Source organism: Pelobates fuscus, chromosome 10, assembly GCF_036172605.1.
Source record: "Pelobates fuscus isolate aPelFus1 chromosome 10, aPelFus1.pri, whole genome shotgun sequence".
Lineage (NCBI taxonomy): Eukaryota > Metazoa > Chordata > Amphibia > Anura > Pelobatidae > Pelobates > Pelobates fuscus.
The window spans coordinates 39,309,932-39,370,879 of NC_086326.1; the positions used below are offsets into that span (position 1 = coordinate 39,309,932).

A 60,948-nucleotide genomic window follows, 5' to 3' on the forward strand; every position below is an offset into this window, starting at 1 on the left:
GCTGTTTGTGTGTTAAAAATGCAAAAAAAGTCACTTTCACTGACAATATCATTGCTGTGATAGGTTTTACTGTTTTGAATCACTAATATTTGTGTTCAGCAAAGTCTCCCAAGTAAAACAGTAACCCCATGTACAGGTTTTAGGGTGTCATAGAAAGTTACAGGTTAAAATACAGTGCTAGCAAATTAAATTCTCTGGACTTTCGGCCTGGGTTGTCAGGCAGGTCCCTCAAATTGCAATCAATAAAATTACTTAATTATGTAAAATATTACACAAATACGCACGTAGAATTGAAATATATATGCATATTTATATATTTGAAGTATACGTGTATATTTATATAATTATTTATGCAATTTTGTATATGGACATATGTATATTTTGTGTTATTTTTATTTATTTATTTATTTATATATATATACATATATATATATATATATATATATATATATATATATACAATTTCATTCTAAGTGTATTTTGATATATATATATATATATATTTATGACAAAATACAGTTCATATAGATATATAATTTTTTTATTTTTTATTATTATTTTAAAAATTTTCAATTTAATTTAATTTACTTATTATTTGTATTTTATTATAATATATATATACACAATATATATAGTTGAGCGATCCTAATCGTTGAGGGGTCCTAATCCGCCATGGGGAGACTGGGCTGCAGGCAGTCTCCCCACATCGGGAGCACCGCCGATCGCCGCCAGGGGAACAACGGCGATTGGGTAAGTACATAACAGAAAAGGAGAAGGAAACTGCGCCCTAAATATGAAGAGATATACAAATATACAAATAATATACGTACACAATGGTAGTAGTGGTGGTCTCTATACAATTGGACCTCAAAAGATAAAACATACAAAATAATAGTGCAGTAAATCAAATACAGTAGGTATGTGAATGGGTACTTGAAATAACTTGCACTCACATTTCCGAGAGCTAACTGAGAGCTCAGCCGTTAGTACGCGTGGACGGAACAATCCCCGTCTAAGGATATGTGTAAAACAGTAGATATCTTGGCCGCCTCAGATGGTTAATATGTAAAGAGACAGAGAAATCCAGATAGTGCAGTATATACTGATAAAATTAGTAAATAAAATAATAAAATTCCGTACTCACATTTACTAGAGCAGAACTTGCTCTAGTTTCTATAGCATAGGTGGTATAGTCCCCACCAAGGAGCAGGATGGTAACCAGGAAGTAAAAAGTAAAATGAGTAAATGAGTAAATAAAATAATAAAATTCCGTACTCACATTTACTAGAGCAGAACGTCCCAGGGCGGGAGGCAAAGAATAATACTACTAAAGTCCTTAACCTGATGCACTGGGCCCAAACACATAAAATACACAGCACCCTACTAGCGATAGACACCGAAAAGGCATTTGACAGAGTGAACTGGAAACTCCTGACCCACATGATGCGACACTTGGGCTTTGGGCCGCGATGGCAGGAATGGTTGTCCACCATTTACTCGCGCCCCACAGCCCGACTTCGCATCAATGGACAACTTTCTCACCCTGCCATGATTATGAATGGTACAAGGCAGGGCTGCCCTCTCTCTCCGCTTCTCTTTATTCTAGTCCTCGAACCCTTTCTTCAAGGAATCAGAGATTGTCACCAAATCCAAGGTTTTACAATTGCGAACCAAGAATATAAGGTCACAGCATTCGCTGATGACCTTCTTTTCACAATCTCCAACCCAACCTCCATACCGGCCATCCTAGCTGAAATGAAGAAGTATAGCAGGGTTTCGAACTTTCAGGCCAATCTTACTAAATGTGACCTAATGCCAATATACACCACCGAACATTTAAACACCCAACTCCAGGAGAAGTTTCACTTCTCTTGGTCTACCACCTCCATCAAATACTTAGGGGTCCACATCCCATTCAATCTGGCTTCCCTATACGAATTGAACTTCCCCCCACTATTAACGGCCATCAAGACAGACCTCCAAAGGTGTCATAGACCTTGCTTCAGTTGGTTGTGCAGAATCAATATAGTCAAAATTAATTTACTACCACGTATACTCTATCTGTTGCAAACTCTCCCCATTATAATCCCTAACAAATTCTTTTCTACAAACAAAACCGCCTTCACGAATTACATATGGTCAGACACTCGACCCAGAATCGCCCACGCAACACTGGTCAAGGATAGGGACAGAGGGAGACTGAATATGCCCAACATTGAAATCTATCATAAAGCCATACATTTAAACAGAATATACGAATGGACGAAACTCGACACAATGCAACAATGGGTACGACTGGAAAACTCTTCTCAAAATTCCCCCTAGGGATTTGCCCATGGATTCCAGATATTCAACCTCAGCAACATAGACGCAACACCCACCCTACGATTGACGCAACACTAAAAATATGGCAAAAACTATTGACAACAACACAGATTTCCACCCACCCATCTCCACTTTATCCACTGGAACACAATCCAAAGTTCCAACGGGGGTTAACAGGGAAAAAATATAACCAATATAGGGGTGGACCAATTCTACAACTAAAAGACATGATCCAAGATAACAACATTAGAAGTCTAACCCATATCATCCCTGACATGGCCCATACGGCCAACCAGAAGTTACACTATGCGCAACTAACGCACTTCATTAAACGACAGAAGTTACTACCAGAAGGTGCTCGGGCTCTGACACCTTTCGAACACCTATGCTCATCACATCCAATTCATACTAAAATACTCTCAACCATGTATAACTTGATTAAAAAGGCACAAGACTTAGACCTCCCTAATTTCACAAAGAGATGGGAAGAGGAACTCCAATTGGAGATAACACTAAACCAATGGGGGACGATCCTCAATTCGGCTCACACCTCCAGCACCTCGCTAGCAACCCAAGAAAGTAACTATAAACGTATCTCTAGGTGGCACTACACCCCGATGAAAATCCATGAAATCCACAACACTTCCACAGCCCAATGCTGGAGATGCCACCACTTGGACGCCCACCACTCACACATTTGGTGGCAATGTCACACAATAGCAAAATTCTGGTCTAGAATACATAAACTGGTACAAACAATCCTGGAGGTCAAGATACCATTCTCCCCCAACACTATATCCTCACTGTCCCGCCACAGGGTATACCAAGGTTAAAGACCTTCCTCTTTAACCACTTAACTGGGGCGGCGACTCAACTAATTCCCAAATATTGGAAACAGCCACAAGCACCCACAATAAGAGAATGGATTCAAAGAGTCGAGGGCATCAAACAGATGGAAGAACTAACTTACGCTAAATCTAAAAATTATGTTAAGTACACACAAATTTGGGAACCATGGCATAATTTCATGCAGACTAACCGACTAAGCTAAATCCAAACGACGGTACTAAGCCGTGACGTGAGTCAACCCCACTATAGTACACATTGATCTAAGACAGCGTGAAGGGAGACACCTTCCTCCTCCCTTCGCCCCTCTCCCCTTACCCCCCCTCCCCCCTCCCCTCCCAGAGAACCCCAACAGACACTTAATTCCACGTACTATAGGGACCTGATACGACCCTACGACCATACGACACTACGTCTATCCAAGTAATTACTCCTTACCAGGACCGCAATAGGAAACCTTTAATATGCGTACATGTTGTATTAAATGAATCTACAGTCACCATTACTAAGCGTTGCATACGGACATTATTGTAACCACAATCATTATCATTGTACGATATAACGTGACCTTGTATTGTTTAAGTTTAGCACTCATACCGAGATTCAATGTTTGTTTTATTCGATGTTGTTTGTATTACCAATTGAAACATTGTATATTGTATAATGTATATCTACGTCTTTGTTTAATCATTATATCACAATCTACTGCTTCATATCTATCTGGAAAATAAAAAATAGAAATTAAAAAAACATTTTTTACTAGCGCAGAACTTGCTCTAGTTTCTATAGCATAGGTGGTATAGTCCCCACCAAGGAGCAGGATGGTAACCAGGAAGTAAAAAGTAAAATCCAAATAAATATAAACAAGGATAATTTATTTAACAAAAATAAATAAAAAAGATAAAAGTACTGTGTATAAAGTCTTTTAAAATCCACTTGACGCTTTTCACCTGTCAAAAGGCTTCTTCAGAAGTGTGGATGGTTTTCCTGGTACAGTTCGTTTATATAAGGAGTTCATAAATGGTGATTCCGTCCTGGTGTGTGTTGATTAATATTTCCTGCTTCCTGTAACCGACGGTGAACCGCACGCATCACTCCGGAAGTGACGCGGCGTTGTATCACCGTGGTTGTATATGCGTTCCACAGGTGGAACGCAGACGCTACCAAAGTAATAGTGCTGCATTCCAGCGGAGCCATAAAGTAAAATAGATACAGCATGGCATATAGAGTAGAAACCGCATTGTGCATATTGTAAGTTACTGGGTGCTCATAGTGAAAATCCATACGCGTCGCACCGGAAGTGACGCGGTGCGGTAGAGACATGAATGTCTATGCGTTCCACACATGGAACGCAAATAATACCGAGATAATAATTGTATCGGAATACTTAGAGAAAATCAATTATAGTGAAAAAGAATTACCATGATATAGACTTCAAAAGATTCATATTGGATTCCAATGTTTGTTCCTGAGAGAAAATAATAATACATATAAAACTAATAATATAAACAGACATAATAACATTATGTATAATAAGTAAACACTGTAATATATTAAGTTCCAATCAAAAATTATAAATAACCTAAAAAATATAAGTAGAACACAATGGTAAAAACGAGGGTTGGAATTTAAAACAATATAAAAAACTGATGTTAGGAAAAATACAATAACATACAGTTAAAAAAAACAGCAGTCATCTAAGTGCATAAAAGGAATAATAATCATCTAAATCTATGAGCATATAAAATATGTGGATACACATATATACATAAAACAAATGTGACATGTATATACAACCCCCAATGTTTATGTAGGAGTAGGGATTTAATCAAAAATAGGACAAAAAATAGGCTAAAAAATGTATATATATACTATATAGTCAATGGAGAATAGATAAAATGAGAATCATCTATATATACAAATATATGTACATACAGATATAATAAAAAAAATAAAAAAAGGAGTTTGTTTATTTTATAAAACCTTAAAAGAGGTCGAATTTTATCATTATAAAAAATTAAAAAGGTCAAATTCGATATTTAACCCATTAGGGTGTAAAGTGTCCATGTTAAAAACCCACTCCATTTCTTTTTGTCCTATATTTTTTGATAAGATCTCCACCTCTCCAGTGATTTTTTACTGTGGCTATGCCCATAAAAGTAAGGTATTTAAGATCATTATTATGCTTGCAGAAATGAGATGATACTGAATGGTTGATATAATTTTTTTCTATATTTCTGCAATGTTCGCCTATTCGTCTCTTCAATGATCTTATTGTATGTCCGATATACTGGAGGCCACAAGGGCATTCCAACAGGTAGATAGCATTTTTACTTTCGCAAGTGGTAGTTTCTTTAATCGTGTATGTTTTGCCTGTATTATTTGATTTAAATGAAGTTCTTCTTTTATCAGTAGGGTTTGTTTTTTTGCGAGCTACACAGCTGTTACATTTAAAGAAACCTCTGTTGAGGGATAAGAAATTGTCTTTATTGGAATTATGTTTTATATCTTTAGTATAGTTTTTTGTAAGGTGCATTGTAAGTCTTTTCAGCTTTGTATTCCTGGCACTACAGTATCCCTTTAACTCTATGTTCTGTTATGGCTGTTATAGTGTGTATAACCATTATGGTGTGAGATCTAGAGCCAATATCATGGGATTCAGTACAATGCTGCTGAGAATATTCCCATATATCCCTCTCCCATTAGGAAAATATAATTTAATAATATAGATATAAATTCATTCACAAGAAACAAACAATGTATTAAAGTCTTGCATAGAGTCTTTATTTAAAAAGATTTAGTTTGAAGCAATGGTATTCTGGATCCAGGAATTGTAGTTGCAGACCTTGGTGTAGACTCCAGGGTAATTCCTCAGAGCACATCCAGTACCCCAGGAGACCACACCCTGAAGCTGATTGTTGCAGACCACGGGGCCACCAGAGTCACCCTGAGGAGAGAAGAGAAAGACTGTTAGATACTTAGAAGAAACTCATAGTGTATTTGCATACATTGGTTAATTTCCTTCCCCAATTAAATGGGATTCTTAAATGAAATAGACATGGCCAGATGAAATTACCTGGCAGGAATCTTTGCCACCTTCAAGGAAACCAACGCAGATCATGTTACTGGTGATCTGCCCAGGATAAGCATTGCTGCACTGGGAAGAGGTCAGGATAGGGGCACTCAGGCACTGCAGGAGATTTGGGTAATTGGCTGAAATAAAATAAAACATTACAATTTTGTTGCATTGCTATAAAGCTTATTTATTATCACTTTTTTCTGCAAATTATTGGACTAAAAAAAAATACAAGAAATACTGTCATGATTCTTCAATTCTAGTATCTCAACAAAATAATCTATATAATCGTCCAATAGTCCATCACTTTCATACCTAGCTCTGCTTTTCAAACGGTTTCGGAATCTGGGGATCTATGTGACTATTTGATATATTACATCTGCCTGTACATTGTATTATAATTAATGCTTTATAGACCAAACTTAAATGTATCAGCATTTATCATAACTTCAAAATTGTAAGTGGCCTTTAAATCCTATGGCCCCAACAAATCGAGAGCTGACCATAAGAAAAAAATATATTTTACCATATTTGATCGTTTATGATTCTCAAGGACATAAGAGAGCCTCTATTGATTTTTGTTCCTGTATCAAAATTATGCAATTCTGGAATGTTCTCATCGTTTGCCCGACAAATGCTCGGCAGAGCATATCAATGGCATTTTAATTTAAAATGTGTCAGATTCGTAACTCATCCCTTAACCAATACATTTTCAATATGTCATAGTGTGTTTTTTCTCCCAACCAATAATTGACTTACTGCCACTGCTAAGTGTGTTTCCCCAGCCAGAGATCAGACAGCTGGTACCAGCGGCCGCACAGCCAGAGGGTAGAGCCACAGTCTTCACATAAGAGTTAATAGTGGCAGCAGAAGCCAGCTTGATCAGCATGATGTCATTGTCGAGGGTTCTAGAGTTGTAGCTTCCATGTCTGATGACCCTGGAAGAGCTGATGAACTGCTCAGTGCCCTCACTTGTAGCGATGTTGTGCTCTCCCAGTCTGACCTGAACACTCCTGCAAAAAGGAAACAGAGAATAATTGAGAAATTGAGAAATTATAAAGAACAAGTCTACACATTGGTGACAAATTGTGAGTAATATTAACACAAACTAAAATAATTATTAAGTGTGAAAACTTGGTGAGAATACTTCACAGATTTAACTTTTCTGAGTAATTGTTCAAAGCCATTTTATTATTATTATTATTATTATTATTATTGCCATTTATATAGCGCCAACAGATTCCGTAGCGCTTTACAATATTATGAGAGGGGTATTTAACTATAAATAGGACAATTACAAATAAACTTACAGGAACAATAGGTTGAAGAGGACCCTGCTCAAACGAGCTTACATTCTATAGGAGGTGGGGTGTAAAACACATTAGGACAGGAATTTACAATCAAATAAGGTGGGCTGCCCTTTAGGAGAGGGCAAGAGACAGGTATGTGAGGTAAGGGTTAGTCTTGGAGGCCATAAGCTTTCCTAAAGAGATGGGTTTTAAGGCACTTCTTAAAAGATGCAAGACTAGGGGAGAGTCTGATGGCGGTAGGCAGGCTATTCCACAGGAAGGGAGCCGCCCGTGAGAAGTCCTGCAAGCGCGAGTTGGCCGTACGAGTGCGGACAACAGACAGCAGGTGGTCACGGGCAGAACGGAGAGACCGAGAAGGGACATAGCTATGGATCTGTGAGGAGATATAAGAGGGGCTAGAGTTGTTCAGTGCTTTATAGGTGTGAGTTAGTACCTTGAATTGACTCCTATAGCATACAGGAAGCCAATGTAAGGACTGGCAGAGGGGTGAGGTGTGAGAGAAACGACTAGAGAGGAAAATCAATCTAGCAGCAGCATTCATTACGGACTGTAAGGGTGCAGTACGGCTATTGGGAAGACCAATCAGGAGAGGGTTACAATAATCCATGCGGGAAATTACTAGAGCATGGACAAGCTCCTTGGTAGTATCTGGTGCAAGAAAGGGGCGGATGCGGGCTATGTTTTTAAGATGGAATCTACAGGATTTGGCAACATGCTGGATGTGAGGCTCAAAGGTGAGACCAGAGTCAAGTATGACGCCAAGACAGCGCGCTTGCAAGGATGGACTAATGTTGGTACCACAAACTTGGAGGGAGAGCGAAAGATGAGGATCAGTATTAGGAGGAGGAAAGACAAGGAGCTCAGTTTTGGAGATATTGAGTTTCAGAAAGCGGGAGGACATCCAGTCAGAGATGGAAGAAAGGCAAGCAGTGACACGTTGCAGGACGGCAGGGGAGAGGTCCGGGGAGGAGAGATATAGCTGGGTGTCATCAGCGTACAGGTGGTAGTGAAATCCAAAAGAGGTAATAAGTTTGCCAAGAGAGGCAGTATAAAGAGAAAATAGAAGGGGACCAAGGACGGAGCCTTGGGGAACGCCAACTGAGACAGGGCAAGGGGAGGAGGTATCATTAGAAAAGGAGACACTGAATGAGCGTTGGGAGAGATAAGAGGAAAACCATGAGAGGACAGAGTCACAGAGACCAAGTGATTGAAGAGTTTGAAGAAGGAGAGCATGATCAACGGTGTCAAAGGCCGCTGAGAGGTCAAGAAGAATTAGTATGGAGTAGTGGCCTTTGGATTTAGCTGCGATTAGGTCGTTAGTAACTTTGATAAGGGCAGTCTCTGTAGAGTGGAGAGGGCGGAAGCCAGATTGAAGGGGGTCAAGGAGAGAGTTGGAATTGAGGAAATGAGACACACGGGTAAAGACAAGTCTTTCCAGAAGCTTTGAGGAAAAAGGGAGCAGGGATATGGGACGGTAGTTAGAGGGGGTGGATGGGTCGAGGGATGGTTTTTTTAGTATAGGTACTACAGTGGCATGTTTAAGGTCAGCAGGGACGATGCCAGAAGAGAGTGAGCAGTTGAAGATGTGTGTTAGAGAAGGCACAAGACAAGTGGAGAGAGATCTAATAAGGTGAGATGGGACAGGATCGAGCGGGCAAGTGGTGGGGCGAGAGGAGCAAAGAAGAGCAGCCACCTCTTGGACAGTAGCTGGGGAGAATGTCTGAAGGGTAGGAAAGGCATGATCTATGTGTGATTGAGAAACAGAAAGGCAAGGAGGGGAGAATTCTTTCCTTAGCTGTTCAATCTTGTCAGTGAAGTAACATGCAAAGTTATCAGCAGTAAGGTTAGTTTTGGGGGTGGCCACAGCAGGGCAAAGAAGAGAATTAAAGGTGTGAAAGAGACGCCTGGGGTTGCGGGAACATGAACTAATGAGAGTGGAAAAATAGGACTGTTTGGCAAGGGCAAGGGCTGCACTGTATGAACACAATATGAATCTATAATGGAGAAAGTCTGATTGTGTACGAGACTTCCTCCAGGAGCGTTCAGCACAACGGGAACATCTTTGCAGGTAGCGCGTTGATTTAGTATGCCATGGTTGGGGGCGGGTCCTCCTCAAGGTGCTTGTTTGGAGTGGCGCTGCAGTGTTCAAGGCATATGTAAGAGTAGAGTTATATATGGAGATGGCCTGTGAAGGACAGGAGAGGGAAGGGATGGACAGCAGTTGTGAATCAATGTCAGCTGACAACTGTTGGAGATCAAGAGAATTAAGGTCCCTCCTGAGTTGAGGGGGGTTAGGCTGAGGTTTTTGGGTGAGGGGGTATGTGAGAGCAAATGATAAGAGGTGGTGATCAGAGAGTGGATATGGAGTGTTGCAGATATTAGATACTGTACATGCATAAGTGAAGATTAGGTCAAGGGTATTGCCAGCTACATGGGTGGGAGAATTTGCCCACTGCGATAGCCCGAGGGAGGAAGTAATTGAAAGTAGTTTAGTGGCTGCAGAGGTCAAAGGTGGGTTTATAGGAATATTGAAGTCCCTGAGAATTAGGGATGGAATGTTAGAAGAGAGGAAATAGGGTAGCCAGGCAGCAAAGTGGTCAAGGAAGAGAAGAGGGGAACCAGGGGGACGGTAAATAACAGCAATGTTAGCAGAGAAGGGTTTGAAAAGGCAAATTGAGTGTATTTCAAATGATGGGAAAGAGAGAGAAGGGGGGGTGGGAAGAGGTTTAAAAGAGCAGTGAGGGGAGAGGAGAAACCCAACACCACCACCTTTACATTCAGAGTTTCTTGGGTTGTGGGTAAGTTGGAGACCACCGAACAAATATTCAGTAAATATACCTACATACAAAATTAAACCCTTTGCTCAAACTCCCATTACTCCTGGGTGGTAGCAACAAATACAATACACAGCAATTGTATTGTATGCCCCAATACATACAGTATATACCACAGAAAAAAAGTTAATTGTGCACTATCCCAAATGCCGGTGCACATTTAAATATCTGGAGGCTTTTTCATTATCACTAAACATGGCCATGAAAATGTAAGCTCACCTGTCACACCAAGCTAAAAAAAAAAAAAAAAAGCTAGAAAACCCCAGAAAAGAACAGGACAGGTTGTCTAAATGAGGCATGGGATGTGTGGGCGGACAGGAATATGAGCCTCGCCACCGCATTTATTATAGACTGTAACGGGGCAAGTTGGGAACACATAAGACCACTAAGAAGCACATTACAGTAGTCAAGGCGAGAGACGAAAGCGGCATGGATAAGCACCTTTGTTGTATCAGGCGTTAAATAGGATTAGATGCGCATTGTTTTTTGAGATGGAAGCGACAGGATTTGACAATTGATTGGACATGATGGGTGTAGGACAGGTAAGAGTCAAACAGAAACCTAGGCAGCGAGCCTGCGAGGTAGAAAGGATGGTAGTGCCATTGACTTGGAGGGAAACAGACAAGGGAGTAGCAACACTTGAGGGAGGGAAGACCAGCAGTTCTGTTTTGGACAGGTTCAGTTTAAGGGAATGAGCAGCCATCCAGTTGGAAATAGCAGAGAAGCAGTCAGAGACGTGAGTCAAGAGGGGTGGTGATAAATCAGGGGAGGACAGATAAATTTGTGTGCCATCTGCATAGAAATGAAGACAAATGAGTTAAAACATTTATTTAAATCTGTATGTAAGTAAAGTATATGTGTCATACGTGTACATTAAATATTCACATGCAAATCTCAAACTTACCAAAATTACCAAAAAAGTTAAAACACCTTTTTACTTACGACTGATAGCAATGAGCAGCAGACACCACCCACAGGCTGTTAATCAGGGAACCTCCGCAGAAATGGTAGCCAATGTTAAGGGAAGCAATATATGGAACGGAGTTCTTGGTGCAGGTATAACCTCCTACAATCTTATCATCATCATCCTCAAATGCAGCTGTGGGCAGAAGAATAAAATTACATTGAGTGCTGTCACTGGGGAGAGAGGATACTTATAATGAGACACTTTGTGAGCTTCTACTTGCAGGATCACTCACATTGATGCTTTCAATTAAAGAAACTGATTACATCTGTCACCAATACACAAAGTGAATTTTTGTACAGGATTAAAATTAGGCACATTCAGAACAAAGTTATGAGCTGCCATGTCTGCTAGGGGTGCAGCTAGATAATATATAAGATATCTGAATAGATAAGATATCTCTGTATGAGAAGTGTTTCAAGTTGAAACACTGAACATTCAGATTGCTACCGTCATGACCACTTTTAAAAGCAGAAGTGCAATGTCAATCAGCAGTGGCTAAGGCCAGTAAGACATTGTCATATATAGAAAGGGGCATTAATTCTCGGGATGAGAATATAATTTTGCCTCTTTATAAATCACTGGTAAGACCACAGCTTGTATATGCTGTGCAATTTTGGGCACCAGCTCTAAAGAAGGATATTATGACACTTGAAAACGTGCAGAGAGGGGTTTTTAAAATTAATAAAAGGAATTGAACATTTTATCTATGAAGAAAAGTTAACAAATTTAAACCTCTATAGTTTAAAAAAAATGGCGCCTCAGAGGGGACATGATAACATTATACAAATATATTTGAGGCCAATAAAAACCATTGTCTGGAAACCTATTCACAAACAGCACTATACACAGGACACAAGGTCACGCATTTAGACTGGAAGAAAGGAGATTTAGTCTAAGGCAAATGAAAGGGTTTTTTTATAGTAAGAACAATAGGTATGTGTAAATTTCTGCCTGAAGAAGTGGTTTTATCCGAGTCTGTACAGATATTTTAACTGCAACTAGATGCATACTTGCAAAAACATAATATTCAAGGATATAATTTTTCAATTGTAGAGTAATAGCTTCTTGATCCAAGAATAAACCTGACTGCAATTATGTGGTCAAGAAGGAACTGGGTTTTTTGCCTTTTTAATAGATAAACAGCAACAACAACAAAAAAACAAAAAAAACAGATGTGTGGAAGACTGAACTTGATGGACACATGTCTCTATTCAGCCTATGTTACTATGTGACTATGTAACTGTGTAAGTTACATAGAAACATAGAAACATAGAATGTGACGGCAGATAAGAACCATTCGGCCCATATAGTCTGCCCAAGTTGTCACGGTGGTTGGAGTAAATCTTTAATAGTAAGAGCTTACAACAAATATACAACCATATGAGTTAGAAAACAATTAAGTTTTTTTCCTCAGTAAGGACAGTACTCACCGACAGCTCCAAGGAGCACACAGACCAAGAGAAGCTTCATGGTGACGAAGTACCTGGGGCATGTTTGGGGAGAAATTTGATCATATTTATACATTAAGTAATCACAGCAAAAACACCATCTTTTAATAATTAACTTATTATGCATTGTTGGTTAGTGTGGATAGTTATAAAAATAAAATCGTATTATCAATAACCTTGTGCTATGTTTATTTCTGGAGTTGGAATTTGCAAGTATATTCGTGCTGGTGGATGTATTATGTTGATCCATTTCGGGCTTAACTAATAAGTTCTGAATTTAGACAGGTTTATATACAAAACTGTTATTTTCCAGGAATATAAAGTCCAATGAAAGGGAATTTCAACTCGCTATTTATGATACTTTAGCCACTTTTTAACCTTAAGAGTAGAAAATTTGAGAAAAATCATTCACAGCAGTAAGGAACATTTCCAAGGAAATAATTGATGATAAAAAGTTGCAAACACATCCTCACTGATGAAAATATAAGTAATTATGATTTCATATAACTTTTGGGTCAGAGACAGTGTGTGCAGTATTAGTCATCAATATGTAAGTGTACTGTGAATAATATGAAATGTAGATATTTTGTCTGAAAGCTGGTGGCAAATCCCCAATTAAATCACAGTCAATGAGTGTAAGAGTGAGGTCAGAGGCAGCATGGCAAAGGAGGTGTCCACCAGACTGGCATGTGACACAGCCATGGATGATACAATGCATCACCGGCATCGACTCCTGCATACAGGACTTGAATGCCATACTACATCAAACAGATTAAAATGTAGTACGAAAAAAATGAAAAGAAATAACCTAGGGCCAAAATTTAGATATCACAAGGTAGAGGGCACAAAAAGGGGGGTAACCCCTAAATAGTGAATATCATAGAGAATAAACAAAAAAAGAAAAAAATGCCATTCTACCTGTGTATGATTTACTGAGAAGATTATAGGCTTAAAAAGTAACTTTTAATGAATAAATCTAAAATAAAAATATGTTAAAGAAAAATCATATGAACAACAGGAGTGGGTGGAGACTATACAGCGAGTAAAACTACTACTTATACAAGCTGTAAACGTGTATACATAACACTAATGCTGAAGCAATACTGTTTTGCTATAATATAACATCAGTGTATTCCCAAGTAATAGAAGTGATACTTTATTAAATATCACTAATAGCTGTAACAAGAGGGGGGAGATAAGACAACTGCTAAACCAGTGCTGTCAATAGTTAAAAGATTTATGGATAAGTAAATCCCTACATGATAGTACAACTAACGACATGGGTTAACTCCACATACAACAATTGATAATGTTCTATGGTGCTTAACCTCTGAAAGATCCAAGATGATGGTTCAGCTAAGACAGATTTCTGACAGACGGCGATTAGCCAGTTAAATATCACAAAAGCTGCCTTGATCATAGCAGCGTATTTATAATAAATTAAGGTTGCTGTCAAGCAGTAAAGTGTAAAATAAGGGGTTGCTGACCTGGCTCCGTTTTTTCTCCAAAATACCTAGCAGTATATTCTAGTGTAACAACGGCTGCCTGCACTGAGTTATCTTATGCTTTACCACAGTGGAGCACAAAGTAGTAGCTCACCTGTGAAGGACTGCTGACAGGCAGCAGATAACCAGTTAAAAGTCACACAAGTTGCCTAAGTGCTAGCTGCATCTAAATAGTAGGTCAAAGTATAGAGGGTTTGCAAACAGTTTTGAACAGGTTGCCTAGGTAGTAGAAAATATACAGACAGTGACAGAGGAAGGCATATAGAATAAAGATTCCTGAGTCTTGTGCCTTCGAGGGCACCCCTTAATAAAATGCCTGGTCTTATCAATCTCCCCCCATAAACATAATAAAGGAAAAAGAAAGAGAAATAAAGTGTGTACAGAGCACTTAAATTAGTGTTAAGAGTCTCCAATATGCACTCCTGAGATGCTGGACATGAAAGAACTTGATGTCGGTAATTTAGCAATTGATAAGCAGAGAGTTAGGTGCCGACATCAATAATGTGTCAGTATGTGTCCAGAGCCCCTGACGTGCACGTTTCGCCAGTGAAGCTCATCAGCGGCCATAAAAATTGATGTTTGTTTCCCAGGCAGAAAGTGCCCTAAAACATTGCGGCTTGAACCCTAGTTGGTGGCGGATAAGTCACGCAAGTCAACCGGCATTCAGAGCTAAAATACAGCAGCGTGTGTACCATTTTTAGCCCAAGGCAGCTCATCTCATCAGGCCTTTTTTAGTCGCATGTATCGCCCACTGTCAGTCCCTTCGGGATCCATCCCTCATTCATCATAATAAAGGGGAGGTAATCTAGACTTTTTTGACCTAGGCGACTTCTCTTCTCAGTGACAATACCTCCTGCTGCACTGAAGGTCCTTTCTGACAGGACACTTGAAGCGGGGAAGGCCAGAAGTTCTATCGCAAATTGGGATAGCTCAGGCCACAGGTCAAGCCTGCACACCCAGTAGTCAAGGGGTTCATCGCTAATCAGAGTGTCGATATCTGCAGTTAAGGCGAGGTAGTCTGCTACCTGTCGGTCGAGTCGTTCTCTGAGGGTGGATCCCGAAGGGCTGTGGCGATGCGTAGGACTTAAAAAGCTCTGCATGTCCTCCATCAACAACACGTCTTTAAAGCATCCTCTCCTTGCCGGCATGGTCTTGGGAGGAGGAGGATGACTTTCACCTCTTCCCCTGTTAGATTCCCGTTGTGCTGTGACATCACCCTTATACGCTGTGTAAAGCATACTTTTTAATTTATTTTGCAAATGCTGCATCCTTTCCGACTTGTTGTAATTCGGTAGCATTTCCGCCACTTTCTGCTTATACCGGGGGTCTAGTAGCGTGGACACCCAGTACAGGTCGTTCTCCTTCAGCCTTTTTATATGAGGGTCCCTCAACAGGCACGACAGCATGAAAGACCCCATTTGCACAAGGTTGGATGCCGAGCTACTCATTTCCCGTTCCTCCTCCTCAGTGATCTCAATGAAGGTATGTTCTTCCCCCCAGCCACGTACAACACCACGGGTACCAGATAGGTGATAACGAGCACCCTGGGATGTCTGTTGTGGTTGGTCTTCCTCCTCCTCCTCAAAGCCACATTCCTCCTCTGACTCCTCTTCCTCACAATCCTCTTCCAGCATTGCCGCAGGTCCAGCAAGCGATGCTGATAAGGCTGTTTCTGGTGGTGATGGTGACCACAACTCTTCCTCTTCACGCTCATCTACGGCCTGATCCAGCACTCTTCGCAGGGCACGCTCCAGGAAGAAAACAAATGGTATGATGTCGCTGATGGTGCCTTCGGTGCGACTGACTAGGTTTGTCTCCTCCTCAAAAGGACGCATGAGACTACAGTCATTGCGCATGAGCGTCCAGTAACGTGGCAAAAAAATTCCCAGCTCCCCAGAGGCTGTCCTAGCACCCTGGTCACACAAATATTCATTAATGGCTTTTTCTTGTTGGAGCAGGCGGTCGAACATTAGCAGTGTTGAATTCCAACGTGTCGGGCTGTCGCAAATCAAGTGCCTCACTGGCATGTTGTTTCGCCGCTGGATATCGGCAAAGTGCGCCATGGCCGTGTTGGAATGCCTGAAATGGCCACACACCTTCCTGGCCTGCTTCAGGACGTCAGGTAAGCCTGTGTACTTATGCACAAAGCGTTGTACGATCAGATTACACACATGTGCCATGCACGGCACATGTGTCAACTTGCCCAACTTCAATGCCGCCAACAAATTTGTTCCGTTGTCACAAACCACTTTGCCAATATCCAGTTGCTGCGGAGTCAGCCACTTTTCCACCTGTGCGTTCAGGGCGGACAGGAGTGCTTGTCCGGTGTGACTCTCTGCTTTCAAGCAAGTCAAATCCAAGACGGCGTGACACTGCCGTATCCGGGATTATTAATAGTACCTGGGGAGCTGGGGGTGTGCCGTTGATGTGGAGCAAGACGCAGCAGCAGAAGAGGACTCAGCTGAGGAGGTTATGGGAGAGGATGGAGTAGGAGGAGTAGAGGAGGTGGCAGCAGGCCTTCCTGCAAGTCGTGGCGGTGTCACCAACTCCTCTGCAGAGCCACGCATTCCATGCTTGGCAGCCATCAGCAGGCTTACCCAATGCGCAGTGTAGGTGATATACCTGCCCTGACCATGCTTTGCAGACCAGGTATCAGTGGTCAGATGGACCCTTGCCCCAACACTGTGTGCCAGACATGCCATTACTTCCTTTTGCACAATCGAGTACAGGTTGGGGATTGCCTTTTGTGAAAAGAAATTTCAGCCGGGTACCTTCCACTGCGGTGTCACAATAGCTACAAATTTTTTGAACACCTCAGATTCCACCAGCTTCTATGGTAAAAGCTGGCGGGCTAATAGTTCAGACAAGCCAGTTGTCAGACGCTGGGCAAGGGGGTGACTTTCTGACATTGGCTTCTTACGCTCAAACATGTCCTTGACAGACACCTGACTGTGGGCAGATGAGCGGGAACTGCTCAAGGCGAGAGACGGAGTGGCAGATGGTTTAGAGGGGGCAAGGAGGACAGCAGTGGTTGACGTGGCTGAAGATGCTGGACCAGGAGGAGGATGGCGGCTTTGAGTTTGTGTGCTGCTTGTACTCATGTGTTGATCCCATAGGCGTTTGTGATGTGCGATCATGTGCCTACGCAAAGCAGTTGTACCTAGGTGGGTGTTGGACTTCCCACGACTCAGTTTCTTTTGGCACAGGTTGCAAATGGCATCGCTGTTGTCAGAGGCAGACACACAAAAAAAATGCCACACTGCTGAGCTCTGCAATGACGGCATTCTGGTGGTAGACACAGCATGGCGTGCTGTCGGGCTGACCCCGGGTGCCGATGCATGCTGTCTGACTGTGCCACTAGCTCCTTGCGACGACCTCCCCCTGCTTCCAACTCGTCTCCTCCTCCTCCTCTCTGTCTCCCCATCTGAACGTTCGCCCTGTTCTTATTCTTGCCGAGCGGGCACCCACGTGACATCCATGGACGCATCGTCATCATCATCAACCGCTTCACTTGTATCTGACAACTCAGCAAAGGAATCAGCAGCGGGTACAACATCATCATCATCACACCATACGTCCATGTGTGTAATGCTACCTGCCTGAGATATATCCCTGTAATCTACATCCTCTGGCAATAATGGTTGCGCATCACTCATTTCTTCAAACGGATGTGTAAATAACTCCTCTGACATACCAAGTGAAGCGGCTGTGGTGCTAGTGTTGGTGGTGGCGGCAGGCGGGTGAATGGTATCTTGAGAGGTGCCCGAAGCTAAGCTGGAGGAGGATGGTGCGTCAAGGTTCTGAGCGGAAGCTGTAGAAGATTGGGTGTCCTGTGTTAGCCAGTCAACTATGTCCTCAGAACTTTTCAAGTTCAGGGTACATGGCCTCTGAAAACGGGGCATTATTCTAGGGCAAAAGGGAATCACAGCACCACAACCACGATGGCCCCTGCGGGGTGGCCTGCCTCTGCCTGTCATTTTTTTTTGGATTAGTGGTACTATGCGTGCAAGCTACTGTGCGACCAGATATGAGTGGCACTGGGCAGTGACAGAGGTTGGCAGAGTACACGCTGTAGGTCTGACACACCCGCTTGAAGACAACTAACTGCTATTCAATCTATAACAGTGAAAAAAATGTTTTTGTTTTTACATCAACGCTATTGTGACACCAGATATGAGTGGCAATGTTCACTTGCAGAGGTTGGCAGAGTACACTCTGAAGGCCTGACACCCGCTTTAAGGACACTGACTGCTATTAGCTTAAAGTGAAAAATGTATTTTCTTTTTAAAGGCACGCTATAGAGACACCAGATATGAGTGGCAAAGTGCACTTGCAGAGGTTGGCATAGCACACGCTGAAGGCCTGACACCCGCTTTAAGGACACTGACTGCTATTAGCTTACAGTGAAAACCTTTTTTTCTTTTTAAAGGCACGCTATAGAGACACCAGATATGAGTGGCAAAGTACACTTGCAGAGGTTGGCAGAGCACACGCTGGAGGCCTGACACCCAGACGCTTGCAGACAACTAACTGCTATTAGCTTACAGTGAAAACCTTTTTTTCTTTTTAAAGGCACGCTATAGAGACACCAGATATGAGTGGCATAGTACACTTGCAGAGGTTGGCAGAGCACACGCTGAAGGCTTGACACCCGCTTTTAGGACACTGACTGCTATTAGATTACAGTGAAAACCTTTTTTTTCTTTTTAAAGGCACGCTATAGAGACACCAGATATGAGTGGCAAAGTACACTTTCAGAGGTTGGCAGAGCACACGCTGAAGGCCTGACACCCGCTTTAAGGACACTGACTGCTATTGGCTTACAGCGAAAACCTTTTTTGCTTTTTAAAGGCACGCTATAGAGACACCAGATATGAGTGGCAAAGTACACTTGCAGAGGTTGGCAGAGCACACGCTTAAGGCCTGACACCCGCTTTAAGGACACTGACTGCTATTAGCTTAAAGTGAAAAACGTATTTTCTTTTTAAAGGCATGCTATAGAGACACCAGATATGAGTGGCAAAGTACACTTGCAGAGGTTGGCAGAGCACACGCTGAAGGCCTGACACCCGCTTTAAGGACACCGACTGCTATTAGCTTACAGTGAAAAACTGTTTTTCTTTGTAAAGCCACGCTATAGAGACACCAGATATGAGTGGCAAAGTGCACTTGCAGAGGTTGGCATAGCACACGCTGAAGGCCTGACACCCGCTTTAAGGACACTGACTGCTATTAGCTTACAGTGAAAACCTTTTTTTCTTTTTAAAGGCACGCTATAGAGACACCAGATATGAGTGGCAAAGTACACTTGCAGAGGTTGGCAGAGCACACGCTGAAGGCCTGACACCCAGACGCTTGCAGACAACTAACTGCTATTAGCTTACAGTGAAAAACTTTTTTTCTTTGTAAAGGCACGCTATAGAGACACCAGATATGAGTGGCAAAGTACACTGGCAGAGGTTGGCAGAGCACACGCTGAAGGCCTGACACCCGCTTTAAGGACACTGACTGCTATTAGCTTACAGTGAAAACTTTTTTTCTTTTTAAAGGCACGCTATAGAGACACCAGATATGAGTGGCATAGTACACTTGCAGAGGTTGGCAGAGCACACGCTGAAGGCTTGACACCCGCTTTTAGGACACTGACTGCTATTAGATTACAGTGAAAACCTTTTTTGCTTTTTAAAGGCACGCTATAGAGACACCAGATATGAGTGGCAAAGTACACTTGCAGAGGTTGGCAGAGCACACGCTTAAGGCCTGACACCCGCTTTAAGGACACTGACTGCTATTAGCTTAAAGTGAAAAACGTATTTTCTTTTTAAAGGCATGCTATAGAGACACCAGATATGAGTGGCAAAGTACACTTGCAGAGGTTGGCAGAGCACACGCTGAAGGCCTGACACCCGCTTTAAGGACACCGACTGCTATTAGCTTACAGTGAAAAACTGTTTTTCTTTGTAAAGCCACGCTATAGAGACACCAGATATGAGTGGCAAAGTACACTTGCAGAGGTTGGCAGAGCACACGCTGAAGGCCTGACACCCGCTTTAAGGACACCGACTGCTATTAGCTTACAGTGAAAAACTGTTTTTCTTTTTAAAGGCACGCTATAGTGACACCAGATATGAGTGGCAAAGTGCACTTGTAGAGGTTGGCAGAGCACACGCTGAAGGCCTGACACCCGCTTTAAGGACACTGACTGCTATTGGCTTACAGTGAAAACCTTTTTTTCTTTTTAAAGGCACGCTATAGAGACACCAGATATGAGTGGCAAAGTACACTTGCAGAGGTTGGCAGAGCACACGCTGGAGGCCTGACACCCGCTTTAAGGACACCGACTGCTATTAGCTTACAGTGAAAACCTTTTTTTTCTTTTTAAAGGCACGCTATAGAGACACCAGATATGAGTGGCAAAGTACACTTTCAGAGGTTGGCAGAGCACACGCTGAAGGCCTGACACCCGCTTTAAGGACACTGACTGCTATTGGCTTACAGCGAAAACCTTTTTTGCTTTTTAAAGGCACGCTATAGAGACACCAGATATGAGTGGCAAAGTACACTTGCAGAGGTTGGCAGAGCACACGCTTAAGGCCTGACACCCGCTTTAAGGACACTGACTGCTATTAGCTTAAAGTGAAAAACGTATTTTCTTTTTAAAGGCATGCTATAGAGACACCAGATATGAGTGGCAAAGTACACTTGCAGAGGTTGGCAGAGCACACGCTGAAGGCCTGACACCCGCTTTAAGGACACCGACTGCTATTAGCTTACAGTGAAAAACTGTTTTTCTTTGTAAAGCCACGCTATAGAGACACCAGATATGAGTGGCAAAGTACACTTGCAGAGGTTGGCAGAGCACACGCTGAAGGCCTGACACCCGCTTTAAGGACACCGACTGCTATTAGCTTACAGTGAAAAACTGTTTTTCTTTTTAAAGGCACGCTATAGTGACACCAGATATGAGTGGCAAAGTGCACTTGTAGAGGTTGGCAGAGCACACGCTGAAGGCCTGACACCCGCTTTAAGGACACTGACTGCTATTGGCTTACAGTGAAAACCTTTTTTTCTTTTTAAAGGCACGCTATAGAGACACCAGATATGAGTGGCAAAGTACACTTGCAGAGGTTGGCAGAGCACACGCTGGAGGCCTGACACCCGCTTTAAGGACACTGACTGCTATTAGCTTACAGTGAAAAACTTTTTTTCTTTTTAAAGGCACGCTATAGAGACACCAGATATGAGTGGCAAAGTACACTGGCAGAGGTTGGCAGAGTACACGCTGAAGGCCTGACACCCAGACGCTTGCAGACAACTAACTGCTATTCAATCTATTAGAGTGAAAAAAAAATTGGTTTTAAATGCAAGCTTAAGCTATTGTGACACCAGATAGGAGTGGTGGCACTGGGCAAGTGGGCACAGTATCCACTGTGAGCCTGACACAGAAGCTGGCAGGCAACTGCAATTACATTACACAGAAAAAAAAAAGTAGACTGATGTTCTAGCCCTAAAAAGGGCTTTTTGGGGTGCTGTCCTTACAGCAGAGATCAGATGAGTCCTTCAGGACTGTAGTGGACACTGAATACCCTAGCCTAGCTATCAATGACCCTATCAAATGAGCAGCAGCTACACTTTCCCTCCTCTATCTAAGAATGCAGCTTCAGAATGAATCTAAATTGGATGCTGTGCAGGAGGTGGGAGGGTCTGGAAGGGAGGGTCTGCTGCTAATTTGCTGGAATGTGTCTGCTGACCGTGAGGCACAGGGTCAAAGTTTACTCAATGATGACGAATAGGGGGTGGATCGAACCGCGTCTGTGTTCGCCCGCCGTGGCGAACGCGAACACGCTATGTTTGCCGGGAACTATTCGCCGGAGAACAGTTTGGTACATCACTATTTGCAAATCAGTTAGATTGCCAATAAAGAGATATCATCTTTTTACTATAAGAAATGCTGGACATCATTTTTGTTTATTCTATACTTTTTATCAGGGAAGACGCAGGGAAAGTCATTACACCCTTATGAAAAACAATCTCTCTCTCATAACATTATTGTTTACAGATTTTAAGTATGTCAACCAAGTAAATGATTAATCTGACCTCTCTGCTGCGAGTTAGCAACTTGGTAAAGCATGGAAAAGAAGTTAGGATAAAATGACAAACAGGTGAATTATAATTTTTTGTTCAACAATATAAATTTAAGGCAATGTTGGTTGGCTAGGTGAAGAGGTACTGAAAGATATGCATCTTTCAAGTTTATTTTTCTTATCCAATCATTGTGAATTAAGAAGACTTGAAGGATATGAACTTTTTCCATCTTGAAGCTTAAGCAACTGTTTAAAATAAGAAGGTTGATTACAGAAAACAAGAGGACCACCTGTCACACAGGTCTAATGTTGAGTATTTAATTGATAAGAGCTGGAGTGACCATATGTTTAAAGAAATACACCGTAGAAGAGACTAAATGATCCAGAAATACTGGTAGTGAGATAAATAAAAATACTTATTAAACTTAGCTTTTAATAGTAAATTAAAAGTGTTGGAGTTAAAATAGATCACTCAAACGAAACAACAACAAAAACCACCAAGTGGAAAGAGCCACGTGACCAGCAAAACACAAATGTGGACTTGGCTCATTCCTTTGCCCTGGCTATGCAATTGTTATACTGTTGATTTAGGTAGGACTATCTCCAGATTGCACTATATTGTAATATTACTCTTCTGTTGGACACACATGCCAGCTCAGGAATGTAATACTGATAAAAACACACAAATAAGTCAGCGCAAAATAAACACAAAAACCTAAAAAGGGCAGCAACCCTAAAAAAGGGATTTCCTCCAAACCCTTTCAAAAATATCAAATGTAGAACGATAAAAAAGGGGAAGGCTGCACCACACAGGTGTCTAAATAAACAATGGTAGAATATCTCACATGTAGAAATAATCTTCTTAAAGTGTGGTGTAGAAATTTTTTCCAAAGAACTTTCCCACGCTTGTAAAATGACACAGAGCACTGTGATTGGATGGCTTGAAATCCATCCAATCACAGTGCTCTGTGTCATTTTACAAGCGTGGGAAAATTCCAAAGAACTTTCCCACGCTTGTAAAATGACACAGAGCACTGTGATTGGATGGATTTCAAGCCATCCAATCACAGTGCTCTGTGTCATTTTACAAGCGTGGGAAAATTCCAAAGAACTTTCCCACACTTGTAAAATGACAAAGAGCACTCTGATTGGCTTAAACCCACCAATCAGAGTGTTCTTAGGCTAATTGCAGGGCGGGGCAAGGCTTTATAAGCCTTGCCCCGCCCTGCGGAGCTCAGTCTGCGCGGAGCCCTCCATGGGTGAAGATGGATTATTTTTATGTGCGCTCGGGTTTTTTCTTTTTCGTCGGGTTTTTTTTTTTTGCGCTCTGGTTTTTTATTTTATTTTTAGTTCGACGGCTATGATGGTTTTTTATTTGGCCTTTTTTGGGGCTGAAAAATGAAGATTTTAGAAAAAAGAAGATGTCGAATGGTAAGTTTAATTTTACTTTACAGGTTAGCAATTTTATTCCCCCCTCACTATTTTTTAGGGTGAGGGGGGTAGGTAGGGGCATTTTTTATTTGGGTGGGGGGTGGGTGACTAGGGGCTTGGGCACCCCTAGTCACCTTGATGGGGGGGGGGAATTTACTTAGTGCCCCCACCCGCCGCCCAGGGGTGGGGGCCGGGGGGGGCAGTAGGCCCCCCCTCCTTATTACTATGATGGCCCCCACCCGCCGCCCAGGGGTGGGGGCCGGGGGGGGGAGGACAGTAGGTCCCCCCCCCCTCTTATTACCATTATGGTCCCCACCCGCCGGCCAGGGGTGGGGGCCGGGGGGGGAGGACAGTAGGTCCCCCCCCCTACTACTATTATGGCCCCCACCCGCCGGCCAGGGGTGGGGGCCGGGGGGAGGACAGTAGGTCCCCCCCCCCCTACTACTATCATGGCCCCCACCCGCCGCCCAGGGGTGGGGGCCGGTGGGGGGGGGAGGACAGTAGGTCCCCCCCCTCTTATTACCATTATGGCCCCCACCCGCCGGCCAGGGGTGGGGGCCGGGGGGGAGGACAGTAGGTCCCTCCCCCCCCCCCTTCTACTATCATGGCCCCCAACCGCCGCCCAGGGGTGGGGGCCGGGGGGGGAGGACAGTAGGTCCCCCCCCTCTTATTACCATTATGGCCCCCACCCGCCGGCCAGGGGTGGGGGCCGGGGGGGAGGACAGTAGGTCCCCCCCCTCCCTACTACTATCATGGCCCCCACCCGCCGCCCAGGGGTGGGGGCCGGGGGGGAGGACAGTAGGTCCCCCCCCCTCATTATCTTTATGGCCCCCACCCACCGCTCAGGGGTGGGGGCCGGGGGGGGGGGACAATAGGTCTCCCTCCCTTATTTTACTTTACAGCCCCCACCCGTCGTTTAGGGGTGGGGGCAATATTTTTTTTTTTTTTTTTTTTTTTTTTTACAGTGAGCAGCCACAGGCTGCTCACTGCTTACTAGACATGCCCCTACTCGCGGTATAGCGAGTAGGGGCATATTATTTACTAATACCATGTCATTTTTACTTAGTGTTAGTAAATTTGGCTGAAAGACCAATTTAGGTCTTTCAGCCTTTTAGTAGATAGCTCCCTGATACCGTGGGAATTAGGGAGTTATCTACTAAGCGGCTGCAAGATGCAGCCACAGCAATGAATAGGATCGGAGTTTCATTCATTTGAATGAAATTCCGATCCGAACAAAGTACCGAATTGCATCCTAACACCAATGGAGAAACGGTGCTCATTCTGTTAGGATGCAATTCGGCAGTTTTGCCGGCGTTCTGTCTAAGTGACAGGACGTTCGGCAATACTGACAGGAAGCATTGTGGGAACTGGGAGGAAAGCTAGGGATCATGGGAAAATTGCTCTGACCAGCGGAAATGAAGCACACTTTGCTCCTCCGCTGGTCAGAGCTGGTCAAGCGGAGGAATCCTCCATAAGACAGAGTCCCTACTTTGTCTTATGATTTTAAAGAAAACTAAAGAAGACAGGAAGAAAAGAATAACAGATCCCGAGAGAGGGGGAGAAGAGGAAGAGATTGAGGAAAGGTAAGTTCGGCATGACAGTGCCGCTTTAAGTTCAGAGGATACAGTGTGGCTCCAATTTTCTCAAGTGTATAACATACGGAGATAAAAAGGGTAAAAAAGGCCAATAGTGTAAAATGTACATATAATAAACAGGATAAAAAATGGTGATAATAAAATCACATTTGTTAGAGCGTGGCCAGCTCTAGCATATATCTCTTGTACAGTGGCACAATCCCCACTTATAGGATATGATATTAGTGTCTTCGGTGTAATAGGGAGTCAGAACTCAAGGAGAAGAAAATAAAAAGGTAACAATAGAGCTCTTAATAAAATACATAGGAATAATAAATAAAGTTAAAAAAAATGTACTCACAAAGATAGAGCAGGCTCACTGCTTTATGAGAATAACGTTGGTGGTATGTTCCCCACCTCTGATTCTTTGGAGTAGAAGATTAAATATATAGATGCCAGGTTGTATATAAGAAAATAAAAATTGGGATTAAAAAGGATAATTGGTACAAAAGACTTATTATAGTGACCAAGAATCACTTTCATTTTAAAAATCCAAACAGTAAAGATCCATAACACGTTTCGCCTAAATAACTTCTTCAAATGAAGTAAAACATACATTCTGGCAAGGTAGAGTTTTGGCAGGAATGTAAGCCTGTTACTTGTTTTCAGATGTTTCACCTTGCAGTCAGTTAGTTTGTTACCCGCAGTTTAGGTGTCCTCGAGGGCGCAGCTTAGTATGACGTTAGATTCTCTTTTTAACTTTAGGTGCCTTGTAGGCACTAGCTAAACATTTATATTAGCCCTATTTATTAGGTCTGTCCTTGTAATTAAGTTATCTTACATTGATATTACAGTTAACCTTCAAGGACTTACTTAAAGGGACACTATAGTCACAAGAACAACTATATCTCAACTTTATCTCAAAAATCAGTCCCTGCAGCCTTTTTGCTGTAAACACTGCCTTTTCAGAGAAATTACAGTGTTTACATTGCTCCCTAGGATCACCTCAGATGACCACTGAGGCCACTGAGGACAATGGCCTCTAGAGATGCTTCCTGTGTCAGTGCTGCACAGTGTGAGGACATGAGAAGATGCTGATTGGTCAAGCTGGCATGTGGCCCACCTTTTTGATGATCTCAGTCAATCCTATGCTTTTCATATGGGAAAGCATTGGATTGATTGAGAGCATCAATTCTGATGATGTCAGCCAAGGAGGTGGATCTGGGGCAGGGCAGACCCGCAAAGCGCAGGAAATAAGATACATTTTCTTACCTTTTAAGTGGTGCCAAGCAAACTAAATTGTGTTTTAACACTATAGAGTAAGCTATACACGTTTATGTTTCTGACCCTATAGTGTTCCTTTAATGTTCACAGGACAGTTTGCTATTATATTGCCACTACTCTGATGTGATACTTTATCCTGTTTGCTTAACTGCAGTGAGGCACCTCTGATACAATTCTGAAGTTTATCAGTATTTCTGGGCAATTTAGTCTCTTCTGTGTATTTCCAATTTTTTGCTGGGTTATTCTCTTTTTCTGTCCAGGAATTTTAGTAGAAAATGCTCTCCTTTTTGTTTTCTTCCCATGTTTTTTAATGAGCTTTAAATTAAAGTCTATACATTTTCTAGTAATTCTGCTAGCACAGTGTACAAATGTACAAATGATAATACAGCCAAGATGGCGCTGGGTCCGATGGTCTAATTTATTGACCCTCTGTAGTCCCGTCTGCAGGAGAGACCTAGTCATGTATTGCAGCATCCCAGAACACACCCATCAGCCAGTATTAGGTTGTTTTGTTGCCTGTCTCAAAACCATATTATTATATATTATTATTATTTGTTTGCAGTGTCTCCTACCTTTCTGTTTTATTTACTTATTTACTTCTGACCCACTTGTTTTCCACCTGCCCTTATCTTTGAACCATCTGACTCTGCTTATTCCCTCACCTTTGTTCGGATACCTTGCCTTAGACTTCCTTCTTCTGACCGGTTATCCCGCATTTCCGCTAGCAGCAACTACTGGTATAATTTAACTCATCCCACGATTTCCACGGGCCCACAATTATTTATTTTTCTTTGCATTGCTTTCCCTCAATTTTCCTGTCCATGCTAGTCCTGCTGACAAAGGAAAAGAAAATACTTTTTTTAACCAAATTTGAGACAGAAAATAAGCGGTCAGACGGTTAAGCCCTTGTGCTATCACAGACTTGAGAGAATCCTGTTCTCAAATGTGGATTTTGAGCTGTGCCACTTTCTATAATCCATCATAACTATATTCATGGTACTGTTCCTTTAAGATCTTATCATTTCTGGTCATTCACCAATAGGGTGGCATAAACTTAAAGGGAAACTCCAGTGCCAGGAAAACGATCCGTTTTCCTGGCACTGGAGGGTCCCTCTCCCTCCCACCCCCCAATCCCCAGTTGCTGAAGGGGTGAAAACCCCTTCAGTCACTTACCAGAGGCAGCGACATGTCCCACGTCGCTGCTTCCTCCTCCCCCGCCGCTCCTCCTTCTGCTTACGTCAGCCGGTGGGCGAGACTGATCTCGCCCGCCGGCCGAGGAGACCTAATGCGCATGTGCAGCAATGCCGTGCATGCGCATTAGCGCACCCCATAGGAAAGCATTGAAAATTAATTTCAATGCTTCCCTATGGGGAATAGAGCGACGCTGGAGGTCCTCACACAGCGTGAGGACGGCCAGCGACGCTCTAGCACAGAAAACCTGTGCTAGGGACCAGCAAGTTCCCTCTAGTGGCTGTCTAATAGACAGCCACTAGGGGAGGACTTAACCCTGCAAGGTAATTATTGCAGTTTAAAAAAAACTGCGATAATTACACTTGCAGGGTTAAGAGTAGTGGGAGTTGGCACCCAGACCACTCAAATGAGCAGAAGTGGTCTGGGTGCCTGGCGTGTCCCTTTAACAAGGAAGCAACAGCAAAATCCATTAACACAAGATCAGATTTTTTTTTTTTAGCTATTCATTTTGTTTTCCATATATTATATCTATCAAGCATCTATTGTATAATTTGAAATGTCACTATGGATAAGTAGGGAATGCAATGGTAGATTTTACAAGTCACACTTCTATCTTCCATATGTATATATTGTGTGTTAAATGAAATCTATGAAAATCTCTTTATGTATATATGTTCTTCTCTCTTCTCTATGTATTATATTCATGGACTGTAAATATTGAAAAAACAAGTCACTAATATGAAAGATACAGCCGCAAAGAATCATGGGGGCTGTAGTTTCGTATAACCGGAAGTGATGCAACACACTGAAAACACGGAACATAGCCGCAAAGCATTATGGGGATGGCAGTTCCGCCTAACAGGAAATTATGTATCGGCAAAGATCATTATTATCCCAATGAGAACAACCGAGCAAAGGGGAGGAGCTGAACGAATAAACCGCTCAGATAGGAGGAATGCCAGAATGGGAAGAGCTTAACAAGGAAGTACATACCCGAACCCGGAATCAACACTATGACCGATTGAAAAAGCCTATGAACATAGGAGAAAAGCGTCTCGGGGGATCTAGCATTACTTTAGTATTTTATTCTGTTTATTTTTTATATTGTATTTGTACTTGTTTTTACTTGTTTTTTGATTAACAGCACATTTGTGCATTTAAAGAAAGCTGATCCTGTTCCAGTGTTGCCGGGTTTCCAAGGGAGTTGTCACCCTTAATTGACACAAGCTTCTATACTTAGAGCCAGTTTGGAAGGCTCCAAGCCAGGTGAGCACATTCTATACACTGTGTGTGCAAAAACTGTCTACACTTAGTATATGTATTCCCACCCTTCTTTTTTGGAGAATATATAAAAGAAAAATACTGTCAACCTACTAAGAAGATCTAAAGAGGTTGTATGCTACCTAAAAACATACCTGCTGAAAAGTTTGGAGCCTATTTCTAAAAGCTCCTAACCATGTGAGTTTGCCACCATTTGTTTCTCTTTTCTCCACTATTTTTGTCAAAACAATTTTGCACTATATATTTCTATTTTTTCGTCCCCTTATCCATATATATTCAAGTCGAATCACCCAATTAGAAATTCCTAAATGGTGAGTCTAAAAAAATTACTAATACACAGCGCTGCACTGAAACCTCACTTGGAAGTTTAAGGGTTTATCTATATCTATACCTACCTTGTGTGTATTTTTTGTATGTTTACAGAACAAATTTATGGAAAAAAAACTCCCTGAACAAATCACTGAGCAACTATCATGGATAAAGTCCTTGAGAAAAGTTACTAACAAAACTCTCAGTGCTGATCAGATTTTGTTTCCAAAATACAAACACAGGGACGTTACGGCGCAGGTCTTCATTAGAAAGCAAGCAATAGGAAAAATGCATTATTTTATGGTACTTTGGGGTCAGCTAAAAATAACTGAACAGTTTGTTTGCTTTTTAAACTTCATTCTAATACAGAAATTTTGAAATTGATTAATCACATATTTGATCTTAAATTGCCCTTTGGTATTTGGAATCAAATATTTCATTTTTTTTCAAGTAATTCTATTGAGGTTCATACATAGCCAATATAATAACATAATAATGATATTTGTATCATATAAGGGCAAGGAAAAAGAGAAGATAAAGCCAAGTGTGGAAAACAATGCAAAAAAAATATTCAAGATTCAAATATAACATGTCAAGTTAAAAAAGCATCTGGACCTTGAATAAAAATAGGAACCAGAGCAGTAGCAAAAAACAATTAAAATCAAAATAGAATAAGAAAAAGAAAGCTCCAGAAAAATAAAATAGAGAAGCATAAATAAAAGAAAGGGACAGGAATAAAAAACATAAAATAGGGTCACAGCCTGCCATGGACTGGTGTTTGACTCCAATATAACAAGGGCAGGCCCACAAATGCCCTCCCTCTCCTCTTCCCTGTGTACTGTTGGCTGTAGGGTATACAAAGGTCAGAATTGTATCTGTCCAGCAGTGTTGGATCAGACTGAAATTGTACAAAGCCTGTTTTGCAAACTCTGAAAAGTGTGAGCTATGTCTGGCGTTTGAAGTCATATGGACTTTAGTGTATTATTCTGTTTGAGTAGATGCATCTCTTCTTGTAGAGTAGCCAGTTAATTGGATGGAACCTCTACAGGTTTAACACATAGGGGCTTCATGCTTTCTTTCTGTTATATATTGTCATATACGGCAAGACTTAGCATATTACACTATTGTGTGTTACCTATTGCTAATTTTATGTTTACATGTTGAGCTTCTCCCATGAATGAAGGTGTATATTAATTACAGTTCAACAGAAATGCTTTTTTGTTTTGTTTAGGTTTTTTTTTACTACAATACAGATAATGCTAACAAAAATCCACTGCAATAAAAGTGTTTGAATTTCCAATTTCCAAACAACCGTATAGAGTAAACATGAAACAAATGACTTGTGCAATGGATGAACGTGTTGGTTTAGCATTCAGACTCCCGTCCACTGCAGTAAAATTTTTTAATTATTATCACATAATTTTGGTTAGTCTGATTTTGTTTCCTGAATCTTTTATGGTGGTCTACATTCTAATGAGCCTGGCTACCATGTGCATGAAATTCGTCCTCCTCGAAATACAATTTATTTTCAAAGTGGTTCTGCTGAAATGACTTATTCCTCTGTGCAATGATTTTTTTAACAATTGTAGATGCTTGTGTATTTGAAAGGTACCAAAGGTTGAAACCTTATTTTTATGCATTTATTTGTTTTTTGCTGCAGCAATTGTTCATATAAAAAAAAAATGTTAAACGTTCAGTTTGCTAATTTTCATAACATACACTGATCAGCCAAAACATTAAAACTATTGACTCGTGAAGTGAATAACATTGACTATATCATTACAATAAAAACAAATATAAAGTGTGATGTGCCTTTAAGATTGTGCTCACAAAAAACTCCTGTGTATTGCAATCAGCCCTGGCAAAGTACAATTTTTCAATGCAGCAAAGTCCTTGTGCTCAAGATAAAACTGTGATACCTTGTGACAGAAAACAATATTTGTGCAGTTACACTTTAAAACATATGTGTAAACATTATTGCAACAAATCTCAATAAAGTGCATTAACATTAAAGGTATTTTATAGCACTCACAAACGAGCAGGTAAAGAGACTGCTCAGGGTATTTGTGCTTGTTCACTGTAATACAGTGTGCCCAGGATCTATTTCCTTGATAAAAACAATGGGCAGCTGAGAATAAAGATACCAACTTTATTTCACTTCTTAAAAACAGCGGGCATTCAAACGTGGGTCCTTAATATCACCATCAGTACTCAAAGCAGGATAAACATACGGTTGACAGATACCGGTACTCCTGCCGTCCGAAGTCTCCTTGCTTGTGCTGGAGTTTTTTGTGAGCACAATCTTAAAGGCACAGTGCACTTTACATTTGTTTTTATGTCTAAGTAAGTGTTGTGGAGCTAATACACTAATAAGGTGCTGCTAATAGAAATAGTTTTGTGTAGCGATTAATATATTTGGTGCCATCTATAGCTTGTTTTATAGTTTTTTGGGGTATTTATATCATTACAATGGCATCTGTCAAGGGTGGGATATATCAGGCATCAAGTGAACAGGTAGTTCTTGAATTTCATATGTTGGAAGCAGGAAATATGGGCGAGCGAGATCTGAGTGACTTTGACAAGGACCAAATAGTGATTACTAGACAAGTGGCTTGTTCCTAGTATGCAGTGATTAGTTCTTACCAAAAGTAGTGCAAGGAAGAACAACCAGTTAACCTGCATAAGGGTCATGGGGGCCTAAGGCTCCTTAATGCACATGGGGAGCAAAGGCTAGCCCATCTGGTCCGATCATACAGAGGAGCTACTGTAGCTCACATTAATAAAAACATAGTACTGACCATGATATAAAGATGTCAGAACACACAGTGCTTCACAGTTTGCTGCATATGGGGCTGTGTAGCCACAGACCCTCAGAGTGCTTATGATGACCCCTGTCCACCACGGAAAGCGCCTTCCATGGAGACTTGAGCATCAGAACTGGTTAATGGAACAATGGAAAAAGGTTGCCTGGTCTGATAAATCATGTTTTCTTTTAGATCAGGTGGATGGCTAGGTGCATGCGCATTGTTTACCTGGGGAAGAGATTATGGGGAAAAGGTAGCCTGGCACAGTCATTGTTTTGCTCTGGGCAATGTTCTGCTTGGGTCCTGGCATTCATGTGGGTATTGCTTTGACATGTACCACCTACCTAGAGCATGTACACCCCTTCAAAGCAATGGTGTTCAAAAATAATGCACTCTGCCACACTGCAAAAATTGTTCAGGAATAGTTTGCGGAAAATAACAAAGAGTTCAACGTGTTACATTGGCCTCCAAATTCCCCAGATATCAATCTAATTGAGCATCTTTGCTCTAATCAATGAAAGCCCATTCTCGCAACTTGCAGAACGTAAAGGATCCGCTGCTAATGTCCTGGTGCCAGATGGCACAGGACACAGAAGTTTTGTGAAGTCCACACCTCAATGAATCAGAGCTGTTTCGTCAGCACGAGGGGGACCCACACGATATTAGGCAAGTGGTTTTAATCTTGTGGCTGATCAGTGTATGTCATGTAATACCCTAAATTAGATGTGAAGTCTGTATAAATGAAACTAAGCCAAACATATTTTATATATATGCTGCAGTAGTTTTCAGATTGTAAAAATCATGAAATATTTTTTTTTAAATTTGCATGGTGACTGATTCCATTTTTAGCATGTGTTTTCACTTTAATAAATATAGCCCTATAAGTTTATATGGGGATATAAAGCCAGCATTACTATGATCCTCATCCAATGATAATAATTAAATATTTAAGGGGTTAAGCTAAACTAAAATTAAAAATGTATTAAATTAAGTAATGAAACAATGTTTATTATTATAACAGATACAATTTATTTCAATGAAAATTTAAAGAATTTTATGCTGTTTTGTTTTTGTTTTTTCTTGAAATTGTATGTTGTTTTTGTTTGTTTGTTTGTTTGTTTGTTTGTTTGTTTACAAATTGGAACTGAAAGGGCAAATTATCCCAAATTTATGTTACCATTTCAAAGTCCCAGTCTTAAACTGCTTTATTTAGAATTAGGAACATTTCTTGAGCTGGAATAACATAGCAGTATCAATCAATGTGCGTTTGATAAGATAAGTTTATCTCATGGGAGAATTATGCATTAAACTACAATCTGAGGATTTATAGTTAGTTAACTTTAGCAGTCATATCTTTATTAACAGCTGCCACTTCTCTCTGTGGCTACAAAATATCCTCAAGGTTAACTCAAACGATTAAAATGCAACGGCGCAGATGTAAAGGTTTACATAGACACATCAAGTAAATTGTATAGAAAAAAAAGTCGCTTGTTCAGATAAAGGGAATGAAGAGAAAAATGAGCACTTGTAAAAGTAAAAATGTACAAGTAGGACATATTTTGGAATGTAAAGATGAGTATTTGTCGATGTATTGACCCATGTTGACATATTCTTATTTTAACATTTTAGCCTAATGGTCTGGGTGTCAACTATTTATCGGCAGAAAATATTTTGACATTATGACATTTTATTTCTGTATCTCTTTCACCTTTAGTATCCACAAGCATATTTATAATCAGCCTCCTGGATTCTTAGCTACAGTTCCCGTATCTTCTACCCCTAATACCCTCATCTCTGTAACCACTCAACTAAACCCCTAGCTTTTTTCTTCTCCTTCTTTTCCTTCCTATCTGCTCTCTTACTTGCCATCAAGTTTTCGTTTCAGTTACTCTCCAAGTCTGACTTTATTAAGCTAGATTCAGTAGCAATCTTATGAAAGGTTTTTTTGTGCACAAAGAAGAATTACCCGTGTTAAGAGTGATTTGTTAAGATGTTATCTCTCTTCCTATCTCCTGAAGCTGTGATATGGAATTTTCCATTCCTGATAAGAGGACATTATGATGGAGAAGTGATGTAAGCTTCTCTAACACAATTTTTTTTTTAAATGTTTTATTTATAAGATATATTTTTTTCAGTATAAGAAGAACAATAGGCTTTTCACATAACAGTTCTCAGTACAAATAACTTAAACAACATGTATTGTTATGGTACAAACATAATGTAACAGATTAATTTTAAGGAGTAAAGGAGTAGGTCGGATGGCATGAGTTTCTGCTTGGCAGTGTTTTCTCAAAATCAGTTATACCCTGCAATTTCAACATTGGAAACATGCTCTTTGATTTGTTGGGTGATGCTGTTCGACCTTTGCATTACATATGGTAAGTTTGTAAATTAGGATGGTGAGTATGTATCTTTCTGTTGGACAGCAACTGTAGTATTAGGAGCTTTGTCCAGTTCAGTCCCTGGGGTTGGAACATGACTCTGCGGTTGCGTGCGTATATGCAGTGTGGTGCATGGTGTTGGGGTGCGGGTTGATGTGTTTGTGAGAAGGGTAGGAAGTGGTGATGTTTGAGGTTCCCCAAGGGGCACCAGATGATCTATTTGTTCACAGTAGATGCACTGCGAAATGTAATCAAGGTTTGTGGTGTCAGCATCATGGAGTGTATAGGCGTTTAGCATATGTTTATAAGTGAGGTTGGTGTGTCTTCTATATATTAGTGTGGGATGGGGATGGTGGAGTTAAGGGATAAGAGAGATAGGAAAACATTAAGGAAAGAGGGGGAAGAAGAAGGAAGGGTGGAAACAAAAGAAGGTGGGGGGGTCTTGCAGAGGTGGTGAATTCAGTTCCGAAATGTAGTGGGATGGGAGTTTGAGGGAGGGCAGCCTCCCATCTCCCCTGCCACTCCCGGGTCCCCTTATGTTGGGAAGGGAAACTCAAAGAGCCAAGGGATACAAATGTTATCAAAATGTTTTGTGTTGTCATGTATCAGGGCTGATAATTGGTCCATGGGACTAATGAGAGTATTTAGAAAATTGTGCAGACTAGATGGGCCAAATGGTTCTTATCTGCCGTCACATTCTATGTTTCTATGTTTTATGTGTGTATCTTGACCGCCTTCACATTTTTGGGTGTCTCTTTAACCCCTTAGACCCCTTATGCATAATTTTCACCTGCGCCACCAATTCTGTACCATCCCAAACCTTTCAGCAACTGACTGTTGTACAAAATAGTGGAACCTCTGTCATGTTTCTGTACCAATTACATTCAGCTTCAGTGATAGACAGGTCTGAGGAGCCTCCACAGTTGTCTAGCTTGTCCATGCCGAAATCCATTGACAGTGATGGGATACATACAATACCACCTTCTGATATACTGAGCCTGACCACCTTGCCTCTTTAGTATGCAGTTGATCTAGCAAACCACTGCTAGGATTCCAAATATGAAACTTTGGTATAAATCTTTGTTGGCGAATATTGAATTGTTCATTCAGTCTTTGGTCTGGAAGGATTATTTTTTTCTTAGAGACAATTTTATTTTTCTTATTGGTTCCTAGATGCTTCAAATGTCTATGTTTATGTTTTTATTTCAAAGAATGCATATCGCAGATGCCAGAAGATGGGTACATATAGGGATAATTTGACCACACTTAATTTGTCCTCTCTGGTCCTAAATATATATAGCCATAGGAGGGTATTTTAATTAAAATGAATTTTAGTTGATGAACCTAAACTCACAAAAATAACAATCCCACTGCATCCTCTGCAAAAAAGCAAATACAAAAACTTAAAAAAAATGAATTGAATGGCATATCCCTGCGTTTATTAAAATAGAATGTGTTAGATGGACTCTTGCTAACATTTAGTTGGAAAGAGCAGTAAGAAGATGCCTACACTCTTGAATGGAGGGTACAATTAATTCAAAGATGGCTGGGAGTTTCCATGTCACATTAAGGTGGTATATTATGCATTTCTAATGGAAATGAGAATAGCCAACCTACTCAATTATTATATACCACTCCTACCACACAAAAGGAGATGGACATAGAAAAGAGTCAGTGGCTTCCTCCGAGTTTATAAAGAACCAACAGGATTTCCATTTGTTATTATTTCATTCATGATTTGCTGCACATGAGTTAGCAAATAGGGATGAACACTAAGCAGGTCAACGCTTAAAGACAGTGTATCTATCAGATCTCTATATCTTCTAATAAATATTTCCATTTAAGCCATTTATGAGAAATGGCACATTGGCCAATCTCTTATGGAATTCAGATATGTAGGAGCAGTGCCATCTAGTGGGATGAAAATACTATTAACTTTTTTTTTTCCCAAATAATTTTCTGGAGGGAGAAATATGACAGTAAAACAAGTTAACACTAATATTACCTCTTATTTTTAATGCTAATGTGTAATATGTATTTATATACGTATTGATAAAAAAAAAAAAAAAAAAAACAAGCCTGGATACAATGCAAGGGATGTGTAAACTAAATGGTGACTTTATATAATGCAACTTCATATAATGTTAGTGAAGACAATGAACACACTAGTGGTGTGTAGTATAATACAAAGATAATCTTTGTTCTCAAGTTCTCATCCCAAAAAATATAAAAATTATAAATATAGAAGAAATGCTATCACCCATATATATCTATATGTGTCTGTCAGAATCCCTAGTTAAAAACACAAATTTGAAAGCCACAAACATATTATTTTCTATTTTGTAGAAATACAGTTTCTCATGAGATTAGAACTGCATTATTAAGTTGTTTTTCTCAAGGTATATGACAGAATGGTACACTTGTTCAACAATTTACTGTGTGATATACTAAACAAGCACACAGTGCCACTTTCAGAATCGTATTTCAGACTCGTATTTTAAATCATATTTTAAATAGTGGCCTGATTATTAGGGTCAGGGGATGACTGGAATCTCACGGCATCATTCTTTATTGGTTGTATATTTGTATATAAGTTGGCAGAGCACTGAAAGGGCCGGGCACCAGTCAGGAATTCTGCAGGGTCAGCTTGGCACTGTGTGGGTTTTTGCATGTGCTCGTGACCTATAATTTAAGTGCTCTCCTGGCTAATCAGATATTTCATGGAATACGGAATATATGAGTTCTGTGGGCAAGAACAAGGCCAATCATTTTAACTTGCCCCTTCAGTCCAAAAAGTGTCCATCCTTCCTATGGAAGGTATGATGGTGTTTTCTTCTTCACTAACATTATATATCTATATATATATATATTTAATATTTTATGGAAGCATGGGGGGAACTAGGGGTGCCATATCTACTGTGTAAGATGAATGGAATGTAGAGTAAAAATAGAATTGATCAGAAACCAAAAATTAGTGGGAATCAACAAGGCAAAGAAGATAAATGTGGTGTAGAAGTAGATCACATAGTGAGTGAACAGTGGGCAGAGTGGTAGACAAGGAATAGTAGAACACAAGAGCAAACCATGGTGGGCAGCATGACATACATAGGGAGCCAATTTGAAACCTCAAAACTAACAAAATCAAACTACTAGCGGGAACACACACACTAGCATTCACAAAGCAACAAACAAGTTTTGAATCATAAATCTATACAGAGCCATATAATGCCATAACATCCAAAAACGTTACGGCAAAACAGCTATCATTGCCACTAAATGTAGCACAAATCAACATGCACACTAAAATATGAAGACATTAAATGTGCATTTGATTGGTAATACAACCTTCATACGTACTAACCCCACGTTCATGTTTTTCTCTCATGCTCTCACCCTTTTAGACTCACTATGTCTTCATCAGTGGTTTAGGGAAATGTACATTTCATTGAACCGGCTGTAGACACTACACCAGGAATATGAAAATGGGTCAAATGCTATACAAACTGCTATCATAATAGATTAGGGCACACAGTCCTTAGCAGATATTTCATGGTCAGTTACTCCCTCTGGTGGTCTCTTACACACAAAGTTAATTTGCTTACTCAGAAAAGGATACATTGTAGATTCAGATACAGTATAACCCTACTGTTACTTTGGATTAAACTGGTCACACATATAAGCATAATCTAAGCATCATATTTTGTTTATGTCTCTTTTTTCACTATGTCTCTTGTGATGTTCATCAATATAAACAATTGTACAACATACCAACAGAAAAAGCTTTAATACTTTTTTGAATAAATTATCTTTCTTTTCTCTTTCTATTAAAATGTATTTATAGCGTACAAGTTTTATGCTCTATGAACAATCATTAGAGATCATTACATCTTGCCTTGTTTATAATTTCATAAAATGTCAGTGAAATAAAAAGATTTGCTACATTTCTACCACATTGAGACATATTCCCGTCTAATAAACGTGTGCATTTGGTTTCAGACAAATTGTGATTCATCCCAATTTGTAACGATCAGTAGATTGTCCAAAATTCAGAATTCCGATTTGCCATATAGCTGAATCACAAAACAAACAAAACGCACAATTGGCAAGACAATTTGTATATGTTGTGATTCAGAGATCTGTACATGGCGCCCAAAAAGAAATTGTGTATTATAGGATAAAAAGATGATTGATGTCTAGGGGACATGGGATGTCTAGGGGACAGTTGCTAAATGTGGATTTTATTCACAGATCAAGTGAGAAGTTACCAATTGAGAGAAAATAAGAGAATCAGTAAAATCTAAATTCTATATTTTTATTTAATAACTATATGCGATATATTTACATAAATATAGATTTTTAATTATTTGATCTGTGAATCAAATGTCAGTAAAATGTATTTATATTATGTATATATTTTTCAGTACACTGATAAGCTCATTTTCATGCCTATTTGGTTCATCCAATAAATTTTTATCTAAATAATCCCATGGGCAAAATTCATCCAACAGGAAAAACTGCATGGATGAAACCTAGCTTTTGTTCTGGATAAACTGATTTGGCGGTGCTGAATTTCTTCACAGTGCACAGGTCCAAAGATTGATCAGTAATTTGCTAGAATTCAAAACTTTCCAGTTCTTACCAGTTCAAAAACTGTTTGTATCAAAATCCAGTATATTTAATTACACAGGATGAAGTCTGCTCAGGGCTTATAGCAATGAGCAAGAGAGAGCACCTACTGGCTATTAATCAGAGAACCTCCACAATCATGGCAAATGATATTCAGGGATACAATATATGCTATAAACTGCTATAATCTCATAATTTTTAACATCCTTAAATGCAGCTCTGGGTAGAGGACACAGTAACCCCTCAAGGATGTTGGGGTGTTTTATTGCATCCTAACTATAATGGGGTTAGTGACTTAAGGGGGTAATGACATGTCCTACAAATGTGGTGTGAGTAGGGTTACATCTCTGCTCACACCAGGTAGTCCCAGGTATCAATAGATACTATGTTCTCCCCTCTGTCAGCTGGAACCAATTTTAGTGCCCCAGACATTTTAATCATTTGTTTGCAGCGATGAAAATCAGCACTGCATATAGCCTCTTAAATCCATAGAGAACACAGTAGTTGAGCAATCAAGCTCAGCCACCGTAATTATCTAACTGCATCTAGTGATTTGGTGACCACCAAGGTCTGAACAATGCCCCAATGGCATTTTTATCAGTGCTGACTTTGTCAGTTGCCCAACACTGATCTTAATGCATTGGGTATACTATATTCAATGAAAAAAGAAATTAAGTTGTCATACTGAAAAGAACCAGTAGATGGCAGCAACATTCCCCTCTGTTTTAGCTTACATCTCCCTTTGCTAATATGAGTACTGATATTAGCAGAGAGAAACCTTTGGAATTAGGATTCAATTATATATTAAGATTAGGTTTAAGATATTACTAGGGTTTAGTATAAGGTGCATTTATAGGTTTATATTTAATATAGGTTTATCATTAATTTATAGTATAGGTATTAGGGTTCAGATCAAGGTTTGGTTTAGGATCATGGCCAGCAAGGGAATCCCTCTGCTGTAATCTGTAAGGGAGGTTTTCTGCTCACATCAGCTGAGGGAATCCTTCTAACACTATTTATAGGTTTAGGATTGAGATTAGAATTAAGGTTAGAATTAGGGTATGAGTTTGGCTTGAGGTGAGATTTGTATTAGATTTAGGGTTAGATATGGGATTACTAGTTTGTTTAGAATAAGGGTTTTGGTTAAGAATTTAGGTTTTATACTGAAATTGAGATTTAGATTGTTAATTTGCAAAGGTATACAAATAGAATATTGTTGTTATCAGGAGATATGATTACAGTTAAGATAATTGTAGTACAGTGGAACACATAAGGTAGAAATTGAAAACTAATAAGAAATTCTGTGAACAAACTGTGAAAAACAAATTGTAAAAAAATAGCATCTCAATAAAGCTCATAATATATCATGTGATTGTCCCAAAGTGATCACGTATGCATTTATGGAGTAATTTTAAATATGTGAACTACTAATATGCCACAAACTGTACCATAAACCCATCTTTAATGTGTCTTTTTTAACAGCAGTGGGCAGGTTATAAATGTAGCGCTATATTTTCACATTGGAAGGTTGAGGCTGCAATCCTCATGTGTTTCACAATAAGCAGCACTCAGGCAGCAAACAAACACCACAGTGAGAGTAGCTGCGCAATCTGTTTGAATAAAGTCCCAAAGCTCCTTAGATCAACAATTAAAATAAGAGCAGCAGAAAATATAGTAGGCTGTTATTCATAAAAAATACAGTGAGTCAAAAGTAATAGAAATAGCAAACACAGACTACGCAATTTGTTTCACATCGAGAATTTATCAAGACATACATGTTTAACCACTAAGGTTCTCTAATATAAGAAAAAATAGACAAATAGAAGGTAGTAGGTCGCACCTGAGCTGCTATAGCAAAAACAAAGCGCCCAGCTGTGTCCCACTATCTAGAGTACCGGGTCGAGACTCCAGGGGTCTCTAGGGCTTAACCCCAGTAAATACAAAAAAGAAATGACAAACAAACCGATACAGGTGGTCACAACACCTAAAGTGTATATGAATCACTGTATCACCTGGAAGTATGGAATGTAGTTAAATGGTGTTAATATACAAGAATACCTAGCTGCAGGTGAGTATATAGATGAAATTAAATACAAAACAAAAAACAACTTGGCATCATCGCCATTATGCTTTATCATATACCGGCTTGAAGGACCTTGGAGAATCAGGCTTCTCTAAAAAACGCTGCATCAAAGTAAAAAAGTTTCCTTTTCAAAATCACTTAAATAGGAGCATTTTCTACACTAGTGGATAAACGGCACTACAGAAACATTTCCAATTGACCTATGGTGATGTCCACTAGAGGCATGAGGAATTCATTTAAATCTACCTTCTTCTGGAAGGTTTTGTTAAAAAATACACTTTATATTTACAGTAAGGCAAATGTAAAAAAATCAATAGATTTTGTTTTAGTTTCTTAAAAGTAAAGGACAAACCCCATTATTATTGTTGATATAAGAAATGAAAGAGTCAATTTCATCTAAAGAATCCCTCCAAATAATAAGGATATCATCAATAAAACGGTGATAGAAGGCGAGAACTCCCTCCAACGCGGGTTCTCCTAGTAACCCATAAACAAATTTGCATAGGAGGGGGCAAACATTGCCCCCATCACCATACCTCTGGTCTGTAAATAACATTTTCCATTATATTAAAAGTAATTGTGCTTTATAATAAAGGAAGTAAACTCAATAATTTAAACCACCTGCCCCCATGGAAGTAGAGGATCAGAAAAGAGGAAGTGCTCCAATGCCCATAACTCCAAAGAAGGATTGATGTTGGAATATAAAGTTGTCACATTATTATTGACCCAGTTGAAATCATTCAACCAACACAGCCCATTCAACAAAGAAAGCACATGATCCATGTTTCGAATAATTTAGGGTAAATTATAAATATATCTTTGTAAGTGAAAATCCACCCATTTAAACAGGAGGATAGTAAAAATAATAGTTCTTGCTCGCTGTTTAAGACTTTGGAGCTAACGCAATTAATCTCCTCACCAACTCGCATTAACATTAAAAGCCATAACCATACCCCGCTGGATCGGTTTCTCTCCACTTCTCCTTATAGAATCCTGGAGGTAGGTGTTCTCCCTAACAGTTTCAGTGACCACTGCTTAGTGTACTGTGTGTGCAAAATAAAGGCTACTAAATCCTCTCCCAAGGTTAAAATCACCAGGTCCTTCAAAAAAATTTAATCTTGAATCCTTTCTAAATGACATCAAGAACTTTCCATGGCCCAGATTAAACCTTAACCCACATCTAGACTGTGTGGTTGAATATTTTCAGTCCGAACTCAAACAAGTTTGGAATTTGCATGCCTGGCTGCATTAGGTGAGAGTAAAAGGGGCACATATGAATTGGATCACAGCTGACCTTATTCAAACGTACCAGTTTCGGGACTCATTATGGTCAAAGTTCAAGCATACTGGCTCTATGAACTAACACTGTGCACAGAGACAATGGCAAAATATGCACTAAACAAACAAAATTGGCCAAGGCCCAATAACTTACAAACTCCCCCAATCCACTCCCAACTCTCCACTGTCAAAATGGACAACCAAATCCTGCAACTTTCCTTAGAAGTAGCAAATGCCTTTAACAATTATTTTGTCAGATACTCCACCACTCTGATTGCCAAGCTAATAAATGACACACATTCTTTACTACTGTAAATAAATAAAAAAAAAAAAAGGGGGGGCTAATGGGAAGCCCTGATGGGTACCATTTTGAATTCTCAAATTCATAGAGGTGAAAAATGGACCAGTAATCCTTGCACTAGGAAGTATGGATAGAACCATAGTCCACTCAGCAAAAGGCCCCGTGAGTCCAAACACCCATAGAGTCTGTGCTATAAATCTCCAGTTTACTCTATCAAATGCCTTTTCAGCATCTAAGGCCATAATGAGAGATCGAGTTTTCTTCAGATGAATTTAATCTAAAATATTAATGACTCTGTGGGTGTTGTCCTCCCCCGACCTACCCACTACGAAACCGACCTGGTCAGGATGTATTAAATCTAAAATTACAAGATTTAATATTTTCATGTGTATCATAAAGGAACCAGATCTACTGTGAAGCAATAATGGAAGGCAGAGTAAAACTGAAAATGTGATGTAGAATTAGATCACATATTGAGTGAACTGTGGATAGAGTGCTAGACAAGGAATAGTAGAACACAAGAGAAGACAGTGGTGGGCATCATGGCATACATAGGGAGCCAATTGGAAACAGCAAAACTAACAAAATATGACTACTAATAGAATACGCAGTAGAACACACAAAGCAACTAACAAGCTTGGAATTGTAAATCTATATGGTGTGACGTAATGCCGTAACATTAAAAACAGCAGCAGCAATACAGCTATGATTGTCACTAAAAGTAGCACAAATCAGCATGCACACAAAAAGATAAAGAAAATAAATGTTCCTTCGATTTAAAATATTACATTTGCGTGCTGAAGGTATCTTACCACTGCATTAGAACATGGTTACTACACCCATGTTCATGTTTTTCTCTCTTGCTATCCCTGTTAGTCTGACAACTTCTTCGGAAGTAGTTTAGGTAAATCTACCTTTTTAAGAACCGTTTCTTGACTGTACACCACTAATATAAATATTGGTTAAATGCACATAAACTGCTATCATAAAATATTCAAATTAAGGCACAGTAAGTCCTCAGCAGATATTTCATGGTCAGTTACTCCCTCTGGTGGTCTCTTACACTCAATGTTCAATTGATTACTCAGAAAAGGTACAATGTAGATAAAGTTACTCTATTATGCTATTGCTATGTTTACTTATGCCAGAAAGATAGTGCAATCAAATTACATAAAAAGAAAAATAAAGTTACTTACTCTGAGTAGACTTCCCAAGGATAATTGTATTCTTATATTATTATTTTGATAATCCAGCAGGAAAAAGCAATTGATCCAGAGAAAAAGAAAATTTCCAGGAATATTCAGGATAATGAAAGGAATATAATGTTATTTTTTTAAGTGGAAAACCAAAGGTAAGTATTATGAATTTAGTCTGTTAATAATCCTTTGAGAGTAAACCACAACACAAGCCAGAGATTGTTACCAAAAATCAGTCCAAGTATAATACTTTGGAGAAATCCATTAAGCATGCCAGAGTTTGTTACTGTGAATCAGTCCACGAAAATCACTTGAGAGAGGTCAAATAAACAAGTTATTTAACATAAATCAATCCAATGATGGGAGTAATAGAAGGGAGAAGCCATTAATCATGAATCGGATCAGTGATCATTAGATTCAAAGTCCAGTATCCAAGCAGAGGTCAAAAGTCAGTAGTCAATCAGGTGCGATTAGGAGAGATTAGGTCAGGAGCTGGATGGAGGTTGAAGGGTAGAAATGGGGCCCTTAGTGAAGGAACTTGGAAACAAGGGTTAAGCATATGTTCTCTGATAAGAATATAGACAAAATAACAGCTTTTTTTTCTGTCTATTAAAATGTATTTATAGCATTCACGTTTAATGCCCTATGAAAAATCATTAAAGACCATTATATCTTGCTTTGTTTTAAACATAGGGATATATTTTAAAGGACTCCATGGAATAAGAAGATGTATTAACTTTCTACCCCATGGAGACATATTCCTATGTCTAATAAACGCATACATTTTGTTTCAAACAAAATGCGACTCATCCCAATTTTTAACGATCAGTGGCGTCTCCAAAATTCTGAATTCCAATTTGTCATGTGGCCAAATCACGAAACAAACAAAATAGACAAGCTAGTTCATTTGTTTCATGATTCAGAGAAAAAAAAATTATATATATATATGTAAAGAAAAAAAAGATGATTGATGTCTAGGGAACAGTTGCTAAATGCTGATTTTATTCACAGATCATGTGAACAGATCATGAGAGGTTACCAATAGTGCAGAAACAATAGGATCAGCAAAACAATGTTTATATATATTTCTATAAGAAATAGAGAGTGTATACAATAAAACCAATGTGAACAAGTGTGGTAGCCAAAAACATAGTAGTAATGGCCCAAGTATGAGCACACATTTTTAAATCAAAATAAAGGCTTTTATGGATGCGGAACATGCCTGGCATGCAGAACCACCAAAAGTAAAAAAAAAAACACTTAGTTAATCTGAAAGAGTATATAAATAAAGATTTTAACATTAGAGATCAATTAACCTGCTTCTCAAAAGGAGTGATCTATGCATTAAAATGCCCCTGTAATTTGTCATACATTGGAAGAACTATAAGATGTGTAAATACAAGAATCTCAGAACATATACGAAATATAAAGAATGGAGTGGAAACACATAGTGTGTCTAACCATTTCAAGAAGTACCATCAGAAAAATCCTGAGAATTTGTTCTTTTGTCCGTTAAAAATAGTCAAAAGGGATTGGAGGGGGGGCGATTTTAACCAAAAAATAGGAAAAGAAGAAATGCAATTTATATACAATTTTAATACCCTTGCACCACACGGGTTAAACTCAGATTTTGAGGTGTGCCACTTCTTTTAGATGCATGGGAAAATAAGGTTTTATACTGCATGCGGACACATATTAGTTTTAAACAAGAGGGGATAACTGACTTATATATAATTATCTTTACCATCAGATTTTATTGATTTTTTATAGTATGTTTATAAGTTGTTCTCACTGCCTTTTTTAATTTTCAGTATAAGTACTATTTACTATCTAGAATTAAGTCTCTGAAAAGTTGAGATGTTGTTAGCCATTTATGGATTTAGGTGTATATATATACAGCATATGTATGTGATTTTATAACATTCTTTCCACACATTAAGCACTTTTAGGATTTCTCTGTTATATTTATTCATTGACTTTCCACATGAAAATGGTATGGCTTTAAGCCGTGAAAAAAACAGACTGGTTCCCTGAAAAACCGCACTAATATGTGAGAGAAGATCGATAGCAGAAATCCGGAAATGCCAGAGGGGACGGAGTGGAACGCAATGATGCGTTCCAAGTAAGAAGAACATCGAACCAGGAAGTGAATTGGAACGCAAAGGTGCGTTCCACGGCAGAATACGTCGAAACCCGGAAGTGAAAAGCCGGCATTGGAGAAAAAGCCGCCGAAAAGAAGTTTGAACTTTTATACCGATTGAAAAAGCCCCTGAAAGGGGCGAAACGCGTTTCGGACTTGATTCTTAGCCATTGGGCTATTATTTTATCCTGCATTTAATAGCTGGATATATTTTGCATTGTTCTGTTTTTAATAGGAAACGTTTTCTTTATTTTATTGTGATTTTACCAGTATTGTTCTAATAAATATTTTTGGCTGTTTATGCCATCTTTTTACACCCTATATTGGAGAGTGGAACCTTTTGTTTTTACCACACAACTGGGCATACCTATCCAGCTTTAAATTATCCTGGAGATCAAGTGGGACCAGTGATCCAGCTAGGAGAGGGACATCCTTCCATAAAAAGTCCCAAGGCGCTTCGAGTGAGAGCCACATATAATTGGCTCCACGTTTGTGAGTACCACATCTGCATATTTTATACTGTTCAGTTATATTAACTGTATTACACTATTGTGTGTGCTATATATTTTACAGATCCTCCAGAAGTGTGATTTTCCACCTATTGTATGTATTAATTATATATATTTCTGTTTAATAAATATTTAATATATGTATTTGGTTTTTTTCCTCTCTATTGTTCACTTTATCTATAACCAAATGTCAGCAAAATGTATTTATATTATGTATAAATTTTGCAGTCCACTGATAAGCTATTTATTTTTATTTTTTGTAAATTTGGTTCATCCAAATAGCTTTTCCTTCAAAATTCAAAATTAATCTAAAAGGGAACACTGCATGGATGAAACCCAACTTGCCTGAACCAAATTTTGTTTTTGGCTGTGCTGATTTTTTTCACAATGCAGAATTCCAAAGACTGATTAATAACTTATTAGATTTAAAAGTTCTTTTCATTTCAAAGACTGTTTTTTTTTTGTTTTTTTTCCAAATCTAGGAAATACCGTTACAGAGGATAAATCCTACTTCTAGCTTCTGGCAATGAGCAGCAGAGAGCACTCACTGACTGTTAATCATAATTGTATGTGATGTTCAGGGATACAATGTATGGGAAAGCATTCTTAGTGTGGCTGAAACCTCCTATAATCTCATCATCATCCCTAAATGGAGCTGAGGACAGAGGACACATTAACCCCTTAAGGATGTTGGAAAATGTCATTACACCATAACTATAAAGGTTTTGAATAATTTTAGGGCACAATGACATGTCCTGTAGATTTGGTGTGAGCATTGTTACATTCTTGCTCACACCAAGGAGTCTCAGGTATCAATGGATACCTGTGGTTCTCTTCTGTCAGCTGGGGCCATGTTTAGTTTTGATGAACTGCTTGCAGTGCTGAAAGTCAGGCTAAGTATTATTTTCATTCTTAGGTTTATGTTTAAGATGGATTTAGAATTAATTTATTGTATTTGTATTAGGGTTTGTTTAGGATTAGGGCCAGCAAAATAATCCCTCTGTTGAAATCCACAAAGGACCTCCTCTGTTGACATTATTATTATAACACTATTTAGAGGGTTAGGATTGAGATAAGGATATGATTAGAATTAGGGTATAGGATAGGAGTAAAGTAAGGTTTATTAAGAGATTTAGTATTAGATTTGGGATTAGGATTTGGTTTAGAATTAGGGGTTGGTTAAGAATTAAATATTCTAACTGGCATTTAGATTAGGATTGTTACTGTGCAAAGGTATACAAATTGGATATTGCTTTATTCAGGAGATATGAGTACAGTTAAGATAATTTTATTACATTGGGATACTCAAGATTTTAAAAATAAGCAGCAAAAATAGTATATGTATGTAAAAATTGAACAATAAATATAAATACCACAAGCTTTGAAAAAATGGTGAAAAATGTATGCATTTATGGAGAAATTTAAATATATGAGCTACTAAAATGCTCCAAAATGCATAAACCCATCTTCAATTTGCCTTTTTAAACTGCAAATTGAAGTTTTATAAATTTCACAAAAACTTGACAAGCGTATAGGAAGGGAGTCATCCTGTACCCGTGAGACATAGTTGAGCACAATTTCGTGATAATTATTACAGTAGCACATATAAAGTCTATAAAATATACCGCTAAATTGTAATGTGCATGTACAAAAAAAATACCATAAACTTTGAAAGAAATTAGTGTGAAAATGGCTTTATATTAAGGCTCAAATTCTAACATATGACATACCACGTGTTTTCTTCTTTCTCAAATGGGATACGTTTATGGGCTAATTTAAACTGTGAAACTGCTACAATACTCCAAAATGCAAAATAGTCCCATCAAATCCGTCTATCAAAATTATACCTATAAAAACTGATATAGTCAGGTCTCTTATGTGGCACTGTAACTTTGCAAGATAGTGCAAATACTACATTTGTAGTATTGTTTTATTCAGAAGAGTTTACTGAGCATAATATGTGTGGTTTGATCACAGTGGCACTTATCAGATTTGAAAAATGGAATGTGTATCTAAAAGAAATGCCAAAAAAATGTTTGTTAGTTTTACCACAAAACACTTTAAGGCACAATATACACCATATGAGATACCCTGGAGTGTCTATTTTTAGAAAAGGTAGGCCTTTGTGGGGTACGTTAAACACTCAGATTGCTATAATCACCTAAAATCTGCCACAAGTCCATTAAATCCTTCTCTCAAATTATAATTGTAAAAACTAAAATGGTAAGGCCTCTTATATGACCTTTTCGTTTCACAGTATAGAGGCAAATGCATACATTTTACTCAGAAGATGTAGCTGAACACATTATGTGGTTTTGCACAGTATTAGCACACATCAGGTTTACAAAATACACATTTAAAAAAAAACTTCACATATGTGTGTTACAAACAAAGCTTTACTCCAATATTTAGCAGCAGAGATTGGCAATTAAATGGCTACATAATGTGTCAAAATATCTTGTTTACTTCATATAAATATATAATTTTGTGTGGATATAGTGTGTTCTCTGTGACACCTAAGATTACAAGACAAACATACCAAATTCTAAAATCGATCCACCTTAACATTTTGTTTAACTTTTTATATTTTGTGACCCATAACTATAACACACAAACTGAAACCTTGGTCTTATTATGTAAATCATGGCAAATAAATAAATGTATTGTGAATTAGCTTGCAGTTAGACCATTAACAAGGGATTGACAATACAATTCCATCCACATCTACTAGGTTCTTTTAGTCTCCTTGGTAAAATTCGTACATTAATTTAATTTCTATTTTAGGACTGATATATCTAACCAAATATTTATTTATTCATTGTACAATCTTTATTTTAGAATATTTTAAATGGTAGATGCCAGCTAAAGAGGGAAATAAATATGACCGTAGATCATACACAAGCTAATAACATATATGTATCCTCTGCTCCTAACAGGGAACTATACGTAGGAGTCTATTTTCAAATTTTAACAACTAGATCACATCCCGAAGCAAGATGGGCCATAGGGACTGCATCACTTGTATTTGGGGGCAATATGGTCATAATATGACACTTAACACAAAGATGACAATACGCCGACATATTAATATATGAGTGAAGACAGCAAAGAAAGAGGAGATTGGCAGGAAGGTTAGTGATTAAGGGCAATACAGCAGAGGCAAATTGAGTTGATGCTCTTCTAGAAAATATAAACCCAATATAAACATTGGCTCATGTGTAAATAACCTGATACCAGGTATCAGGTAAGGTATCAGTCATAATATAAACTTAAAATGTATGGACTTTCATGTCCTAACTGTCTTAATATGTCTAACATGTCCTAAGAAATGCATTGCTTCAGGGATAGAGTGCCTTGTTATTTTAAGAAAGAATGAATTACAAATTTTGCTGGGTCATATTTTGCTTTGTAAATGATTTTTTTTTTTTTCATGAAGAAGTTGGACATTCGTAAAATGGAGTAGTAGAATGCCTAATGTTAATGTTTGGAACGGTATAGCCTGTCTGACATTTGAAGTCAAGGAAAGAAGGACGGCCTTCCAAAATAGAGCTATCACTAGACAGCTTATCCACTGAATCCAAATAATATCAATAAAATATCACCTTCTGCAACTAAACATCTCTGCCAAATGGAGATTTGTGCTTCCACCATCCTTGGATAAAGTATAAAGAGCTTCTAATTTAATAACTAAATCCCCAGATTACTCCCCAGGAAGAGACTCACCAGCTGCCCCCAGCAGAGCACAGATCTGCAGCCGCTTCATGGTGGAGACTTGAGAGGTGTCAGATATGTGTCTGCAGGGAAAAATATCGAAAGATTTTACAAGAATTTACCTCAAGAAGAATCATTAACCTTACCTCTGTTGCAAAATGCAGACGGAAAGTTTACTTTGTTAATGTAAAGGATACTTTTAACGGTGACCTTGTATGGAGTGATATTTTGAGAAAGGAAATTACAAATGTCATCATGTTCCCAGATATAGTTATGTTATCAATTCTGCTTAAACCAGATTGTAATTAATTTTAGAGGAAACATTACAAGTAACAACACTGACTGACCCTATTCTATTTTCTTCATTTATTTATTTTCTTTTTGTCTTTTCATTCCCTCTTTTATATTCATCCTTCCTTTCCCTTTTTTCTGTCCTTGAACCACAAATGATAATATGATTAACACGGAGGATTTACAGTGCAACAATTTGTCAAATGAATGTTCCGTCTGGGCCAAAATATATGTAAAATATCGATTGTGTGACTACATTGTGGTTCAGAGTTCTGCCCGTATTGCAAAACAAAAAGAGTCGATTAATGGTTAGGAGACAGTCACTCACAGACCAAGTGAGAAGTTACCAATAGAGAGAAAAAGGAAAAACAGCAAAACAATCTATGTTTATATATTCTATATTTAATATATAAATATAGCATTTTCCACTGCTTCTACCTCTCTCCTTAATTGGTTACTTCTTCTCGCTTGCTCTGTGAACCAAATGGCAGGAAAATTGATTGGCCCATTCCTGAAACCCTTTACTTTGCCAAAATCATTTTTTAAATCATTTGAAATTAGTCTCAGATTAGTCAGATTAGTCTCAGAACAAATTTATTTCCTACAAAATTCTTTTAACAAACTGAATTTTTCCACTGTGCACAAGCCTAGTGAAATACACTGATATCTATTTCTATATTTATATTATTGAAACAAGTTTCCATTAGACCACTGTATTTGCTACTCTTGTCTCCCAGGCCACAAGCAATACACATTTATTTAATTGAGAAAACAGAACAAAAGATACAGGTTGTGCCAAGGTAAAGATATCAAATATAAAATGCTAACATTCATTTTAAAGGAAAATTGAAAGGGTACAGCAAAAAAAAATAAAAAATAAAAAAAAATATATATACATATATATATATATATATTTGTAGTCGGGGACAAAAGCCGTATACATGATAAGTTAGATATATGAGCAAGTCGGTTGTGGTGTGCCGAAACCGACGTATCGGGTAGGCCTGTAATAAAAGAGGGCCCACCTGTAATAGTAATATGTATAAGGGGAGAGGTGGGAGGGATGAACCAGGCAGCATCAGCCCTGTGGTGTAGGGGGCCTGAGTTTAAATAGCCGGGTAACCCCTCCCACAACTTCAGGCTACGCCTTCCAATTTGTAGTCGGGGACAAAAGCCGTATACATGATAAGTTAGATATATGAGCAAGTCGGTTGTGGTGTGCCGAAACCGACGTATCGGGTAGGCCTGTAATAAAAGAGGGCAAAAAGTTGAATAAGATACCTTATTACACATCGTTACGTTGCAAGATTCATAAAGGCTTGTCCTACTCAACTCTAGCTCTGGTTGTGGTATGTATCTAGTATTATACTGTGGATTTCCAGTGTCCTAATGTTTATGGTGTGAGCAGGGACATTTGTCTGGAAGCAGCTGATGCTGCCCTGATTCTGGAGGAATGTCCCGAAAAGGCATTGGGGTTGAGTCCCTGCCTAGTTAAGAGGGTTCTGAGGTACATTATGAATTTAGCTGTAGTGAGTGGTTTGCCCTGCAGTTAAATAGGGGCATATTGAGATTTGGTCCTGTGAGTGATAACATTTTGCTGACATTTTGACCGGCACCTTATTGCCCGTAGGATTGTCCCTACGTATTACATATGGTAAGAGGATGTGAACTGTTTGGTACTAGGATGGGCACTTAAGACATGGTGTAGCCAGCCAGGTAAGTTTTGTAGTGTTAAGAGAGATTTTATAAACTGTGTGGGCAAAAAGGAGAGGAGTGTCGCAATGGCGACTAGTGAACGAATATCGGTTTTATGGTAATCGGTGGTAAACTTGTTGTAATAATCAGAGAGGGCAGCTCAATCCAGAAATCTGCCAAATGCCATGAGGCGAGTTAGTGCAGTATTAAGCCATGGAATGTGGGTATAGCCAGCTGCTTTATTGTCAGAAAAGCACTTGACAGGTTCCCCTATCCACTCATACCTCCCCAGGCCTTGTAGGCGGCCACTATGGGGCAGATTCCAAAGAAATGTTGACGAGGAATGGAAAGTTTTTTATTTTTTTTATTTTTAGAGTCTCAACTGGCCAGGCATCTCAGAACCAAAAGTCACCAAATTGGCTGTAAAATCAGTGTGTGCGGACGCATTGGTCCATGTAACTGGGAAATGATGAGAAATGGCGGGAATAACCTGGCCCCCAATTCAATGTGGTATGAACCTGAGCCATATGTGTAGGTCTGCTTACAACTAGTGCCAGAATGCAACGGTCGGTGGGAAGAAGACTCAGCGGTCGGGAAATAAATGTGCAGAATAATTCTCATGGCAAACCTCAATGTGCCCAGTAGGACTGTAGATCCATTCCCCCCCCCCTCCCCGCTTGTTCTTCAGAAGGAAAGGTTCCCAGGACTCCGATGCGCTGTACCTTCTCTGTAGGTGGACATGTTCTGTAGCTTATTAGTGTCAAGATGAATGCCTAAGAAGGTCAGTTTGTGAAAGTGGAACCCATAGTGAGGAAAAGTGCCATCGTCTGGTGAATACTAACCAGAGCGGAGTGAGGGCGTTCTATCGTGAGAAAGTTATCTAAGATAACTGGTGACTTCAGGACATTCGCTAATATTGAGTGTTAGTCAACATAGTGTGTTAGCAAATAAGACAAACAGCTTGGGGTTACTCTTTGCTCTAAAAGTTACACGTGTGGGAAATTCATGACAATCCCTCCATAAAATGCCATGAACATGCCCTTGGGATGGCTGAAGGTAGAAGCTTGGAGGCATAGGAAATGTCTGTCTTGCCCACCCAAGCTCTGGTCAACCCCTTTGGCATAGTGCTGGGAGAATTCCTTAGAGGAAATCAATGAGTTGAGGCTAGGGGTGGGTAATTAATATGGTTGAATACCTTCTTAAGCAATGTGATTGTGTTGCGGGGTCTATTAATGCAGAAAGAAGGTTCTGACACTCGTGAATACCGGACAGGAGTGTGACCATACCTGTGTGGAACTGGTGTGTGGAAACCTTGATGTAGAAGTCGACTGAGTGACGGAAAGGGTGTGCTTAGAGGTAAAACTCCAGGTTGTCGATGCAAACCTTCTCTATGGTGAGGAGAAGTAGAGCCACTTACGTCACAAAAGTCTGAAGGCTAGGATGAATTCTGGGATAGTGAGTTTCTGATTGAGTCTGGGATTCTGGTGTATAGAATGACGTACAGATCATCGTAGTAGTAAGACTTTGCCTCCCACGATGTCTTAGAGTACATCAGTAAGGAGACTAAATTAACCTTTCCAGATGTCTTTGCGTATGGTCAGGGACACAAAGTATGAGGGAGTAATAATGTAAACCGATGTGCTAGGGGAGGGATTTGAAAGGATAACATAACCATGAGAGGGATTTGGGAGTCCTGTGGCTGGGATGTGCATCAGTGCCTGTGGAGATTCCAGTCTCTGTAGTCCATCGTTGATGTTATGTATGGAGGCAAGTAGAGTGGATATCAGTGGTTTGACTTCATGTGATTTGGACTAGTGGGCAGGGGCCACTGAAAGGTGTGGCAAGAATGTTGGCCTCTCGGGGACTGTAAAAAAAGAGTCAATACAAGAGGCCATGCTGGGTGAGGCCCTAACTCGTAACCTAGAGAGGTTGATGTGAGGCGTTAGCTATGTGTTGGGCCGAGGGGCGTATAACTCCATATGCGGATGAAGATGGGTGTTGGCCTCATGGAATTGATAATGATGAGGCTAGTTACTGGCATAGCTGGGAACCAGGCCACCAGTTGACATACCGGATCCGAGAATGGGACGGGTGATGGGTAGTAGCGAGGTGGGTAAACATACCTTGCTTGGGGTAGAATGTGGTTTCCTTGCCAGAGGAATGAGATATTGGAGAACCTAAAGGGAAATGATGGTGGGAGGCAAGTTGGAACTGGGCTTGACTTACTGTGAACGAAATACACATAATTGGGGTGGTTGTTCTTGAGGCTGGTATATGAATAGGTAACCTGAGGACAGGTATATGAATAGGTACCCTGAGGACATAGTTGTTAGAATCCTGACCCTACGATGGTGGGTACAAGATTCATAGGACATAAATCAAATATCCCTATAAGTGAGTAGGGTGAGGATCCTAGGCCACTACCAGAGACCATGGGGAGTGTTTAACCAATACTGCGACAATAATGGGGGATAGGCAGAGTCATGAGTGACTGCTAATTGGTCCTGTGACTTCTGTAGCGAAAATACATATAGGGGGATATGGAATACCAAGCTATGAGGGCAGTTTTGAGCTATGCCGGTAGGACTTAGAATATTTAATTATGGTCGTGCCATCATGGAAAGGGGAATTAAGGATCCCCGGGCGTGGGCCTGTGTACGGCCTGGCGGAGGAATTGTGTGCCAGCGTTGGCTGATGTAACATAGAACAGTTAGGAGTGGATTTGCTGTAGGTTTGGTGATACTATGCCTGGATAGCAAGGGTCGGTTAGGATGATGAACTTGCTTGAGTAGAATATAGCAGCGATGAGTAAATAACCTTTTGCGTAATACATGATTATTTTGACGTAGAGTCAGGGGGAAACATATGATGGTATGGTAAAGCCTGGTACACTAGGGTTTGTCCCAGGGAACATGACTATACATATACTGAACATAGGAGTGTGGCGTGATACAAAAAAGGTTTAGAGAATAAGTGGTCGTCCGCCAAATATGTAATATACCTATCATGGGAGCAAGTATACAGATTGGCCATAACACATGGTAACAAATGTGATCTTGATGACTGCCTCAGAACAGTACCAAGTCCATGGGTGATAAAATATGCAATACATGATGGTAATGCAATATACGTAGTGAATATTAAATGCTTACCAGAGCTGAATTAGTAATGGGAAACTGACCATATCCGTGCACAATCGTAAATAATAACAAGAAATATAGCAAACATAACCGAACTACAGGGGGCATGTAAGGATAATTAGTAGCAGGCTAAATACTTTCAAAAAAGAACCTGGACATTCATGTATTAGGGAACAGTGTAAAACTAACTAATTGGTACTATGATTGTGGTGGCCGCTAGATGGAAGCATGTAACTGAGATAGACTGGAGACTAGTTCGATAGAAATTTGACGAAAAGAAACTAGTGAATAGGAATGGAACAGAGCAGGCAGGAGTAGGTGAACTGACTTAAGTCCTGAACGGGAAAAAGTCCAGAATGGACGGCATGTAAGAACGTAAACGTGTGAACAATTGTGTTTTCATGGATTTGGCCCATACAGGCAGACTCACGGTTCGTGGATTTGACTGGTACAGGAAACAAACAACTTGACTCGGAAGCTTGCGGTGAGGTGAGAGGTCAGCTATGCGGCTGGAAAGTACCCAGACTTGGTGGACACGGAGGTTTGGTCCAGGGTAAGGCCCGGGAAGCTGGTAAGGGGTCTCATAGCGCCAGCGGGAACGAACGGCCAGTTCTGGAGAGGAGGTGAGAGTAGTCTGACTGCGTGTGGCTGGAACAGCGTCATGGGAGTTGTTAGAGCAGGGACAAATTGGTCCGATCGGCGTGGGAGTCTCTGACAGCATGTGGCTGGAGCAGCGTGATGGGAGTTGTTGGAGCAGGGAAAAACTTGGTCCGATCAACGTGGGAGCCACAGTAGGCCCAGACCAGCTTGTTTGGAGTTTTAGGCAGTCTGTGTTGATGACCTTTGAACCGGAAGTAGAAATGAACCAGGCAGCATCAGCCCTGTGGTGTAGGGGGCCTGAGTTTAAATAGCCGGGTAACCCCTCCCACAACTTCAGGCTACGCCTTCCAATATATATATATATATATATATATATATAAAGACCACATAAAAATTAGCAATAAGAAGTATTACAATTCCAGAGGGTATGAAACAGTCCTAAAATTACAATAGTTCTTCAGATTTTCATATGAAGTCCTTGAAACAGTTCAACTTAGTAGCAGCACTTAGTAGTGGCACTTGCAGGCTCAGGAGGGTGTTGCACAGCAGCTGCGAAGATCCTGGTTCCACGCCACTCTCACTGGAGTGCATGCTGTATTTCTAGATACCTCCAGCTTGGAGGTCATGTAGCATTCTCTCCACGGACGTGCAGACAGCTCTGCACTATCTGCGAGGTTGCTGGATTTCCATTGCAACCTCACGCCATCTACAGGCATCCTTTGAAATTACAGGACCCTGTAGGTGTTACACTTTATACTCACCTTTTAGTGATGTCATATTTGTTGGACATCTTGGTCCCCTGTATGTGTCCTGGTGCAGGGTGTTCTTTATCAAGTGGAAGAAAACATATACCTGGCAGCTAAACATATATAGGCTTCTAAATACATCAATTCCAAATTTGGCACCAAAATAATGTCATCGTCACGTGACCGCAATGGCTATCACATGACTTTAATCCCAACAAAAAGTTAGCTAAAAACTAGAGAATAAGGTTCTTTTTATGCTCTTTTTATTGTAAGTATATTTCTTATCTCTATTTATACTTGCCTGTATGGATAGCACTATTGGCTTCCTTTCTCTATTTGATATGACCTATGCCACCACTACCTACCTGTGAAACTACCTTCAGAGGGATATATCCTGTAAGTGGGGATTCTATACCAGTGCATGCGGTTTTACCTAGAGCTGATTATAGCTCTATTATATGTGAGTTGCCATTTTTATACCTGAGTGTTGTCTGTGTGAAAGAATTATAAGTGTCAAGCTTATAGGTGTCATATTAGATATCCCATATTAAAATTGGCTTACTTGGACTCAGGAAATGCTTAATGCTTAAAATGACACTTAAGACCATATATGTCTAGTTCCGGGAGCAGATAACCCCCACCTGAGCTGTCTCTCCTAAATCAGTCTGTTCCTTCTTTTTCCCGGAACTTATCTGTTACATGTACATGATGTTCATCCCTATGTCTTATCTGTACTCCCTTCACCCATTCACTCCCTTCCTACTACTGTGCTATGAGTATTTGCACATAAGCACTTACTTTTTAATGTCTGGTGTCAAATTCACGCTTCTCCAAGTGCACTTGATACAATTTGGGTTCCTCTGAATATAACAAAGATCAATATTTGGATCTCTATCATCTGTAGCCCATCTTTTTTTTACCATATTGCACTATTGGTTCCTTCTGTCTTCTGCTTTTTTACATACGCTGCTACTAAGTGGAACTGTTTCAAGGACCTGATACGAAAAATGTAAGAACTATTGTCATTTTAGGACTGTTTCATTCCCTCTGGTATTTTATTGTGTAATGGACCGTTTCAGCAGACAAGGGGTTAAAATCCATTTAGGTGATAATCCCCTTTTCAAAGACAGGCACAGCTACTGTAGAATCACTGTAGAATTCAAAACTCACGAATTGGATATAAGTGAATGCACCAAACTCCCGAACTGCATACAAGGGAATAAGGTAGCACTCCAAACTCCCGAACTGGAACCTCACGAATAGCTGCTAGCAGACGAACAGGAAAAGCTCCCAAGCGGCTTACACTACTGGCAGTCAGTCCCTATCAGCATACAGTGAATCCCCCCAAGAACGAGGCAAGGCTCTGTGTTGAGGGTCAAGCAGTGGTCTGTTTATTGAGGGCTACCTGCCCCAGTATTTATGCAGGTCTCCCACCTGGTGCACACTCCCCTAGGGGACCAGATGGAAGACTGTAACAACGGACAGACAAGTACCAATTACAGACATACAGCAGTAAAACATCCCCACAATGCATCCTGGCTTCCTCCTCTCTGCCCTGGAGAAGTAATTTAATTATCTCCCAGGACAAAGGCAAAACTCCATTACACACGTGGGGACACAAAAACAGACTATCACTTTAAAATACATAAAGACACATTTTATACATAAAACACAGACATGTAATATATCCCCAGATAGCTCAGGTCTGAGTGCACATTATTAGGTGAATGGAACTCAGACCACACGAATACAGTTTAATTGCCATGGAGCCAGTCTTTAATTACACGAATTGGCTCCATGGCATAGCTATCTGGGTTAACATTCACATAAAATAAACTACCGAATTTACATGCATTCGGTTAAATATATACAAATTAGAACCAGGGGCTGGAGGTTCAGCGGTGCCTGCATGTAAAAGTGTCCGGGTTTGGTGCATGAAAGCCAGGCAGAAAAGCGCTGGCTGCCCGGGGAGCTCCAGAACACCACCATCTAGTGGCCACTAAGTGTAACCGCGGCCACCCAGTAACAATCAATCAAGCTGCGGTTAACCGCAGCTTCAGGGAGGTAAATGGAGGGCACACTCCAGCTTCTGGGTGGCCAATTAACGGCGCCGGCCAGCTTCCCACGGCTCTGGGAAGTCTGAAAAATGGCTGTTTGTTCGGTAGATAGCATCTACCGAACAGCTGTGCAGAAAGGGAAAAATAAATCTTTCTGCACAGTAAAATTAACCCTTTAGCTGCCGGTCCATAATCCAAAGGCAGCAGGCGAGCAACCAGGCTCCTCCAATGCAATGTGGTGAGATTGGTCTCGTCACATATTGGAATTCTTTTTATGTGGTCCAAATTTTTTTGTACCCTTTCAACTCATCTTTTAATGTGTAGCATGTCATGATTCCCTTTTATTCCAGAAGTTTGGTCCATAAGGATACTTAATGTATAAATACATTGGGAAAATTGAAGAATGCTTTTATGTTAATGCTTTTCTGTAACAACCAATTTATTTTCTCATTATGACTTATTCTATTTATCGAGAAACATTTCAAACCTTTGCCTGACACAGCATTATTATCAGGTTCTAAAATTTGTATCACTAAATCTTTTTTTTTTTTTTTCAAATATTTGAATCTTTTATATACTGTATTGTACCTAATTCACATTTCTACTACCCACAGCTGCAATTGAGGATGATGACTGGGAGAGCACAACATCGCTGTGAGTGAGTGAGGGCACTGAGCAGTTCATTAACTCTGCCAAGGTCATCAAACATCCCAACTACAACTCCAGGAGCCCAGATAATGATATTATGCTGATCAAACTTGCCTCCCCAGCTACCCTCAACTCCTATGTCAAGACTGTGCCTCTGCCTTCCAGCTGTGCCTCTGCCGGCACTCGCTGCTTGATTATTGAGTAATAACAGGAAAAATGGACGTGCAGTATATAATAATAAGAAGAATAAATATGTTTCCTATGATGAATAATTGCTCTATATTGGGACAAGTAATATATATAGTAACATTGTTTTTTTCTCATAGTGCACTAATTATTAAGACAGATATAGGACATTTTCTTATCTCATCAGCCAATCCATACAATCTCTATTTAATGAAGCATGCTCAGCTGTCCTGTCATTTAACTCATGGATCCACACTGTATTTTTGACCAATGGCTAAGATTGTTCATTTTCAGTTTTAAACCTGGCTTGTATGACAGTAATTACAATTAACAATTATTTTAGAGAATTACCCAAATCTCCTGCAGTGTCTCGATGCCCCCATTCTGACCACTAGAGAGTGCAGCCTTTCCTACCCTGCGAAAATCATCGGTAACATGTTCTGTGCTGGTTTCATTGAAGGTGGCAAGGATGCTTGCCAGGTAATGTATCTAGCCATGACTCTTATAATTTAACAAGAAGCTACAGTAGTCAGCATATGTACATGTATTAGAATATTTCTATACTTGTAGATTTATCATGAGTAATATACCCACATCTAACTGTCTCTGTCATATTCCACCAGGGTGACCCGTTATCTGCAATGGACAGCTCCACGGTGTGGTCTTCAGGGGAATTAGCTGTGCTCTGAGGAATTACCCCGGAGTCTACACCAAGGTCTGCAACTACATCGACTGGATCCAGATCACCATCGCTACAAACTAAAACTTATCAAGAATTGCCTCCTTATTTTCAAATTTATCAAATAAACTCTTTTAGTAACTAACAAACTGGTATTTTTACTTCATGAAATTTAAAATAAATTGAAGATGTTTGGGATAAAGGTTTTATTTAAGGAAATATTGGTCCAGTGTAGGGATTAACAGAAGGTTGGTCCTTGCAGATTTGTCCTTTCGTAATAAAATATGCTATAAATTATTATTATTTTAATTTCAAGCTAATAAAATATATATATATATATATATATATATTTAGTTGTCTCTAAATTTCTGATATAATCAGAATATGGGTTATTGTGATAATGGTTAAAATA

At 39.7% G+C, this 60,948-nt stretch overlaps 1 protein-coding gene and 1 pseudogene across 1 annotated transcript; one reads left to right on the top strand and one right to left on the bottom strand.

The window, feature by feature from the left end:
• Positions 1 to 5,933: 5,933 nt before the first annotated feature.
• Positions 5,934 to 12,851, bottom strand: LOC134575330 (trypsin-like). Its single transcript, XM_063434608.1, has 5 exons — positions 12,789 to 12,851; positions 11,334 to 11,490; positions 7,007 to 7,260; positions 6,248 to 6,384; positions 5,934 to 6,118 (listed from the first exon to the last, which is right to left on the bottom strand). Exons 1-5 carry the CDS (start codon positions 12,826 to 12,828, stop codon positions 5,969 to 5,971), a joined length of 738 nt encoding a protein of 245 aa, XP_063290678.1. The 5' UTR covers positions 12,829 to 12,851; the 3' UTR covers positions 5,934 to 5,968.
• Positions 12,852 to 13,464: 613 nt separating this feature from the next.
• Positions 13,465 to 60,632, top strand: LOC134574699 (trypsin-like; annotated as a pseudogene).
• The last annotated feature ends 316 nt before the right edge of the window (positions 60,633 to 60,948 follow it).

Excerpts from the sequence above, each read along its gene's own strand:
- LOC134575330 (XM_063434608.1), bottom strand. The coding sequence starts at position 12,828 with ATGAAGCTTCTCTTGGTCTGTGTGCTCCTTGGAGCTGTCG. Across the intron at positions 6,385-7,006 it reads AAACACACTTAGCAGTGGCA|CCAATTACCCAAATCTCCTG; the intron begins GTAAGTCAATTA and ends ATTTTATTTCAG. Across the intron at positions 6,119-6,247 it reads GTGGCAAAGATTCCTGCCAG|GGTGACTCTGGTGGCCCCGT; the intron begins GTAATTTCATCT and ends TTCTCTCCTCAG.